Raw genomic sequence first — 60026 nt, 5'->3', positions numbered from 1 at the left:
ATTTTTTTAAGATGAAAGGTTGATGTCCTGTTTGTGTGTGTCCTTTGTCTTTTGAAAGTGATGCAAATGTTATGTTATTGGACAAATAAGCATATTATAAAAACTATTTAAACAAGAAGGAAACTTTGAGAAAAGCCCACACACATACACTGACCAGGAGAAGTCCTCTCGCTTTGTTCTGCTTTCTGCAAGTTACTAAGGCTTGTGTCTTCCTATGTGACCACAAAAAGAAAAGGAGTACTTGTGGCACCTTAGAGACTAACCAATGTATTTGAGCATAAGCTTTCGTGAGCTACAGCTCACTTCATCGGATGCATACTGTGGAAAGTGTAGAAGATCTTTTTATACACACAAAGCATGAAAAAATACCTCCCCCCACCCCACTCTCCTGCTGGTAATAGCTTATCTAAAGTGATCACTCTCCTTACAATGTGTATGATAATCAAGTTGGGCCATTTCCAGCACAAATCCAGGTTTATCATACACATTGTAAGGAGAGTGATCACTTTAGATAAGCTATTACCAGCAGGAGAGTGGGGTGGGGGGAGGTATTTTTTCATGCTTTGTGTGTATAAAAAGATCTTCTACACTTTCCACAGTATGCATCCGATGAAGTGAGCTGTAGCTCACGAAAGCTTATGCTCAAATACATTGGTTAGTCTCTAAGGTGCCACAAGTACTCCTTTTCTTTTTGTGAATACAGACTCACACGGCTGTTACTCTGAAACCTATGTGACCATACAGGACCTAGCAGAATGGAGACATAATCCTGACTTAATAACAACAATGGTATTACATTTCCTTTTCTTTTTCAAATGATACTTAATAGTTCATCTATTTTTATTAGTCCTTGTCTGGTGTGTATGAATTTTGAGATCACCTTGTATTTATACATTTAGCCAGCCCATGAAATAGGACTTTTTTCTGCAGAACCCTCTTTTAAATTTACTTTTCACTTAATTATTAAGAGAGGTGATGTGTCAGTTGTTTGGTTATATAGGTCCTTTCAGCTGCTAAAATTAACAACATGCTTATTGAAAGATTATTAGAATGAAATAGGCATCTAAAACTCGTATTTTCAGTAATATATTCTTATCTGAATACAACCAGTTGAAAATATACCACTAGATGAAAATGAAAAAACTTACATATAGTTTAGCATCATTTTCCAAAGTTCTTCCAAGAGATAAGGGAAACTGAGCCATTGTCACAAACATCAATTTGCACAGGCAGGTAGATTGAGAACACCCAGAAGATTGTTTGGGCCGCTTTCCCAAAACCAGGGCATTGTTTGGTTGACCACAAACCTGCTGGATATCCCAGAATCCACTGATGACCACTGACATCTAAGTGGAAGCCCCCTCCGTCTGCCCCCATCCTTACCCAATGGCTTCCTGGCAATGTGACTTAACTGGGGACTCACTAAGAGGGACTCCCCTCTGACCACAGCAATCTCTGAAGCCCTCTGGAGGGCTATGGCTTAAAAGTAGCACAGTCAGTGGCTATATTACCTTTTCCAGGTAAGGTGTGTGGGGATGAAGGGGAAGTGTGATGTGCATTCTTGCACTGGCACACCCAGTCTCCTCCACCTTCCCCAGTATGGATCTGAGACATGTAGAGAATGCTGCTCTCAGGTCTGAGGGGTAGCATGATATTACCAAAGTGTCTGAAACCCCCATTCTGTTGTATAATCTAACAACATACTAGCTGCAATCATGTGTGAAAAAGTTTAGTAAGCACTACTCTCCTTTGAGTGACACGGTAAAGGCGCTATATGTTATCCAGTCCATTTTCCTCCACTTTCCCAACCCACCCTCCCTGTCCATTTTCAGGGACCCCTCTCACAAGACCATGTCATTTCAGGAACTATGGTCTCTTCTGGAGTTGGGAGCAACAGAGGAAGTTCCTTACCAACACAAAGGGAAAAGGCTTTGTTCCTGGTACTTCCTGGTCCCAAAGAAATCTGGTGGCCTTCACTATGTTTTAGATCTAAGAAATCAAAAGAATTATGTTCAGCATAAGAACATAAGAATGGCCATACTGGGTCAGACCAAAGGTCCATCCAGCTCAGTGTCCTGTCTACCGACAGTGGCCAATGCCAGGTGCCCCAGAGGGGTGAACCTAACAGGTAATGATCAAGTGATCTCTCTCCTGACATCCATCTCCATCCTCTGACAAACAGAGGGTAGGGATACCTGGCTAATAGCCATTAATGGACTTAACCTCCATGAATTTATCCAGTTCTCTTTTAAACCCTGTTTTAGTCCTAGCCTTCACAACCTTCTCAGGCAAGGAGTTTCACAGGTTGACTATGAGCTGCGTGAAGAAAAACTTCCTTTTATTTGTTTTAAACCTGCTACCCATTAATTTCATTTGGTGGCCCCTAGTTCTAATATTATAGGATGGTCTATGATCCCTTCTTTGGAGACTAGAGATTGATATGGTGTCCCCAAGAACATGTACTTCCATGTGGCAATACATGCCTCCCACAGGAAGTACCTTTGATTTCTGGTGGGCATCAATCACTATCCATACACATTGCTCCCCTTCAGTCTATCTTCAGTCCTGAGGGTTTTCTCCAAGTGCACGACAATGGTGGCAGCCCACCTATGACATTTGGACATTCAAATTTTTCCCTACTTGTACAATTGGCTAGGCCAAGCAGCATCCAGATCCAGAACAGTGTCCTCGTCATCAGAAAGAAAAGGCGTACTTGTGGCACCTTAGAGACTAACAAATTTATTTGAGCATAAGACTAAGGTGCCACAAGTACTCCTTTTCTTTTTGCGGATACAGACTAACACGGCTGCTACTCTGAAACTAGTCATCAGGCAAGTCTTGTCCCGACTAGGCCTGCAGTTAAATTTGCAAAAGTCCCATTTACCCCCTTCTCAATGCATGATGTTTGTAGAGGGAGACCTTTGATGCAACAATAACCATATCTTACCTCCCAGCTGAAAAATTCCATTCTATATAGTTACCCTTTCCAACATCCTCAAATTCAGTCTTGTAACAACAGAGAGAGCCTTCAGCTCCTAGGCCTTATGTCATCATACATGTCTATAACCCCACATGGCAGATATCTGGTGGTTGCCGCTTCTATCGAAGACTGGGGGTCCCATCTCAGTCAACTTCAGACTGAAGCCCAGGACAAAGCATCCATGATCTTCATTGCTGCAGCTTGGCTATCAATGTTGGTTCACAGACCTTCGCCCTCTGTCTGTCCCTGCACCAATAACTCTTTCACTAGTTTCAGCTCATCTGTCCCAGAAGCAGGGTAAATCTCTGCATAAGAACCCAGAATCTGTCCACCTGACTGCTTGCATGATCACGGGCTGAACACTCATGAGAAATCATGCTCCCATAAGGTCCAGACCATTTTGGTGAGCCGCAGAAAATTCTCCCCCAGAACCATATATGCATTGAAGGGGAAGAGGTTTCTATGGGGAAAGAGACAAATTCACAAACATTAAGACATACAAAGCAGACACAAAATAGCAGAGAAAGTTTATACCCCCTTCATTCTAAATTGCTATCGGGCACACCACTATGCACGATGCCGCGTCAGGCATAAAACTGGCCCTCTTTCATTAGAAACAAATTAAAAATATTGCTAGGAAACTAAACTCGGCCAAACCTGCAAATAAAAACTTCCCTGGCAGCGGTGGGATTCGAACCCACGCCATCGAAATGACTGGAGCCTAAATCCAGCGCCTTAGACCACTCGGCCACGCTACCACCTGATTATTACAGTGACCTTGAGGGCTATATAGACAGGACAGGCACCGATTCGGTCTTTTCTCTAGTTCACCTCCTTTATTTTTGCCACTGAGGTTAAGCCGCCCGCTGCTTCGCCCGGCGGTGTTTGTCTGCTCCCGCGCAGAGGAGCCGCAGGGACCAAGTGCAGCCGGTATGCATTGCGAAGGGGAGCTCCCGGGGAGGAGGCCGGCCGGTTAGGAAGGCGTGGGGGGGGGCGGGGAGGAGCTCACACCCCGCGGGAGCGTGCACAGCACGGAATAGCCCCTGGGGCCCCTCTGGGGCACGCGGGCAGCGGAGCGGCTGCTGCAGCGGCTGGCCGAGCCCACGGCGCCTGCAGGCCGCCGAGTCCGGCGGCGCAGCATTAACCCGCAGGGGCAGCAGGTGGCGCTGCTGCTGCGGCGCCGCTCCCCTGCCTGCTGCAGCCGGGCGAAGCCGTCGTCAGCCCGCGGCGTGGCCCTTGGAGCGCGCGCGCGCGCGCCCGCCCCGGCAGGTGCGTTTCCCGGGCTTCGCTCTGCAACGGGTCCGCCTCAGTCTTACCTCGCGCCCCACCCCCGGGCCTCTCCCGTCCCTGCGGGACTCACGGCTCCTCCCCGTATCCCACAGGTGCGCTGGCGCCTTTACGCGCCCTGCCCTACTGCTGCGGGTTGAATTAAAGGGTCCAGCCTGGCTGGAGCCCCCGGGGGCCTTTTTCCAGATGTCAAAGCAAATTAGCAGCCAGTCCACGCCGCCCTGGGCAAAGGACGTTTAATTCGTTTTCGGTGCTATCCCCGAAATAAGGATGACGATGACTGCAGCCTACGACCCTTTTCTTCTTTACTGATCATTATGACGGCTGCAGCCACCCCCGAGCTAGCTTTCTGCTCCTTGTGTTTTGAGTTGCTTTTTCTATTTCTCTGTAGCCCACCTCGTGAGCTAAGCAGATGCTGCCTTTTGTTCCAAATTAACAAAAACTTCGCTTCTTTCCAGCACCAAGAAAGCATCTGACATGTTCTAACTTCTACCATTCGCCTTTTTTAATTCAAACATAATTGAAGGATTTGGTTTAATATCATACAGTAAAAAGGTGTTTCCCCTAGATAATTCGCAGCCAACAGTGATTAATCAGGCTATAAACCAACAAAAACTGTTTGTTTGTTTAGAAGGGAAATAATTGCTCATCCTTAAATATAGCCTTGTTAGTGGGTGCCCCAATACATGCTTGTTCCTCCTTTAGTGCTGCTTCAGGGAGGGCTTTCTCTCTCCCCCAACTTCTTTGCTGAACTGAATACTCCTGGGAGAATTCTGCGCAGCTGCACAATGCAGAATTTTGCATTATGGGGTTGGGGCGCTCACAGAATTTGCTTTCCCCCACAGAAATGGGCTGCAGTGCTGCTAGCCGCCACTGGACTCGATAGAGCCCAGTTTGCACATAGAAGACACTGCTGGGGAAGGGAGAGGGAGCAAGAGCAGTTTTTCAAACCATGGGTCGCGACCCAGTACTGGCATGTCAGGCACTGGGTCACCTTGCTCTGGTCAGCACTGCGGACCGGGACATTAAAAGTCCCAGAGGCGGTGCTGCCCAGCTAAGGAAGACTAGTGCCTGCCTGTTACGACACCGCGCTGCGCCCTGGAAGCAGCCAGCAGTGGGTCCGGCTTCTAGGCAGCGGGGTCATGGGGCTCTGCGCGCTGCCCCTGCCCCGAGACTGGCTCCACACTCCCATTGGCCGGGAAGCAGGCAGTGGGAATCGGGGGGCAGAGCATGTGGGCAAGAGTCGCGTGAAGCTCCTTGCGTGCCTCCGCCTAGGAGCCGGACCTGCTGCTGGCTCTTGACCCAACGGAGCTGGGTATGAGGGGTGTGGGAGGGGGCTGTGGGCTGGGGCAGGGAGTTGGAGTGTGGGAGAGGGTCAGGGCTCTGGGCTGGGGGTGCAGGTTCTGAGGTTTGGGGTGCAGGAAGGGGTTCCAGGTTTGGAGGGGCAGGGGACTGGGGCATGGGGTTGGGGTGCGAATTTACCTCCGGTGGCCCCGGTCAGTGGGGCAGCTGGGGTACAGAAGCAGGCTTCCTGCCTGTCCTGGCACTGCGAATCATAGAATATCAGGAATTGGAAGGGACCTCAGGAGGTCATCTAGTCCAACCCCCTGCTCAAAGCAGGACCAATCCCCAATCAAATCATCCCAGCCAGGGCTTTGTCAAGCCTGACCTTAAAAACTTCTAAGGAAGGAGATTCTACCACCTCCCTAGGTATCCAACCCTCATAGCTTTAAAATCCATCTCGGTCCCTCTCAACGAAACAGAAGCCTTTTAAAAATATGTCTGTATGTATTTAAAAACTTGTGTTTTCAGTCTCTCAGATGCATATTTTCATGACCACTCATTACTTTGAGCCACACTTTTTTTACACATGCTTTATATATGATGTGCAGTTACAATACTTGTTACCCTTTGCTCCTCCTCAGATGTAAATTTCTACCATTTTTTTCATTTCTGTGTAGTGTTTATCCTTTTGGCTTTTCTCTGGAGAATTATGCCACATCTGAAGTTTTATAAGATGCACTATAGAATACTATATATCCTGGCTACAGCTAGGCAAATTCACAACTGAACTCATAACCAGTTATTCATCAGCTTCCATACCTCTTTACACACTTGCAACTCATACCAGACTCATCAAAAGATTTGCTAAAGTTCACTATCTTTTGGTGGTCTAGAGCTGATGGTTTTGCATCAAAATCATGGCAAATTCACAGTTTCATAGGGTAACCCCTGAATCTGGGTGAAAACTGGTTTTGGCTGTGGTTTTGACTGGCTTTTTGTTTGTTTGTTAGATATGGAATCAAGAAGATCCAACTGAAGCCTTGGAGCAACCATGTAGATTGAAACCAATTAAAATGGTAGCATTAACTGCTGTGTTTTATACAGAACAAGATCTGACATTTTGTGGCACCTCACCAGTTATTGTCTTCACCTGGGGAGCCAATTTAGCCACTAGGTAAGCAGATACATCTTCCATTGACTTCAGTAAGAGTTTTGTCAAATATAACTAGAGCTGAATGTGGTTTGTAGGATGGAAGTTTCAGTTTCCTTATCATGGGACATAACATGGGTAGTTGTACCTTTGTGATTGCTGTGATACCAGTAGGAATTGATACAACTATTCTTTTGTGGTTAGGGGGGTAAACAATTAACTCTGTAACTAAATGCCATAGTTTTAGAACATTAAATGGATATAGATTATACCAGCTCTCTGTATCCCTATACCATCTGTCTGTATTCTCAGTGTCTGAATTCCACTACGTTAAATGCATAAATGCATGTGGTGTGAAAGAGAGCGAGAGAGAGAAAAATTAATACCAAGTGAAGTTATATGCTTTGCTTTTCCTATTAATCAAGTGAGATTTATGGACCAGCATGTTTCGCTTAGAAAAATTGATGGACACATCCTTAAGGACTAAAGCGTAGGGGACAATTTCCTGGTGCAAGTGCTAGAGGAGCCAACTAGGGGGGGAGCTTTTCTTGACCTGCTGCTCACAAACTGGGAAGAATTAGTGGGGGAAGCAAAAGTAGATGGGAATCTGGGGGGCAGTGACCATGAGTTGGTTGAGTTCAGGACCCTGACGCAGGGAAGAAAGGTAAGCAGCAGGATATGGACCCTGGACTTCAGGAAAGCAGACTTTGACTCCCTCAGGGAACGGATGGGTAGGATCCCCTGGGGGACTAACATGAAGGCTAAAGGAGTCCAGGAGAGCTGGCTGTATTTCAAGGAATCCCTGTTGAGGTTACAGGGACAAACCATCCCGATGAGTCGAAAGAATAGTAAATATGGCAGGCGACCAGCTTGGCTTAACGGTGAAATCCTAGCGGATCTTAAACATAAAAAAGAAGCTTACAAGAAGTGGAAGGTTGGACATATGAACAGGGATGAGTATAAAAATATTGCTCGGGCATGTAGGAATGAAATCAGGAGGGCCAAATCGCACCTGGAGCTGCAGCTAGCAAGAGATGTCAAGAGTAACAAGAAGGGTTTCTTCAGGTATGTTGGCAACAAGAAGAAAGCCAAGGAAAGTGTGGGCCCCTTACTGAATGAGGGAGGCAACCTAGTGACAGAGGATGTGGAAAAAGCTAATGTACTGAATGCTTTTTTTGCCTCTGTCTTCACGAACAAGGTCAGGTCCCAGACTGCTGCGCTGGGCATCACAGCATGGGGAGTAGATGGCCAGCCCTCAGTGGAGAAAGAGGTGGTTAGGGACTATTTAGAAAAGCTGGACGTGCACAAATCCATGGGGCCGGACGAGTTGCATCCGAGAGTGCTAAAGGAATTGGCGGCTGTGATTGCAGAGCCATTGGCCATTATCTTTGAAAACTCATGGCGAACGTGGGAAGTCCTGGATGACTGGAAAAAGGCTAATGTAGTGCCAATCTTTAAAAAAGGGAAGAAGGAGGATCCTGGGAACTACAGGCCAGTCAGCCTCACCTCAGTCCCCGGAAAAATCATGGAGCAGGTCCTCAAAGAATCAATCCTGAAGCACTTACATGAGAGGAAAGTGATCAGGAACAGTCAGCATGGATTCACCAAGGGAAGGTCATGCCTGACTAACCTAATCGCCTTCTATGATGAGATTACTGGTTCTGTGGATGAAGGGAAAGCAGTGGATGTATTGTTTCTTGACTTTAGCAAAGCTTTTGACACGGTCTCCCACAGTATTCTTGTCAGCAAGTTAAAGAAGTATGGGCTGGATGAATGCACTATAAGGTGGGTAGAAAGTTGGCTAGATTGTCGGGCTCAACGAGTAGTGATCAATGGCTCCATGTCTAGTTGGCAGCCGGTGTCAAGTGGAGTGCCCCAGGGGTCGGTCCTGGGGCCAGTTTTGTTCAATATCTTCATAAATGATCTGGAGGATGGTGTGGATTGCACCCTCAGCAAATTTGCAGATGATACTAAACTAGGAGGAGTGGTAGATACGCTGGAGGGCAGGGATAGGATACAGAGGGACCTAGACAAATTGGAGGATTGGGCCAAAAGAAATCTGATGAGGTTCAATAAGGATAAGTGCAGGGTCCTGCACTTAGGACGGAAGAACCCAATGCACCGCTACAGACTAGGGACCGAATGGCTAGGCAGCAGTTCTGCGGAAAAGGACCTAGGGGTGACAGTGGACGAGAAGCTGGATATGAGTCAGCAGTGTGCCCTTGTTGCCAAGAAGGCCAACGGCATTTTGGGATGTATAAGTAGGGGCATAGCGAGCAGATCGAGGGACGTGATCGTTCCCCTCTATTCGACATTGGTGAGGCCTCATCTGGAGTACTGTGTCCAGTTTTGGGCCCCACACTACAAGAAGGATGTGGATAAATTGGAGAGAGTCCAGCGAAGGGCAACAAAAATGATTAGGGGTCTGGAACACATGACTTATGAGGAGAGGCTGAGGGAACTGGGATTGTTTAGTCTGCAGAAGAGAAGAATGAGGGGGGATTTGATAGCTACTTTCAACTACCTGAGAGGTGGTTCCAGAGAGGATGGTTCTAGACTATTCTCAGTGGTAGAAGAGGACAGGACAAGGAGTAATGGTCTCAAGTTGCAGTGGGGGAGGTTTAGGTTGGATATTAGGAAAAACTTTTTCACCAAGAGGGTGGTGAAACACTGGAATGTGTTACCTAGGGAGGTGGTAGAATCTCCTTCCTTAGAAGTTTTTAAGGTCAGGCTTGACAAAGCCCTGGCTGGGATGATTTAATTGGGGATTGGTCCTGCTTTGAGCAGGGGGTTGGACTAGATGACCTCCTGAGGTCCCTTCCAACCCTGATATTCTATGATTCTATGAAGGACAGGATGTTTAGGAAACTAAAGAATTTGATGGTAATTTCGTGCCTGGAATTTTAAAAGAATGTAGTTTCAAATTGCTCTACAAGTTTGATACTGTCTGCAAGGTGTTTTCCTTTTTAATGAGTAAAAAATGCTGCCCTCTTAGAAACCAGTTTCTCAACAAAACCTAATTTCACTCTTAACACACTGGATTTCTACAGCTTTCACAGTCACTGGAAAATAGCAAGTTGTGCTTGCATTGCTAAACATATTAGATCAAGGAGTTAATATGTTAGACTTTCATGACATTAATTTGCTAGGCTGCCACTAGAAATTAATTTCAAATGTTCTCAAGAAAGAATCAAATAAATTAAAGGCAAAGCTCATATGTTGTAGTAGAAAAAATTGTTTTCTAATAACATATTAAGACATTGAAACTGAAAACCAAGAATAAAAAATACAGCATATGTGTGCAACATGGGTAAGTTAAAGCTACTTAATTTTTGCATTTTTGACTTTTGAGTATTTTAATTGTTCAGACTTTCATTAAACAAATTTAGTTTAGATAGTTAGTCTTTAAATTCTAATTTTACTAAGCATTGATATTTTATTTTTAAAGTGTCCTAATTAGTATTCAAAATTCACACCTCATTAAGGAGAATGGGGTGGGAGGAAGGGTGAATTTTGTATTTTGCTGCTACAGTTAGGTTGGATTGTCCCCCAAGATCCATGCATCCATCCATGAAGAGATGTTCTCCTCTTCATGCAGAAGGAAGGCTAAGCTGTTGCTCTATTCTGGAGAGCGTTGGAGAGAAATTGGTCATATCAGGACAGTTTTTATCAACTGAGAGTTGCAACTTCCCCACCCGTTCCAGGAGGCACGAAAGACTATAAAGGGGGTTGTGAGGCCCTGGCAATTTTATTACCATTCTAAAGCAAAAAATATAAAATGTCTGACGTTACTTTGGGGAGGCCAAAACATTCAATGTTTGTGAGGTTAAATATAGTAGTTGTAGCATACATTTTTACTATTACTTTTATAATAACTGTAAAGAGATCACAACAGTTTACTTTGAATAAGCAGTTACCAAGCTGAAAAGATTGAGGAAACGCTGGCCTAGTTCACTCTTCTCATGGAGCTATTATTTCAGATTTTCTGCAGTCTCAGGAATATATCCTGCATTGGGTCACATTCAAGCTATAGCCACACTATATATTTAAAGGAATTTGTAACCAGTTACTAGCATGGGTGTCTCTAAACATAGCTGTGTCCAACATTCAGTTATTGTTTCATCCTTGCCAATGGTCTAGGCTGGCATAATGTAACCATAGCACGTTATTTTTATTGCAATGAGGACAGGATATTTTTCCTACAACTGTGCCTCTATAATCAATTTGACAAATCCTCCTTCCTCTGAGCCCTCTACAGTAGAACATCCCAGAGTGCATTGCTCAACAAGCTGCTGGTGCTGTTCTCCGTATATGTCCTCTAGTCACTCATTCCCCAGCATTATGGGATTGTTCTTCAAGTTCTCCCAGAAGGCATATGTACAGCTATGCTTCTGTAGCAGAGTAGGAGCTGTGCTGTGGCTATGCAAACAATGGCTATAATGGCAGGAGGCCTAACTAGTAAGTGATTAAGGTGTCTGGGTCTCTACATTGTTACAAAATCACAGATGCAGCATAGTGTGAGGTGGGCTTCAGAAGATTTTCTTCACAAACAAGAAGTGGTGGAAATTTTTCTGCTTTAATGAAAGGTTATGCTCTGCATGAAATGAGATTGCCAGAGGCTGTAAGGGGGTTGCATCAATTAATGGCACAATCTAGCTGCTGCTGCTTCTTTTGGCTTTTTATATGAAAAGGCATACTCTGCAGCCAAAATTGCAGGGATCCTGAAATCAGAAAATCCATTTCCCCCAAGACATACACACACACATTCCGCCCCCGTCCCCCAGTTAAGGTAGGGGTTTTTTAATTTGTGTTTGAGGGGAGGATACTGCGCTGCATACTGCAATGAAATATTAGTCTCAGCAGTAGCATTAGAACAGCAAGTGCTGTCTCTGTCATCTCAACTGCTGGGACTGTCAGAGAAGAACAGATATTGTGCAGTTCTCCCCATCTGCACATGACATCACAAAAGGAAGTAAGAACTGGTTCTGTAACTTACTCAGGATATGTAACGCCTATTAAGATTACTCATATGAGTAAATGCTCAGCATGAGTAAGGGTTGCAGAATCTGACCTTTAGCAGATGCCAACTGAATATAATGAAGCCAGAAGTTGTTTACAGGGAGAAAATAGCATTTTTTTCATTGGCCCCAACTCATAAATGGGATTTTGCTCAAACATTCCACAAAATTCAGCTTTGGACAGTGACCAAACATGGAAAATTTCAGCCCAGCAAGCGAATGTTTTAGAAAGTTATGAGTGAGCATGTACTGGGTGTTATAATGGAGACTGTTTTGCAACTTTATTTAGAGTGCATAACCCTGTATCATTTCTCTTGGATGGATTAAATTAAAAAGCACACACACACATAACATTTTAGAAATTGAACTAAAGATAGGGAGAGCAAAGTCATTTTTACAGACAAAAAGTAGTGCAATTAGTAACTTTGTATTCTGGTGCTGAGAAACCGTGGTAAAGGGCATGTTAGAAATGGTTAGAAAAAAAGAGAGATTATGATGGTTGCTGCGTTCAGAAATCATGTTGATTACAGAGAAGGCACAGTAATTTTATTAACCACATAAGCATACAGTTGGGACTGGAATCATCTCAGGATTCTGGGAACACTGATTTTTCCCTGTAGGCACGTTCAGAGGCTTAACATAGGCACTGGCATAAATCATTCCCAGCTCTAGTCTTTGTGAAGGGGGATTAGAATTCCAGACACAGGCAGCAAAATGATAACTTTTTGTGAACAAATAATTAGTTATCAATCTGGTCCTTTTTCACACATCCTTTTCATACAAATGTGTGGAATGTACGTGGTTAAAGTAGCATATAATATTTTTAACTTCTGAAAAGAAGCAATAATATTTTGCCCTGTGTTTATAAGAATTTTTTTTTTAAGTTTGAAACTGTTTCATAGCATGTAAACTCTCTTAATTGACTAATATAGGTAACTAATGGACAGAAACAAGCACAACAGTGATAAAATCTTAATTGAATCAAGTGAAATTGGCTCACACAGAAATTCACATGCAAAAGATCAGGGCAGTAGATCTGCCATCTGCTGTAATTAATTAGTTATTTACTGCATTACAGGACTATACCTGCTGGATGCTATTTAGAATAGGAAGCTACAGGAACATTCCACTAGTGGAAATTATTTTCTGTGTCCAGCAAATTGGATTGCAATATTTTGAAGAGTGCTATGTTAAAATATACCAATATTATTATTCATGTCTGTCATTACTTACGACTTTCTTCCACAAAACCAATCTGTACAAGAATTGGCCACAGGGAATAAATCTGCCTACTTTGTTTAAAGAGCTGTTGAATCTGAGATATAAAGGAAAGTATTTTCTGGACACTGGTCTCTGTAGACTGTATTGCATTTCACTGACTTTTGTATCCATTTGTTTTTTCTCCGATATGTTCTTGCAAGTAAAGTGGGCAAAGAGAATTAATACATAATTTCACTGACTCCAATTCGGTAAGAATTCATCTGCAATATTCCAGGAATATAAATGTTTGTATATATCTATATATGAAATAATATTATTTTCATATTGCATACAAGGATTTACTTTGCGTCTCTCAGTTCATTGTCAAGAGTAACTTATACTTTTCTGTTGGGTTTAGTCAAAGCAAAAAGTGAAGCTTTTTGAAACTGCCACATTAGAAACATCCTTATGTAAGCACATGACCTTCCTTTTCATTACTGTTACAATTACAGTGTATTCCTACCTGATTTTTGAGTGGCTATTGTGACTGGTGACTAACATTAAATGTTTTGGATTTTTTTCCTTCCCCCCTTCTATACTGTTTACAATGCTCTTCAGGAACATTTATGGCAAAATGTTGCTTTTAAACAGCATGTACTGTTGTGCATTGTTTTTTGCATCTGGGCAGTAATATCTTGCAGACTCACCATGTGAACCATTATGCAAAGTCAAACTGCAGGCTAGAAAATATGTAACGTATATTACTTGTTTGTGAAAAGGCCGCCAGATCAAACAGAACTCTCATTTACCTCAGTGGCAGTAACATACACCTAAGGACATATGTGAATATTCTATAGTGTAAATATCTGTGTGTAGCTCCCATTATGGTTAATAATGTAAGGAGTGGTTTCAGAGTAGCAGCCATGTTAGTCTGTATTCACAAAAAGAACAGGAGGACTTGTGGCACCTTAGAGACTAACAAATTTATTTGAAAATAAGCTTTCGTGAGCTACAGCTGTAGCTCACGAAAGCTTATGCTCAAATAAATTTGTTAATGTAAAGAGTGTAAACCCTTGTGCAGCTAGATAAGATAAACAGTGGGCATGTAACTGATCATTCTAACCCATTTATCTTGGGTGTTCCCTTCAGAACAGGGGTGGGACACAATGTGTACTTTGAACTCTGGGCCTTGTGAGTAGGTCTCCAATAACTGTCTGGTACCTTTCAGTAGCATTATCGCCAGGAAAGAAAATTTAAAAATGAGAAGGAAAAGACTCTTGGGGGTCCTGCAGTCGCTTCAACGGCTGATGACCCGGCCCCCCCACTATTCTGCTGGCTGGAATGGAGGAGGTGATGCTGTGAGTTTGGCGGTCCCAAAGCCATGTCTGTCCTGTGTCCCCAATTAGTCCCTCCAAACACGAGACCAGGTGGGAGGGACCATGTTTCCTGGGTGCCACACTCTAGTTTCAACACTCAGGAAACCCCCCAAATCGTAAGCAGTATGTGCTGAGGCTGGGCCGATGCCAGCGGCAACAAGCGGAGGGCATTAGGTGGGGGGGGGGGGGAGGGTTGTTGCAAGGCTCTGGGGAGCTCACACTCCGTGCAAGCTGTAGCTTTTCTCCGCCGTGCAGAGAGCCGCTGTGCGTGAGGCAGACACGCACCATGCCTGCCTGCTGCAGTACCGCCCTCCGCCAGCTCGCGGAGGGAGGGTTCAGCCAGCCAGCCTCCGCGGGGACTGGAGAGGGAGAGGGAGAGGGGGCTGATTCCGAGGCGAGACGCGAGCTGTCCGCGTGCGCTCCCCCGGGGAAGCAGCTGGCGCGCGACCCTTGGAGGGAAGCGCTCGTCGGGGTTTGTGTGCAGCTGCAGCGAGGAGAGCCCTGCTTCCTGGCCTGCTGCTCCGGGAGCCGTGCGTGTCTGCACAAGGTAGGCCAGGCATTGCACCGTGTGTCCGTCTGCACAAGGTAGGCCAGGATCTGCAGTGGAGCCCGCTTCCCCACCTTGGTTTTGCCGGGCTCCCTGGTTAGCGGCATATCTTCTCCGTGCACGGTGGGAAGGGGTCAGGAGGCTGCTTCGCTGGGCAGGGCTGGCAAACGGCTCGGCCTGAAATCCTGCTCAGTCTGTGTGCCCGCTCTAGCGCTCAGTGTGGCACGTTACACATGGACACATTTGTATTTTCAACACCCATTTTTAGTAGTAATTGATTGCCCTTATTCAGCATACTAGAGTATTTTTTTTTCCCCACTCGATCCTTGCAAAAATTTCCCATTATGGCACTAAAAGGTTTTTCTCTGTAAATGCCCCCAGTTTACAGCTTTTGAATGGTGGCAGATATGTTGTAGTATTTAGACCAGGACCATTACTGTAGAATACTATATCTTTCCTTTTTACAGAGGCCAATACTATACTGTTTTTTACAAGGGCTGCCTGTTACTGTAGAAGGCGGGGGTGGGGAGGTTATAGACGGATGTAAAGTTCATAAACGTCTGATGGCTAATGAAATTAAAGGCCTGTTGTGGGTTGGGGTGGGGTTAAATTTGTCAGTGATCAGGGAGTGGTAATTTGCTCTTTGTAAAACTGTATTTCCGATGACAGTTTTTTCACAAGGAGCTTTTTGCCTGTTTCAGAGTGGAGGATGAGATGTTACCAGACTGTTTTGGCTGTAGATTGTTGATGTAATGACCCTAAAATGTACTAATCAGCAGATTTCCTTCTCAACAGCGTGCATGCTGCTTTATTCAAATAGCTAAAGGAATACAGTATGGAGGGGGGGAAATCAAACAGATGGAGGGGAAAAAATTCCCATTGACACATCGATTTATTGCCAACGTAGAGATGTGACACATTGCCTTGCACAAGGGGGAAGAGTGCTGTATGCACAGTGAAATTATTAAACTCTTGCTGTATTAATGTACCAAAATGTCACAAAAAGAAAATGCCACTAAACAGTTCAGATTTTGATGTACACAGAATAATAAGATTTTTTTTTAAATGAAAAAGGATGGGTAGAATTACAGACAATAATGAACAGATATAATTCAGTTTAAACCTAATAATACAATATCTGGAATCTAATTGAAAAGCACACTTAAAAGTTGTGATCTACTTTTTAGAAGGAAACCTAACAATGCAGGGAGGGGGTAGTTCAGGGTGCAGGGAGAGAAGTAGCTAGGCGCTGTGTGTGGGCAGGGCGGTAGCTCAGGGGGCAGGGAGAGGGCTAGCTAGGGGCTGTGTGCAGGCAGGGGGATAGCTCAGGGAGAGGGGTAGCTAGGGGCTGTGTGCAGGCAGTGGGGTATCTCGGGGTGAAGGGAGAGGGGTGGCTAGGGGCTGTGTGTGGGCAGTGGGGTAGCTCGGGGGGGCAGGGAGAGGGTAGCTAGGGGCTGTGTGCGGGCAGTGGGGTAGCTCAGAAGCAGAGAGGGGATAGTTAGGGGCCGTGTGTGGGCAGGGGGGTAGCTCAGGGAGAGGGGTAGCTAGGGGCTGTGTGTGGGCCAGGGGGTAGCTCACGGTGAAGGAAGAGGGGTAGCTAGGGGCTGTGTGTGGGCAGGGGGGTAGCTCACGGTGAAGGAAGAGGGGTAGCTAGGGGCTGTGTGCGGGCAGGGGGGTAGCTCAGGGAGAGGGGTAGCTAGGGGCTGTGTGCGGGCAGGGGGGTAGCTCAGGGAGAGGGGTAGCTAGGGGCTGTGTGCGGGCAGGGGGGCAGCTCAGGGAGAGGGGTAGCTAGGGGCTGTGTGCGGGCAGGGGGGCAGCTCAGAGTGAAGGGAGGGGGTAGCTAGGGGCTGTGTGCGGGCAGGGGGGTAGCTCAGGGGAAAGGGAGGGGGTAGCTAGGGGCTGTGTGCGGGCAGTGGGATAGCTCAGAGGGCAGGGACGGGGTAGTTAGGGGCCGTGTGTGGGCGGGGGGTAGCTCAGGGAGAGGGGTGGCTAGGGGCCGTGTGCGGGCAGGGGGGTAGCTCACAGTGCAGGGAGAGGGGTAGTTAGGGGCTGTGTGTGGGCAGGGGGATAGCTCAGGGAGAGGGGTAGCTAGGGGCTGTGTGTGGGCAGTGGGGTAGCTCAGCAGGCAGGGAGAGGGGTAAGTCAAGGCTGTGTGCAGGGAGAGAGCTAGCTTGGGGCTGTGTGCCAGGAGGGCTCCCCTGAGGGCTCTGCCAGCCATGGAGCCTTGTGGCTCTTACTGGCTGTGTGAGGAAAGGGGACTTGGAGCTGAGGAGCAGCTTCAACCCAAAATCAGTATCAGGTTTTGAAAAAGTTGGCTGTAACTCTCCTAGGAGAGTTTTCAAAACTGCCTAAAGGATTTGGACTTGCAGTTCCCATGAAAATAAATGGGAAATTTGGCATCTAAATCCCTCAGGTGTGTGATAATCTCTGTTCCCTGTGTCTTGCTTTCCAGGTCTGTAAAATGGAATACGTAACTCAGGTGTGTTTTAAGGATTTTTTACCTAATGTTTATGAAGCATTTTGAATGAATAAAGCACCACATGGTGTAAGTGCAAACCACTGTCACTTTCATTACTCTAGTACCCAAGGGGCTTCCAGCTATGGAAGAAGATGAGGGAAGTTGCTTTGTGTATTTCACCTCTGCCTTCTAAATGTGCACAGAACAAGCTGCTCATCTGCCTGCCCAGTGTCCTTTCAGCCTATGCTGGAAGAGCCTGCCAAAATTCACACTGACAAATTTACCAACAAATATTTGTTTAAACTCAGCTAATCCCCTTGTGAACATTTGGAAGCTTGTTTTGCACTGTTCCAGATCTTTGCATCTTGGGCATCAACTTTGTCAGTTTCGCTTGGGAGGACAGTTTGAGACAGGATGAGAGCTAGGGTAGAGCAGGAACTAGGGGTGAAATCCTGGCCCCATTAAAGTCAGTGGAAAAAACTCCTGTTAATTTCAGGAAGTCTCTTAGCTCATGGGAAGGGGGAATCTGTTTTAAGTTTAGAAGCAGTATGAAAAAAAAGGCAGGAAGTTGAGAGGGGGAGACAAACTGGCATATCAGGAGGAAATCTGATCGTGTATAATGAGGGGCATGTTCCTAATCTGGGGTTGCTGGGCAACAAATATATCTGATGGGCCAAATTCAGCCTTAGCAGAAACAGGTGCAATGGAGCTGCCCCTGTGACACCAGGCCTGAAATGTCACTTTCTCTGTTTTAGAAGCTATATTTGGTTGGCCCTTATAGACTCTTGGAACTGGCACGCTACTGCAGCTAGTGAGTAGACACAATATCACCCCGAGAGGTGTCCCTGCGCTCCCATGAGGGATCCCAGGACTCACTCTGTCATTCTAGAGACACAAGCAGCCTGGGCTGAGTACCTCACATTGCTCAGAAGCGTGACTGACCCTTTCAGGCTTATTGAGGACTCGAGTCAGTGGGCTTTGAAAAGAGTCTTCTAATATGGGACTTCAAGAGTGTGTATGTGGAGGGTGAGGGGGGCGTAGAGCCAGGAAAACATGGAAAATCATCAGGGTATTATCAAGGGCGGTAAAACCTGCCTGGTGCATTGCTTCTACACGTAAGAGTGTGAAATCCACAGCTATCCCAACATGGAGCTGAATTAATAACAATGTATCTGTTTGAGTTCTGCTGAATCATCATTAATAGTCTCTCAAGGAAGATAAGCATGAAAATCTTCACCCCTTGCTGTGGGTGGAACCTGAGCCTCAGGAAACATGGTTCCCATTGTTCCACTATTGCTCTAGTGAGTAACGCAGCTCTGAGGGCTTCAGTGTTCAGCCGTCCACATACAGTTTCTCTAGAATTGATGTAATTGGATATGTGAAGTTACAGTAATAGAAGAGTCCACACATAGCTTCTCTTTTTGATGTGCACATGATGTCCATTATTATTTGCTCTGGTAGCAGTTATATGTATTGAAAGCCTCTGAGAGACACTTGCTCTGACTCGTTCTGGAATTATAGGAAAAGGATTAACTAGTTTTAATATAAACATGTGATGTTATTGCATCGTGTTGCTGAATTTTTGCTTTCTGCACTGTTCTGTTAGTAGTGAGTACAGTAAGATCCAGCTCCTACTTGTTCTGTCCCTTTTAAAATGTTAACAGTCACTTACCAAAGTTTTAAAAACTGATGAAGTGTCATATTTTTATTTCATTTTACTCGTCCCATTAAATGAGCTGTAATAAACTAGTTGTGGCATATTTTTAACTGAGATACATACAGTATAGCTTGCAATAGAAGTAGACCAATTGTAATTTCAGTCAGTGACTGACCTATGTGAAATCAGATGGTGAAGTGCTTTAGTGTGTCAGAACAGGAAGATTTGTAACAGGTTGATTCCTAGTCCCAAGAGTGATGGATCAGATTGTACCTGCTTTTTTATAACTTTGGAACTCAGTGCCACCTTGTGTCATCCTCTATCCCCACTGTTTGCAAGGGCCTGGATTGCTGAATTAATGCAGTTAATAACGGAGAGAATGATTCAGTGCTGACTGTGGCCAATTTTTCAGGAAACGTCTCCACGTTATAGCAGGGAATTGTAAGGAAGTCGAGAACATAGGAGTTAAATGGGGAGAGTGACCACATCATAGTGATGAATTAAATTAACAAAGGATACTTTGTTGAAGAGTGCTCTGATTTTTGACCTATTCCAATTGCTGTTGACTAAATTATTGTCTACATTTGTCTGCACTTTTAAAACGAATGAAAATATGGCAGGATTCTCTGTACTTTCCAAAAATCAGTCTCTCTCTCTTATTTTCATTTGGAAAGACACTTCATTTCAGGCTGGATTGTGACATGCCTTATACATTCTAGATTAAATGTTGTCTATTCAGGAAAGTTATATCAGTGTAAGCTAAGGTGTGAATTTAAACCACTATAGTTATTGGTATCACTCCTTGTTTGGACACTCTTATTGCAGTAGGAGATGGTCTTTTTTTGGTTTAGCATATGTCACTTTGGAAGGGGTCTGCGCTAACTGAAAAATGCCATCAGAGTATCCATCCAGGGAATAATACTAAGTTAAAATGATATACCAGTATAACTATATCAGTGTAATTATTCTGGTATAACTAGTAAAACTTTCCCATGTAGACAAGCCCCAAAGGATGGTGCATCAGGAGCAATTGTGCCTGGCTGAGCTCCCCAAGGGTAGTGTGGCTTCACACTGCTCCTTACACAGGCCAACTGCTATGTGCCACACTTTGGACCTTTTATATTAATTTTAAGGGCATTTTAAATCTTTCCTCCTGAAGGTTATGCTGTGCGTATCAGTGAGAGAGTTACAAGTTCAATCTTTTGCAGCCTGAGAGCTCATGTGGAAAGTATTATGGGACGGACAGTTATTTTCCTCTAGAATAATTACCGTCTGTGAAATTTCTGATGGACATAATTAAAGAGCCCTACTATTGTTTCAGAATATCAACAATTTGTGTAAGCTTATTAGGAAGAGGAGCAGGCGCTGCGATGGGTAGTGTTCTTAAAAAATGCAGCAAAGTTTTAAAAAGGGGGAGGTAGGCTTGAAATAAGTTTGTTCTTCATGCAAAACACCCCTGGTTTTGCAGAAAGCAGGCTAAATTAAGAGCAAAGATGGGAGATGATCTGCCCTTACCCCAAATCCATAATCAGACTGTGGGCAGAAGTAGATCACTGTGCATTCCAACTCTGCATGTGCTGTTGTGATGTCAGTTCCTGTATTACACAGTTCTGCAGAAGTAACTGAAACTTTGAAACCAGAGTTTTCCTACTTAGAAGGTAATAAAAATTAACAGTAGATTAGATTCATGTTGTATTCTTCACCTTAGAAAAGACAGAGTTCCTGTTGTGGAGACAATGCAGAGGAAATTAAATAACTGGAATATTAAAAAAATTAAGTCAGGTGTGGCCAAAATGCATCTCCCAGGCTCAGTGTGACAGACAGAGTTCTATGATCTATCCTGCCATCACTCCATCTTTCACATGGGAGTGGAGTCTAAGCCAGTGTGTGATGCTCCATCTTAATCTGAGTGGAGGCTGTTCAGATAAAGATGGCCTATTACATGCTGATACCTGTAGTGGGGTTACATCTGTGCCCAGGAGACTAAGGGTGGTCTGCAGACTATGCCATTTTATGTAAGCTAGCTTTACCCCTTGGGATCCTGATAAGTATTCGGGAAGGTTCCTTGGTTTTGCAAAGTTTTTGGACCATCGAGTTTAGTTATGAAGAAAGATCATGGAACCAGGGAGAAAAGAAAAATGACTTCATAGTGATCTTCCAGCAGGGTGTCATTTTGTTTCGTTTTCTCTTTAGCTATGAAAGGGCTTGATAATTGTCTCCCAGGCCTGTTTATTACAAAAGAATACAAAACCAGGGGCAGGAATTAGAGAATATGAGCTAGATGCTAATGGTTTCGTCACATAATGAACAAATGGAGTAGGCTGCTGAAGCAGGGAGCACCAGGGAGTTGATAGAACTAGCTCAATTTATTATTTATGGTTGAAGTGCCTATTGATGCATTGTGTCTAAACACTATGATAGATAGGTCTGGAGGCTCTGGAACAGCCGTCCAATAGGAGTGGGGTGGGGGAAAGAGACTTACTTAAATTTATCAAGCTCCAGGTTAAAATTATGAAGGTGATTATATGACAGGGTTGCCTGCAATAGCAAGGGCCTGGACTCAGTGAGGCAGGAAGTCTCTTCCCATCCTATGTCTCTATGATAAAATGCACAAACTACCTACAGTGGCTAACAAAGGGAGATTGCTAAAATATACCATTTTGTCTACCAACCTCTGAGCTCTGGGGAGAAAACAGAAATTGGCCTTTAAAAGTCATTGGATTAGGACAGCTTTTTGGGTGGATAGAGTGGAAAAAGTTTGACAGTTTTGCTTCAACACAGGGCCTGTCTTTGCCAGATAGAGACATTTGGTATGTGTGAACTAGTGTCATCCCAGACTCTGAGCCTGTTCCGTAGACCACTGAAATCTGCAAGAACCTTTCTGTTGCCTTCAGTAAGTTTTGGTTAAGGCTCTTATCACCAGCTAGGAATGAACAAAATCAAGAGAGGAAAGAAAAAATAATGTAAATAAATATTCTTACTTGAAGGCTGCCAATTCCAGGCTCCTGTGGATCATCCAAAGGGAAGGGCCTAGCACTGAGCAAGCCAGCCAGTTCTCTGGAGAGTTTCAGTTACAGGAACTGACAGCAAGAGCATCCCTATTGGGAAGGGAATCAGAATGAGATTTGAAGCCAGAGAAGAGCACTGAAGTGTGACTCTCCTGTGCATTCCCTCCCCACTTAGACTCCTTTAATTCACTTTAATGGCTAGAGCAGCAGCAACTGTCTGACAGCCTCATTTGTCCTCACTTCAGAGGACACCTGTGGCATCCTGGCTGCACACACACAGTGATTTACTTTGGACTGACTAGCCCATGTGAGCTGGGGGCCGAGTAATACAAAACCTTCCTGGCACAGAAAGTGTTTTCTGGTTTCACCTTCCCCATCCACTCCCAGTAATATTCTGTAGCCCCTTTCCCTGGAGTCTGTTAATCCTATTCTGTGCTAATCCTATTCTGTGCTTTCCATTTGTACGCAATCCCCTGATGGAAAAGCTGCCTTTGGAAAACAGAGGGCCTGATCCTGAAGTCCTTGGATTGGGCAAAATACAGAGAGTTATGGGGAAGTCAGTGTGAGTTTTGCCTGAGTAAAAACTGTAGTATCAGGCCCAAAGTTTTTAAACAAGTAAGAGTAGATATGTTCAAAGAAGGAAGTTGATAAATGGAGCCTGGAATGCTACTAAAGATAAACTAGAGTAATCAGATTTTATTTGCAGTCCCTAAGATTTTATATTAAATTTCTGTTCTTATTCTGAGCCAATTTTTCTATATCCTATGACAATTTTAAACTTGGGTAGCTAAATTGGGAGCTCAGATCCTGCATTTGGTGTTGAGAGGCATATTTAGGTGTCCAGATACCCATTTTACACACCCATGTACAGATTATTGACTAATTTTTGCTAATACTGGCCAGCATAAATTTTGGCTTCATGCTTTTTTTTTTTTTTTTTTTTAAAGAACAGGACCTTTGATTTTCTTTAATTTCATTCTTTTTCTCTCCCAGGTTCTTCCCTCATTTCAAATGTGTATTGTAATACTGGCTACTTTAATCATTGCACGAATTAAACCAACCTCCCACAAACATGGCGGACGAGGACCTTATCTTTCGTATGGAAGGTATTGATGATGCCAGGTCAACTAAAGCGGTCTCTGGAAATTATCCTGATGCTGATAGTGAGGATGAGGATAGTTATTACATCTGCCCGATAACGGATGATCCAGTATCTAACAAGGCTGCAAACAACAAAGTCGCCAATTATTACAGCAACTTAGCAAAAGATGAACATTACAGTTCTACCTCTTCTCCTAGAAACTCATTCAATTTTAAGGTAAGCATTAGACTCAAGCCTAAATAGGCTTCTGATCTCATTTCTCTCTCTAGCTGCTTCATTTCTTATAACTAACAGTTTTCCATGAAAATTACAGCTTTTATTTTTCCAGACTTGTAGTTAAGTCAATTAAGCCAGTACCTTGATCCTGTCATTGATTCACTTACAAAACTCCACTTGAATTCAGTGGGAACTCCATACCTGGAACACGAGCAGGTTTGAGTCTAAGACTGCACAGCTGATGTAGTTCACCTGCTTTAAAAAACCCAAACAGATGGATTTGCTGTTTTCAAAGATGCTGTTTGTTGTAACTCTAATGCAATATTATTAATGTAAAAACTTGGGCTGTAAGACTAGATGTTCTGTCATGAATGATATCAAGCAAAGCAATGTGCCTGAGTTGAGTATCTTTATTTGAACAAAACCAATCATAATTTTTGAGACAACATAAATGAACATCATTTAGACAGTTGGGTTTAGATGTGTTTCTTGTGGTGGGCGCTCTACATTTTGATAATAGAGCTCTGATGTTAAATTTCACGATAAATTCCACCACCAGCCCCAGACAGTGTGCTCCAATGGTATCCAACCATTTCCGCCTGAGGGCCAAACATATTACATTGCCCCCAACCTCAAAGTCAGTGCATATTGTGGGGCAGATCCTCTGCCCCATTCTGCTCCCTTTGCACCAGTCAGACAATGCAAAGGGAACAGAATCCACCTGTAAGTCTCCTACTGGAGACCCCTCTAATCTGGAGGCTCCCTAGCAGGTGTAGAGTCTCCATAGCTGCCCTCCTGATTGCCCTTGGGATGGGGCGGGGAGGGTAGTGTCACAGTTCAGAGCCTCGAGAACCACAACTGTCGTCTGTCCTCAAGTTATAGACCCTCCTAATGTACTCCATTTAACTGAGGACTCTGCTAAATTGGGACACTTCTTAAACTTTGTCTAGACCAGCATTTAAATGTGTATTGTTCACAAGTGTTAGCGAACACCTTCTAAGACCTCGTGTTCGCTAGGAAAAAGGGTGTATTTTTAACACACATTAGCTAACAGATGTGTAACAGGGTGGCTTACCCCTAAGCGGTAGAGGCCTGGAGCCAGTCTACCCTAATTACCAAGGAGGCAATTGGTAATTGCCTGAGCTGGGATTAGTTGATTTCCCTATAAAGAGCAGCAGGAATCTGGGAGGAGGGGAAAATGTTCAGGGAGACCACACTGGAATACAGAGGCTACTGGGAGCAAGTATGCTACAAGAGCGGAGCCTGGGACTGGAGAATGAGACTACAGACAAGTGAGATTACAGGCAGGAAAGGCCTGAGAGTGACCAGTAAGAGGGTAGACAAATGGACTTGAGGAGACTTCTTATTTCAAACTGTTTTGTTAATAATACCAGACCCCAAGGAGGGGTGGTACTGGACAGAAAGCCTGCATGTGGAGTCTATTCGAGAAGCCCCTTGAAAGGGGAACAGAAGCAAGCTGCCTACAAATTGACCTTGGGCTATGAAGGCACGCTTGAGAGGTGGGCACCCAATGACAACATGTTAAAATCCTAGTGTCGATGTTTTTAACGTTTGCTATTTGACGTAATCCCTCGGCTCACAAACACGGTTAACCTCAACCAGCTACAACTGCCTTGTCTATACTAGTATTTTAACATGTGTTAATGTTAAAAATTTACTTTTTTTTTTCTAGTGAGGGCAAGACCTAAAATTCTAGTGTGGACAATGCAGCTTAGAATTTAATGTGTGTTTAAACTGGTGGAGTTGAAGCCTAGGAGGGAGCACAGGTTAAACACTGCCTTATCTACAGTAGACTTTCAGAACATACAATCATAGAAATCAAGGGCTGAAAAGGACCTCGAGAGTCCATTACATCCACCTCCCTGTGCTAAGACAGGAGTCAGGACCAACTAAACCTAGACCATCCCTGACAGGTATTTGTCCAGCCTGTTATTAAAAACTTCCAGTGTTGGGGATTCCCACAACCTCCTTTGGAAGCCTATTCCAGAGCTTAATTACACTTATAGTTAGAAAATTTTTCCTATATCTAACCTAAATTTCCCTTGTGGCAGGTTAAGCCCATTACTTCTTTTCCTTCCTTCAGTGGACGTGGAGTACAATTGAGAACTGTCCTGTGTATAACAGCCCTTAACATATTTAAAGATTTATCAGATATCCCCCTCAGTTTTCTTTTCTCAAGACTGAACTTGCCTGTTTTTTTTTTTAAATTTCCTCCTAGGTCAGGTTTTCTAAACATTTTATCATTTTTGTTGTTTTTCTTTGGATTATCTCTAGTTTATCCACAACTTTCCTAAAGTGGGGTGCCTGGAATAGGAGAGAGTACTCCAGCTGAGGCCTCACCAGTGCCAAATATAGAGAGACAGTTACCTTCTGTCATACATACAGAATGTTGTTAGCCTTTTTTGCAACTGCATCACATTGTTAATTCCTGTAGAAATCTGTGATCCACCATGACCCCCCAGATCCTTTTCAGCCATACAACCACCTAGCCACTTATCCCAACCATTTCATTTTTCTTTCCATGGGGTGGTACTTTGCACTTGTCTTTAATGATTTTCATCTTATCTTGTTTTCAGACCAATTTTCCAATTTGTCAAGATCATTTTGAATTCTGATTCTGTCCTCCAAAGTGCTTGCAACCCCTCCCATCTTGGTGTCATTCAGAAATTTTAGAAGCGTATTATCCAAATTGTTAATGAAAATATTGAAAAGCACCTGACCCAAGACCTTATTAGACATGCCCTTCCAGTTTGACTGCAAACCATTGATAACTGCTCTTTGAATATGGTCTTTCAACCACTTGTGCGCTCACCTTATAGTAATTTAATAAAGACCACATTTCCCTCATTTTCTCGTAAATGTCACGTGTAACTGTGTCAAACACCTTAATAAAATCAAGATAGATCACGTCTGCTGCTTCACCCCTTCCACATTTTAGTTAACGCATGTCAGCTAACGTATCCTAACCCCACACCTTTAAATCCTAGTTTAGACAAAGCCTTCGGTACCCAGTGGTAGCAAATTTCAATGACTGGTGCTTCAATGAGACAGAATTAGCATAAAATCCATGTAGTGGGGGACCCATTTGTTCAGTGCCAAGTGGTTAAGTCAGAGGTGGGCAAACTACGGCCTACGGGCCACATCCAGCCTGCGGTACTGTCCTGCCCGGCCCTTGAGCTCCCGGCTGGGGAGGCTAGTCCCCGGCTGCAAGCTCCTGCCGGGCATCACGGCTGCGAGAGCTGCCAGTGTAGTGTATTAAATTGCTCTCCGTATAAATGTGCTACTTACGGTATAGTACTTACGGCTGCCAGTCCTGGTTCTCAGTCCTGGTAAGGGGGCCAAGAGTGTGGGGGTTGGATAAGAGGCAGGAGGTCCCGGGGTGGGGGTGGGGGTGGGCGGGCGGTTGGATAGGCATGGAAGTTGGGGGGCCTGTCAGAGGCGTGGGTGTGGATAGGGGTTGGGGCAGTCAGGGGACAGAGAGCAGGGGGGGTTGGATAGGGGGTGGAGTCCCAGGGGGGCAGTTAGGCGCTGGGGGAGCTTGGGAGGGGGCAGTCAGGGGACAAGGAGCAGCAGGGGTTCTGAGGGGGGCAGTCAGGGGGCGGGAAGTGGGAGGGGACAATTAGGGGGCAGGGGCTAGGCTGTTTGGGGAGCCACAGCCTTCCCTACCTGGCCCTCCATACAGTTTCAGAACCGCGATGTGGCGCTCAGGCCAAAAAGTTTGCCCACCCCTGGGTTAAGTGGTGTTTAACCAGAAATTTAGTAGATGAAAGACTTTTAGTTCATGTCTGTCAATGAAGAAGTTGCCAAGTGAAGATGAAATGAAATGTGTATAAACTTTATTCAGCACATTTTGTAAGTCTCTTCACGCTATTTTTAATGGCCTCTTCATCCGGACATTAGGCTGGTGTCAGTTTAAAAGATTCTACTTATATTACAGATGGGGTCAGGAATCAGTGTTCAGGTCCACATCCAGAGTAAAATTTGTATGGGATTAGGGCTTGGGTTTTGGGTTTGACATTGCTGAAGTCTCGCAGGCTTCTTATGAACGGTTTCAATCCAAAATGGCAGAAATAGTGCCAGATCAGCTGTTATTTTATGCTTCTCACCCCCTGCTGCTGAAATCTTATAGAAGGGCAATTCTTGGAAGAGTTTGGCCTCACCTGAAAAAGAAACTGGATCTGACCTGAAACTAAAACCAGAAGAACAGGTTCAGATTCGGGGATTCAGATTGAATGCCCTGATCTCCAAAAACTGAAGGTTTGAATTTGAGTTTCTACTTTTACCCATCTTCACTGTATGCATTAAGCATTAAACACTGTATGCAGTAACACAAAAAGGAAGTCAGCTGAAGTTGCTGTAGGAACCATAACTTTGAATTTTCTGATTCTTATGCATTTAAAATGCTAGCTGTAATTTTGCATTAATATAATTTTATATGTGATAAATTACTGGGTGGTGAAAACAGGATGGTTCAACAAAGCATGTTTGTTTTTTTTTGGCAATAATACTGTCCTTGGGATTTGAAGATAGTTTAATAGGTTAATAGATAGTTGATAGGCTAGCTAGGTATGAAGAGTTGTCCTTCCCAACCTGCTCTAAAACAAAGTCCACACGCCTTCTGGGTGCTTAGCTTTATTAGCAAAGTAATTAACACTAACAATGATAATATCAAATTCAGCTCCCCAGGCTTGGTTGCCACTAGATTCCTACCCCAAAACTGCTCGCCCTACACCCTCATGCTCTTTCAGTTGAGCCACATCCTGTATAGTTACATGGGCTAACAAATCATCTGTCTCCGTGAATAAGCAGAAACCACTAGCAGATTCAACATCCCAGAAGATGCAACATTTGCTAATAGTGCAAGGTGTTTCAGGCAAAAGATTATATGTAAAATTCCATTCTGAGGATTTAATCTTGCAAGGAGCTGAATGCCTCCATTGAAGTTCTTACAAGGTGAGGTCACTTGGCAGCTCACAAGAGGTACCTGTCATCTTCCAGGATCTTTAAATCTAGCCTATAATACAATTGGTTTAGTAACAGAAAATAGTAATATTAGTGGGCTACATGGTTCAAGTATTGAAGGTCAAACTGAGTAGGCATTGTAGAATGCTTGGTGCAAATTGTTCTTCAATAGACATTGTTTTGTGACTTTTTAAATTTGCAGTCAGCAACGTACAAAAAAAGTATGCTCTGACCGTGTGTAACTAGTAGAGCCTTGCAAATCAGTGGATATCCACAGATATCTGCAGACCATGTTTGCGGATCACGGATCCGATCCGGATACAAGTTTTGTATCTGTGCAGGGCTCTAATAATTAGCTAACAGGGTCTGTATGTACAAATATGCTATGGCTCTGAACATGGTAGACATGTTGACTTACCCACCACAGCTGATTAAGTGTAATGTATTTGACGTTCTAATGCTGTGGAAATTTTTGCAAGCTAGATAGATATCAGTTATTACAAAAATGGTAATAGAATCATGTGCCATTTGGTGATTGCAGAGGGTGAGGGAATTTTAACGCTGCTGTTGTTTCCATGTATATACAATATATTGAGCCCAAATCTGTTATGGTTTTGAGTTTGATCCTGCAAAGTAACATCAACTCCCATTGAGCCTGATTCTGTTCCCACCAACTGAATGGCAGATTCTCATTGACTTCAAATTAATGCAATTCTTCTCAGGATCAGACCCCTCAATCTTTCTACCAAATAATGTCTCCAGTGCTTTAGCCTGTACTTACATATGCTGTTCCATTGACTTGAACAGATTTGTGCACAGGTACTCTAAGTTGTATTTTACTCCGGAATGCACATTTTGAAAAACAGCTTCTTCTAGGTATGTCTGTATTGCAGTTAAAACCCTGTGACTGGCTCATGCCAGCTGACTCGGACTCTGGAGCTTGGGCGAAGGAGCTGTTTAATTGTGGTGTAGACTTTTGGGCTCAGGCTGGAGCCTGGGCTCTAGGACCCTGCAAGGTGGGAGGGTCACGGAGATCAGGCTCCAGCCTGATGTCCACATCGCAATTAAACAGCTTGGCAGCCTAAGCCCCACATCGGCTGGCACAAGCCAGCTGCATGTCTAATTGCACTGTAGATATATCCTAAGTGGGAAAGGCATATTTTTCATTTATCAAAAAAGGAAGCGCTTAACTGATCGTTTTTCTTAGGTACATTTTCCTATTTTAATGTTTCTCATGTACTCTTTAGACTAACACACAGCAACAATCTAAGCATGGCTCTGTGGTTGACTGTAGTCGAGTAGGTTAAAATGGAACCTTTCATAGTAGATGCTGTAAGACTTTTTTTAAAACATGGTATTTTGATTCATTCTTTTATACTTTAGAAGAACTGATGCATCTCCACCCATAGAAATCACTGAAGCAGAACATCACCTTTAAGAATTTTTTGTTCTTTGTAATTTATCTTTTGTTCACCATCATAAATAGTCATTTACTTTTAAAAGTGTGTACGTCGTTGTTTTTTCACATTATTTCCTATTGTTAACAAGAACAAAGAGGATGTTAGAGTATTTTTATTTCATTTATATTTTCTAACTTGTCATCCTTGTGTAATCTAAAACCCAAGAAATGTCATGCTTGCATAATTGGTGTTCTTAATGCTGATTCTCTGTTTGAAAACCAGAATACAAGGGTAGGACTCAAACCTACGAGGTGCTGAGCACCTTCAGCTCCCACTAATTTCATTCAGTACCTCTCAGGGGCTCTCAGCACCTTCCAGGGTGAAGTCCATAGGCAAGGGGATAAAGCCACTCTCCAAACAGCACAAAAAGGCCAGTTTTCTACATACACCCCATGACCACATGATTCCTTGGAAATTATCAGGTATATTTCAGTGAAGCATAAGGGTGTGTCCCTGTTTTTATTCAACTTGTTCCTGTACATAGCTTACAAATGGAAACTCCCATGTAGCTCGTCAGATCTTGTGACATCAAGCAGCCCCACGTTGTCATGTGTCTGATTTCATTTAATGTGTTTTGTGTATGACTGGGTTTTATGGGTGGAGAAGGTGGGGCTTTTTATTTGCTTTTAGAATATGCTGCTTTGTAATAGAATGGACCTGCCTGTTGAAAATGTAAATTATTTTATAAAGGTCCCTGCTATTATACAATATAAAGCATTTGTAAAGGAATTTCAGTGTTGATAGATATTTGTATTGTAATTGTTTAGCTTTTACTGATACTTAGTTTTAATTTTTTTTAGAAATTATTTTTAAATATTGCAAATTCAGTCGCAGAAATGATAAACCGTGCTCCAGAAATCAGTATTCCCTACCACAAATTCAGATAGGAGCTGGCACAAAGGACCCCGGCTGTCAAGGTGCTGAGTGACTCTGGCAAGGTGCTGAGCACCCTTTACTCATTCACATAAGTAGTGATTGAAGGTACTTGGCATCTTGCAGAATGCATTCAGCACTTTGGAGGATTGGACCTCAGGGGCTCTGGGCATAGTGTAATGTGAAAATGGGGGACAGGATAAGTGTTAAGAGAAAAGCATTTAGAGTGGCTTGTGGAAACAACTATCGAATTTTCAACATATGCATTTTCAGAGTTACTGTGACTTGACAGAGACTGAAATAGCTACTTATCTGGAACTATAATAATCATCCATTTTCCTTACATAACTACTTTCTTCTGCTTTTGCATTTTGTGGTGAGCTCAGTTTTGAGGCCTTGGTTTTTGCAAAGCTTTTTTTTCCTTGATATTACTGTGCAAAGCAGGCTTGTTCTTTACTTGCACTGATAGGACATGTTAGTTCCAATTAAAATATAATTCTCTTTATATAAATTTCTCTAACATTAACATTGGCTACTAAATGTGATTGCAGATAGCTGCTATAAACACTGAAAATTATAAAATTACTGCATTTTGTGCAAGCTATGCTCAGTTCATATCTGTGTGTATTAGACCAAATTCTCACTTGGATTTACAGTGGTGTAAATCAAATCAGAGTCTGGTGCTTTACATTTCTGTGCTTTTTATCATTGCACTTGAAACTGTAAAATGTCGAATGGTGTTTTGCACCCAACCAATACCAATTTGAGCAGTGGTCTCCAAGCAGTGGGGAGCGCCCTCCTAGAGGAACATTCGGGGGGCGGGGCCTAGGCCAGCCCCCATGGCAGGTGGGGAGGGGGCATCACCCAGCCCCACTCCTGGCCCCCACTGTGGCCCCAACTCCAGCCTTGGCTCCCAGCCACAGTTCCCAAGGGGAGGGCATGTACAGGATCCGTTATGGGTAAGGGGGAACATGGCGGAAAAAGTTTGGGGACCACTGAATTAGAGAAAGGGAAGGGGAATGAAGCTAGAAAATATGGCTCTCATCCTTTAAAGAGAGAGATGCAGGCTGGTTCGTGCACCCCCACCCCAGCTCATTGATTCAACGAGAGCACAGGGGTCTGCCTGTATCTTTTCCTTTAGAACACTGAGGTCCAAAGGTACAGTAGATAATGTGATTATAAAGTTTGTAATCATTGGGTGGTTGTTCAATACAAATAACCTGCTAGTTTTTAACTTCTCTAGGAAGCCTGGAAACATGCCATTCAGAAAGCTAAACACATGCCTGATCCCTGGGCAGAATTTCATCTTGAGGACATTGAAACAGAATATGCCACACGTTATAGGTCTGTAGATGTTTCTACTTCTAATAGTGATGTTAAGCAGATTCCATTGGGTTACATGTGTATATTTCAAAGGATTATGTTCATTTTTTCATACAGTCTGCATAATTATCTAGGTAAATAAGTGCAATCAATATCCATGGCAAGAAAATTTCATTTTAGACACAAACTAGCATTTATAAAGACTATACTCGCTCAAGAAATAGTGTAAAATTTTAGAATCTCTCCCACTTCAGCCATGTCTAAAAGTTCCAGCATTGCAAGAAACAGACAGGAAGTAAATGAGAAGGCTGTTGCTGATTGATTTATAAATATTCCGTATATTCAATCCAATAGGGAAAGAAACAAAATCATTATGGCATTTGAAGCTATAAACAGTTCTGCCTGTTTGTAACACTTTGTGCCTTTCCTGAAATAGCAGTTTCTTTATGTGGACGTGCAGCAGTGCTCCATGAGGCTGGAATGTAAACCCTTAAAAGGAACAGAATAGCACAGCACAGTATATCTGCTGAAACCAGTCCTGGCCCCTGACCTGCATTCGGTGCTTTGGGCACATGCTTTCCTAAAGCATTTACACTGCACAGCCATGAAGTGTTTTGTGTGTTTTGAAATTTGAGGAACTGACATTTATTTACTACTCGTGCATTTTTAATAATGAAAGTGCTGCTTTAGGGTTACTGAAATAGCCCAATAAAAAGAGCAGGGTCTGGTTTTGCTTCCCCTAAAAGCTGTGCTGTACAGGCTATCGAGGGAAGTAATTTGTAGATAGAATGGCTGGGCTGGCATGGTTTTTGAGGGTGGAGGAGGGAATCTATCCATGCTGGTCAGGAAAGGCAAGCTAGAAACAATCGTGTGTTATGGATACAACAGTTTTGATTCTTAGTTAGTCCATTCCTGTGCTTGGGAAAGGGATGAGGACAGGAGGTGCAAAACCACCTTTGTTCTCCCTATATTTTAGGGTTGTGCAGAGGCATGCCCAGCTCCTGGTGTAAGATTTAGTAGCCTCAGGGCTACTCTAATTTATGCTTTGCTTCTTAAGGCCCCCTATGGACCTTGGGAGGCAGCGAATATCCATAATGTAGTGCACTCAGGTCGTGCCACCATCATGCCTCCAATCCACCCCTATGCCAAGACCTGGGAGCAGGCTTGTGTAGAGATCTTATGCCAGCTCTGCACCAGCCAGGGAGGCCCCCTGTGCAGCAGATATTCTCGGAGGACCATTTCCACCCTCTTTACACAGCAAGAGCAGCCTGGAGGAGCTTTGGCATAACAGCAAATCAGGCACATTTTGTAGTGTGGACAGGGTCTTAGTTTCTGCTGCAGAGTTGACATGGGCTCTGGAGTAGAGGGCTTTTTGCTGGCCAAGCCACAGGGTGGCCTCAGGGTGGCCCTCTGAGGAGGCCATTTGCTAGTGTTCTTTCCTAAGTCATATGTTGGCAGCCATGTAGATTTGGAGAGTGGAGAGGCTCAGAGTTCTGTAGGATAGAGCAGAGAGAAGAACCTTACATCAACTCCCCAGTCAGCTAGGATCAGGTGTGACACAGGGGAAAGTCTTTGGTTCCTTGTGCATTTTACTAAGAGGTGTGAATTCTAATTTTGCAGGTACAATGCAGTTACTGGGGAGTGGGTCGAAGATGAAGTTCTCATCAAAATGGCTTCACAAGTAAGAGCACATTTATCTCTGTTTTTTCTGTTAATATTATTAGTAGTGGGGGTATTTATTAGTTCCTTCTTAATATAGACTAAGCTAGGGGAAGGTGCCTAACAGAGGTTTTTTAACAGAGGCTTCCAAGCCTCAGGATCTTTCTCTTTTTTCATTTTATTCCTCTGCTTTTCCGTTAAGGGTCTGTGCACAGTACCCTTCCCTTCACTGGAGTAGAGCAGCATGTAGGGGTAGCTCTTCCCCAGACCAGCAGCAGCCATGCAAATGCCAACTGTAGACAAGTGACGTGAGGCATACACTCCCCTCCCTGAGTTCAGCATGCTGCCTCCTCAGCACTCCCCGCTCCTGCTGGCATGGGTGCTTAGGACTTTAACCCACAGCCTGCTGCCTGGCAGTCTGGCCAGCCTTGTTTTTTTGAGGCTTCCAGATAATTCCTGCTCTTAGGGAAAAAACTACCTGAGTTTTCTGCTGATGAGGGCAGGACCACCATCACCTGCAGCTTAAAACACGGAGTCACTTGAGAAATTTTAGGAGCTGCTTGGTACGTGTTACTGCAGAAGTTCACGTATTTAGAGTGGTGTCAGTCTGCAGGTCACATTGGACACTCAGAGCTAAATTTGGGCTTGAGAATTTTGAAGTCAGAAGTTTTGGGCAATCACAAAAAAGTGAACTCAAGCCTGGACAGATATTTTGAATCAGACCTTAAAGTGCAAAAACCTATATGCCCCAGGTGCCTTTCCCCAAATTCCCCTTGCCCTCTACTTTGAGCCAGTTGGTTACCACCTTCCATTTCAGAGAAGGATGCATTTCAAGCTGTATTGTATGTGGGTAATTTGTGAGGTGCTTGGGCATCTTGCAGGAGGAAAGGGGCTGTGGAAATATCAAATACTGTTAAAGATTAACTTTATGGCAGTGACTGTCTTTGGATTTTTTTCAGCCCTTTGGCCGTGGAGCAATGCGGGAGTGCTTCAGAACGTAAGCGTCCACTGGCTTTTTCTTTTTGGCCTTCTTGTAGTATTTCCTGTCGTTGTGAGTGCAGCAGTTTGAATGTAATTGTTCTCTGTGACATGGGGGAAGGTATGCAGGGAAAGAGTAAAATTCCCTGCTGGGTGAGAGCATGGCTGGGTGGAGAACCACATTACAGTCCCAGTGTGTGGGCCAAATTGTGCCTGGCCTTTGCATGGATGTGCAAGGAAAGGAGGATGCAAGGAAACTACTAGCTATGCTCTTTCACAGAGGCCAGGCACAACTGCAGTTGTTTCTTTCTCCCTGTATCCCGCCGGGGTACTAGCCACAGCATAGGGAACTCCACAGAAGGGACAGCATGCTGCATTCTCCTAAGGAATAGTAGTGTGAGCGTGCTTGGGGAATGCTGGGAGATGAGGCATGATCTCTCCTGGAGCACTCTTGGAACAGTAGCTGTGAATAGTCCCAAACAGACATAATCAGTTGCTTGATACTTAGATCCATAAAAGTTAGGGTTGGAACTTGCCGCTTCCACCATCTGCTGTAGCTCAGCTGCTCACACAAATGTTCCTAGAACAGTGGGTTACCAGTTTGCTGGAACAGTCCTGAATGTGATGGGACTACAGTGGTCTGCAACTCTTGGAGGGCCAAATGCAGGCCCAGGGGTATGCAGATATAAGGGGGAGGAATAGCTGGAATCAGGTGAAAGAGATACCAGAAATGTCCAGTTCTACCAGAAGCCTATGCTGCTGAGAGTTAAACATGAATCAGACGCTAGAGAATAATCACCGTGACTGTGTTGTAAGCAAGGTGGAACTGGAAGAGGAAGAATCATTCTTCCCAGTAAGTGAAATTGCTGGATGGGGAGGGTTTCTCTTTGCTCAGCGAATGTTTGAGGATACAGCTGTATGTACCAGCACCTTGCAGTAGATCAGTTTGCACTAGAAAAGAATCTCCTCCCTTTCCAGTCTCCCGATGCCAAAGTCTCCTAGAAAGTACACATGTGCATGCTTCAAGCAGCTCCCCCTTCTCTCTGACTCCTGGACCCAGATGAGTGGGATTTAATATCTGGTTTCACTTATGGGGAGAGAGAGAAGCTTCTGAATGGTAGCAGCCCAATGTACTGAATATCCCGGTAAATAGGACAAAGCAACCATTAAGCCCACTACTTGGGCCTGAGTGGATTTAGAAGCAATGAAAACAGTTTCTGTTCATGCAAAACCAGATGCAGTGTTAAAGCAACAACCATTAGTTTGTCCCGTTTGCTTTCAGCTCTTGTTTGTAAATGACCAAATTCCTCTTTGTGTCCCTGGCCCAAGATACTGTAATGATACCATTATGTCATTACCTCAAACTTTTGTACTTAAACCAGTTTCACGTGTGTTTCTTTAGCTTTCTTTCTCCTGGATTGTACAGAGTTCATTTACAGTGGTTCGTTGATATTTCTCATCCATGAGCCTCCTCCTCTTTTATGTCCTTGTGACTCGGGGGGCTCTCTTCTGATTGCTGTGCAGTTGCATGGAGATCTCTTCTCTTTCCCCCCCACAAATTTTCACTCAGCAGAATGGCTGCAAGGTGCTTAGCAAACAGTGGAGAGCGCTGGCTGCAGGAGAGCACGGGAGCTGGCTTCTCTTTGGAGGAAGAGATTGATTCCCTGGAGAGCCAAGCTGCTCTGAAATCCTTGTTGGAACTCTTAGAATCTTTCATTTTTGCCTGTTTACCCCTTCCTTTGAGGGCCTGTGTCACAGCCACTGTCTGTTTGCCCCAGCAGGGGTGTGCTGGGCTCCCTTCCTGGGCAGCAGTCGCTCTCCAATATTTTCGCTCTGGACTACTTGGCAAGTAGGCGATCTTCTCATGGGCTCCCCTCCACTCCCAATGTCTTGGGAAGGAGAGGAGTTTAACTGGCACTGCTTGGTTCCCAAAAGTGTCATTCTGCAGGTCACCAAAAAAGGTTCTTTGTACCATTGCTGACCACTGGTCATAGTTTGAGAACCACCGGGAGCTAGATGGACACGACTTCAGACACTGCTTTACCCTTCCCACCTCCTCCTCCAGACTGCTGCTGCTCAGCCCCAATTTTGCCAGGGGCTTCTGCTTCTGGTCTGTCTTCAGAGCTTTTGTCATCATCTCTGCTAAATTAAATCACCCAACAGAAAGACCATGTGCACCTTCTTTCTCCCTAAGCCCCATATGAATAGGCAGAGCACGCCCTATTGTTGGCCTGCTGGCAGAGGTGAAAGGAAGCCGGTACGGCGTACCGGCAAGAGCCTGTGCGTTGTACCGGGGCGGTTCGGCTTCCCCAGGTGGCAGTTTAAAGGGCCTGGGGCTCCCAGCAGTGCTGGAGCCTCGGGCCCTTTAAGTTGCCGCCAGAGCCCTGCTGCCAGAGCCCTGGGGAAGCAGCGGCGGGGCTCGGGTGGCGATTTAAAGGGCCCGGGGCTCCTGTCGCAGCTACTGACCCAGGCCCTTTAAATAGTCGCTGGAGCCCCATTGCCGCCTCCCCAGGGCTCCCGCAGCTGGGTTCCGGGGATGATTTAGAGGGCCAGGGGCTCTGGCCACTGTTACCGCCCCGGGCCCTTTCAATAGCCACCAGAGCCCCGCCGCCGCTACCCCATGGCTCCAGCAGGCTCCAGGGACGGTTTAAAGGACCTGGGGCGGTAGCGGCTACCAGAGCGCTGGACTCTTTAAGTCGTCCCCGGGGCCCTGCTGCTGGAGCACCAGGGGTCGCGGCAGCTATTTAAAGGGCCCGGGGCTCCCACTGCCGCTACCCTCCGGATCCCTTTAAATCGCCACCTGAGCCCCGCTGCTGGAGCCCTGGTGATTTAAAGGGCCGGGGGCTCCTGGCTGCTGCTACTGCAGCAGCGCCCTGGGCCCTTTAAAGCTCCGCCAGAGCCCGGGGTAGCAGTGGCAGCCAGGAGCCCCCGGGGCTCCGATGGTTACTTAAAGGGTCTGGGGCTCCTCTGTGGTAGCGGCAGCTGGAGCCTCAGGCCCTTTAAATCACCCCTGAGCCCTGGGGCTCCCAGCCGCCTCTGGAGCTGGTAGCTCTGGGGTGATTTAAAGGGCCCGGGAATGTAAAGGTCCTGCCTCTTTTGGTTGAGGCCCCGCCCCCTCCTAAGGACTCCAGAGTACCGGTAAGTCCTTTAAGGTACTTTCACCCCTGCCTGCTGGGAAAGGTGAAAGGAGAGAGTGAGCGGAATAGAGGTCCCCAAACTCAAAAGTATTGCCTTTGAGGTCTAGAAACCTATTGTTTTCTAGTTGACCTGTATTTTGGCATCCCTGCAGCCTCCCAACTTGCATTAGTTGGCATCCAGCAGTCCCTCTGCAGTCGAAGTCTTTCTTTCTTCACTCTTAAGTGTTTATGTCTTAAGGACTTCTTATATATTGACAGAGCTTCAGAGGTGAAGCAAAAGGACTCTGATCTGCAACACCTGTTCCTTGCCATAGGGTGATTGAGTAGCTACTCTTGTGTTATATAAGTAGCAGTCTACCCTTATCAGAGGAGAAAAGGGCTGTTAAAGTTTTTAAATCACCTTTAATTTTCTGCAAGCCAAAGCGATTGGCTTAGAACAAGTGCTTGAGACAAACACCACTGACTCATGCATTGGTGTGAGATCAGAAGGGAAGTGAGAGGGTAGGGACAAGTACTACATTACAGCAGCCGAGCTGTGTTTGTTCTGCTGTGTCACAGGCTGTCTTTTAGCAAGTTGCAAAGCATTCATGCAAGATGCTTCTTTCTCCCTCCTCCCAGATATGTGCTCAGACGTCTTTTTCAGCTCGAATATCTGTTCAGTCTCATCAGTCAGATCCCGTTGTAGGTTGCTGTTGAGGGAAGAATTTGACACATTGAATTTTGGTGTTTTGGGAGGCGAGGGAATGGGGAATATTGAATCAAAGTTCTAGTTTCCCTTTTATCTGCAATTGGTTTGCCTTGCAGGAAAAAGCTGTCCAATTTTTTACACACTCAAAACTGGAGAGGTGCATTTAACTATGTTGCCAAGCAATACATCGAGACTGTAGACAGGGATGTATATTTTGAGGATGTCCGACTTCAAATGGAAGCAAAACTTTGGGGAGAGGAGTATAACCGGCACAAGCCACCAAAACAGGTACCACAAAGCACCAAGTGAACCAATGAGCAAGAAATTCAGTTTTTCTGTTTTAAGGGGTGAGTTTTCAAATCCAGTTCACAGGGATTGATCTGTGCAAATCCCATTAAGGTCAATGCCAATTAATTGCTCAGATGAAGCCATGTGGCCCACGCTGAGCATTTTTCATTAATTGTTTTATGGTAGTTGAATTTTAACAAAAAGTGCTATGTGTGTGCAATATCGTTGGTTGCATTCATGCTTTCTAAGGGCATTGTATGCAAATACCTAACCTACCAACAGAGAACAGCTGAAAGCAAAGTTAAGACATTTTAGTCAAGATTTCTAGACACGTATTCCAGGGATATCCCTGCTTTAGCGAGAACCAGGAATGCTACAAAATGTACTGCCAGCTGCAATACATTTGTGTTTGCCTAGCAAATACTTAATAGATGGTATTTCAGAGGAGGCAAGAACTTCCCAAACATAGATGTCTGAGGAATGGAAAAAGGATCTACCAGCAATGAAAATTAAGAGTCATATTCTGGCTTTGGAATCACGTGTATGGCTCTGAATTTACTTTTTGAGGAGTAGATCATGCATATCTGAGGGTGCAATAGCCCTTTATTGCTAAAGAGATCTTTCCCCCATACTTCCAAGTGATCTTCATTTTGAGCTGCAAATACACTGGCCATCAGGAGGTTCTTCAGCCTCTGCAAATGAATCAGCTAGATCCAGTCACTTAAAGAGACCTGTAATGGTTTCTCTGTTGGAGGTAGGGATTTTTAAAATCACCCTGAATTTGTGAATGCTAAAAGACAAAGGGCAGGACGTCACTCCATTGCTGTAGTGCATGCAGTAGTTACTGCAAATTGTATGCCACGTCCATATGTGTGAGATTGCGGGTATACAGATTGTTCATACTGCACTTCAGAAGTCCCCAGTAAAAATCAAAAATCAATGTCTGCTAAAAGCTTTTTCGAAGGATTTGTCTTTTGTTCTTTCAAGCAAAAATAGAAGTGAGTTGTTTTTCAGGGACTGGTGCTGCTTTTTGTAATTCTGCCAGCAACCCCGAAAGCACGTGACTCTCCACTCTCATTGTTAAATAAACAAGTCTTTGCAACTGTTCATTGCCAAAGTTTGCTTAGCTGCAGAATTCCCATGCTTTCTTCTTGATTTGAACAGAGGGCTCCTTTTTCAAAGTTTCTTGCTTCCTTTCCCAGGTTGACATAGTGCAGACCAGCATTATCGAAATGAAAAACAGACCTGGAAAGCCCCTCTTCCATTTGGAACATTACATAGAGGGCAAATACATCAAATACAACTCAAACTCTGGATTCGTACGAGATGACAACATTCGCCTTACCCCACAAGTGAGACTTTAGCGCTGCTCGGAGTGCTCCCTGCTTGCTGCAGGGATTTGCTTGGCTTTACTGAGCGATCCACTTGTTTTTGCCAAGAAAAGACATTGCAGATTTTCAAGGATGGTGCAGAATTAATGTATCCAGTTACAGCACAGGCTTTGTCATTTAGGGACTGATCCTGCAAGATTCTGAGTGCTTCTTGAGGATTGCCTAGAATACTCATCTTACCCAGGCTTCAGTGGGAGTTGAGGGTGCTCAGCACCTTGGTGAAAGCATTCAGCACCTTGTAATATTGAACCTTATTTTAGTTAGTATCCAACCTTAGCAGGGGCAGATTTTGCAAACTCAGATTTTTAAAGAAATAAAGGGATCAAGCTGTAGATTCTGAATGGTATTCTACTAAATCAGTACAATAGATAAGAACAAGGAGCCAGATACTTGGCTGGTGTAAATCAGCTTAGCTCTATTGTCTTTATCCAGTTTACACCTGCTGAGGATCTGGTCCATTAATTCCAGCCTCTGAATAAGTGAACCAGGAGTTGTGTTTCTGTAGCAATAAAGCAGCTTACTCAAATAGACAAACAATCCACGTGATCCATGTAAATCTCATGGTTCTAATAAAAGGATTAAAACAAATGGTAGAAAGCACCACACAAGCAGCATTTTAAATCTTTCTCATATTCACCTCCTTGCTTGAATGTGGATGGAGGGTTTTATGTCCTCATTGGCTTTTTGCACGTTGTGGAATCAGCACTATCCTTTCAGAGGTTGGGAACAAAATGTTTCATAAGATTTGCTGCACAAAAATGTTTATCTAAAACAAACTGCATTATCCTCAGTGAAAAATATTAACTAAAAACAATGGTGTAAGCCTAAAATTAAATACAGAGCCCTTCTGGAGGCCTTCCCAGGAGGTGCCAAATGTCCCAGCTGTATGCAAAAGAGCAGGATTATTTTTGTGCTTGGCACACTTTAAATGCAGTATTTAAAGAGCCCAGCCATACGTTTTGCAGTCTTAATTATGTTCCTAGAGCCAGATCACTGCACCTTATAGGACAGCTCACACAAGGAGGCCCTAGAGAAAGGAAAGCTATGTGAACATGCTTACATTTCCCTTTGGCAGTTGAGGACTGGGGTCTGCCTACCCACAGAAGACACAGGGGTCTGGCCCCCAAACTCCATAGTCCTGAGATCCGGAGGTGGAGGGCTGTTTGTGTTGAGCCTCTGTGACTCCACATCCTGCTGCTGCTCTCCTTAGTTCTGTCCTTCATAATAGCGGTCTCTTAATTCCACTTTTAAAGAAGTGGGGCTCCATTGGAAAATGATGCATATCCCCTTCAGCTCACCCACTTGGCCTTCCTATTCTCGCCCCACAGCCCATCCACTCCCTACTGTGTGGGGTCCAGGCTGAAGACACCCCCTCCTCCCCTTTTCCATGTTAGAGATCTGCTTACAAAGGGTCCCCTCCCCATGTGGCTCCTGGGGAACAACACCCCCCCCCCCGTATTTAATTTGAGGCTTACACCATTGTTTTTAGTTAATATTTTTCATTGAGGGTAATGCAGCTTCACATACAATCTGCAGAGTAATGTTCAGCCAGATAGTTTGCCAACAATAGACTGTGCTTCTTTCTGGCCTTTGAGTTAAAATTAAATGCCACATGCCAAATCCTTCTGGCTTTTCTACACAAGCTGTCCTGTTGACTTCCCATGAGTAAGGCAACGAGGATTTGCCACCAAGTGTGGTCTTGGATTGATTCCCTCTCGGAGGGCTGTACCCTGCACTTGCAAGGGATGGACTCCGATGTAATAGGACTTTTCCATCTCTAGCTGTTATTATCCTTCTATTTACACTGGGCCTAATTCAACAGTGGCTTACTCCAACTTTACACTGGTTTATCAGGTTTATCAGCGGTGCATCAGGCCCAGGATATCCTAATGAATTGCCCTTAAAGTCTCAATGAAAAAAATTAAAATAGAAAAATAAAGTCAGGTATCTTGTTGTTCTCAATAAAATGAGGATTAAGTTTCCTCCTTCACCTCCTGTTCGCCCATTTATATTGTCTTGATTTCCTTCTCCATCGCTTAATTATTTTACAATTTCCCTACAGGCCTTTAGCCACTTCACATTTGAGCGTTCAGGACACCAGCTCATTATTGTTGATATCCAGGGAGTTGGCGATCTTTATACAGACCCTCAGATCCACACAGAAAGTGGCACAGACTTTGGAGACGGCAACCTAGGTGAAATCAATAATGCTAGTTAATATTTTTATGAACGCTTTTTCTCCTTCTGAGCAGTCTGCTGAGCAGCACGAACCTGGGTATGAGGAGAGCAGGCAAACTCCTGATGATCAGAATGTGAACAACTGAGAAATTTCCACCTCCAGTGCCTGCTAATTTGTGTCATTGTGTATCGGAAGGTACCCCAACCGTATGTGAAGCTCTGCAAAATGGTGGATTTAAAATAGAAAAGTTGGTCTTGACTCAGGATGCCTATTTTAAAAAGAAAAACATTTTCCACATCCTGCCAGCTCCAGTCTTATAGATTCATGTTGTGTAAAAGCTTCCTGCAGTTTGAGAGCAGTAAATTCCCCGCCAAATCACTAGAATGCATCCAGCAGAGTGGATGGAGGAATAACCTTGTTTACAATTTAAGCTCTCTCATTCAGATCTGCCTAGACTTTGTGTGAGTCTTTTGTATGGGACTGAATTTTGCTCTGGTTTTTTAATTGTTTATTGCAATATATCTTACATGCATTACAGCCAGAGCTTCTAAGATTTTAACATTTTTGAAGACATTGATTTAAAGGGATGATAGAGAAAAGCTAGCAGAGATTTTAAAATAGAAAGTAAGTGCGCGCGCGTGTGTGTGTGTGTGTTTGTTTTGGGGTAGTTCCATTTTAGACCTGTAGTATTTTAAAATTGAAAGGTGATCCAGAATATTGTGGCATAGCTGAATGAATAATTTGAAGGAAGGCGTTTAGGGCTTCTAAAATCTAAATTCTTGTTGATAAAATCTTTCTTCACTAAATTCTTTTATTATCCCCAGGTGTACGGGGTATGGCTTTGTTCTTTCATTCTCATGCCTGTAACAAGATTTGCAGAAGTATGGGACTTACACCTTTTGATCTTTCACCTAAAGAGAAGCATGTCTTGGATCAGAGTAACAAACTGCTTGTAAGTTTCTTTGTGCTAAGTTTAAAATATAGTAGTCTGAAGCTGAGTTATCCACTACTGGTTCCTAAATTGATGCTGTAGATATGAGCATGAAACCCTATAGCATGTTCATAAAATAGATTTTAAAGCACCCAAACCATTAATAGTTTCAGAAGATCATGGTGACAACAGATAATTATGGGAACAAAGATTCAAATTGCTCATTCTTTAATTGAACAAAACTCCAATTGTTTTCTACAGGGGTTTTATTTGGTTAAGGACTGCAGAATATGGACTGTAGTTTTGGGGTGAAATTCTGGCCCCACTGAAATCAATAGCAGAACTCCCATTGACTTCAGTGGGGCTAGGATTTCATCCGTTGTGTGTTTTTCATTTGTACATACATATATGCATGCACATATATACATATATTTATATGTATAAGCCCATTACTAAATAGTTGTGTGTGTTCTTATACACACCATACTCAGAATATAGTGAAGGAAGGCGTGAGTGATAGGATTTTCATGTTCCTTTACCAAGGAATCTGCTCAGACAATTGTACGTGGCACAGAGGAAAAATGTGGCAGTAGCCGGGTGAGAACAATCTCTGGTAGTCGGCCTCCTCTGCTTTTCCGCCTGTCTGAAAATTCTGGAGATGAGAGCATGAGTGATGTGGCATTTGACTCCTTACCCTCTTCTCCCTCCTCAGCAACACCACATAAGATGGACATGCTTCGTGAGTGAGCCATCTGCCTTCTCTGTGTACAACTTTATGAAAGTTAGTCTGGGGCTCCTGGGCGTTTTAACAAAAACTGATTTTAATTTTATTGAGTGTCAAGTTTTATTTATGCTAAAAGCTCCTCTTCCACCATTGCCATGTCTAAACATATTTCTGCTCAGTAATAATAGACCCAAAAATATGTCTGTATTTCATCTTAATGAGGAGTTTTTGTGAAAACCCTGTAATAGAAGTAAGATTACATTACCCAGAGCTCCTTCCTGCCACATCATCATCTGTTTCCAGAATAACAAACAAAAATTTATTCTTCTTAGACTGGCCTGTGTTCAATGAAGTGGATAACTTGGTTCACAAAGACCATGACCGTCTTGATAACCAAAGGGTAAGTGGTTTTCTGAAAAAGGATAAGTTTGCATTTGCTTCAGTAAATGACTCTTTAAAGGACTGCCTGTGGGCATCATTCAGTAAAAACAATAAAAGCTATGTGCCTGTCCTCAGTGCTGTAGAAAGCCACATAAGCTGTATGCACCAGCTGTCCATAATCAAGGGAGAACATTTCATATTTTAATCAAAAATATGACCATTTATTCTCTCTGTTCCTCTAGAAGTTCATTTATGTCCAACACATTTTAATGCAAAGTAAAGGTGTCTGTCCATTTCCTTGCACCAATGTCATCTTTCAGGGGCTTGTGCAGGCTTCTGTGGTGTGAAAGGCAGATAAAATCCTCATGGATTTTGTCTCTGTGAATGCCAGTTAGAAAAACTCACTTGAAGGAACAACTATAGGCTTTTTAGGATATTTCCGTAATCTAGGCAGGGCCTTCACAACTGAGACTGCTGTTCCTCCTTAACTGGACACAAAGTATCCAAGAGAGGACACACAAAAACAAAACAAAACACACACACACACACACACACACACACACACAAAAACAAAGTCAACCTCCCTCTTGGCCTTCATTGAAGTTAGTGGAAGTTTTGCTTGAGTGAGGGTCTGCAGAATGAGACCCTTACAAGAGAATGTACTGATACTCTGATGCTGTGCCTTTATTATGGTGGTCTGTAGGACTCTGAAAATGGTGGAGACAGTGGGTGCCCCAGTGAAAAGAGAAGTGACCTGGAAGATATGGATCATCGAGAAAGGGTAAGGATCTTTATTTTGGATTTAACAAGGCCCCATGGGGTCCCCACCCCAATTGAAGGCAGTTTAGTAAAAGAGTTTGCATTTCCTTTTCATCCTGTTGATCTGACCTGTGCAGTGAGTGAATGGACAACAATTGGACAGACGTTCCCATATGTTTTAAAATAGATTGTTCAACTCGAATGTGTTATTGCAGTTGCTTGCAGGGAAAGAGTATTTCCAGTATCGCCTTAAAAATACTCCGTGTGATTGCATGTTGTTTCTTGAGGTGCTCTGTATTGTGCTTTACAATCATGCACTGGGACAGGTTACCTGTTAGAATGAAGATCTATGAGTATGGCTCACTTTCAAAGACTACCTGCTTTCCAGGTCTGCTGCATGTTATATAACCTGAGGCATTACACAGGTTAATGTTGCAGTCAACTGTTAACATACTTGTACAGAATTTCTGTGGGGCTGTTGGTTACTCTGATAAATCATAAACTTTTAAAGAAATGTTTCCTGTCTTTAATTTTTTAAATACCTTTTTGATTGGTGCAGAGCAAATATGACTGTGCTTAAAATGTTGTCAGATCTTTTGCAACAAAAATGTCATCTTTGAGGAGACAAAGATAACATTTTTGTCTGTCTAATGGAATAATTCAGTTTATAGGATTAAAGTTTTGGAACTGTAAGTTTTATCAATTCAACAGGTTTCTTTCGTAGATTGCAACATAATTGGGGGGAAAACAAAATAAGTTCTTTTCATCATAGTCACTGTTGATTTTGCTGGTAAAAAAAAATTGTTCCTTAGCAGTGGACGGAACACACCAGACATAAATTAAATGATACAAATCTTTACATTAACATAGGGCCCTTCAAACTGCAACCGAAGACGTGAATCTGATGAAGACAGTTTGGGAAGTTCTGCAAGGGTAAATAGAGCAGAAATCTCTGTAGACAATAGTTTACCATTCTGGCCTAATTTTTATCTGTCACCAAACTTCACATGACTACATCAAAAGTTAATTTTCTTTCCTTTCAATTGATTAATAAAATTTTATATTAATAATTTTCACCTATGTTGTTTCCCTTTTCTAAATTTTTCAATGAGAGAAAAACATGGTTGTAAATAAACCCTCTGTGACCACTAAAAACAGTCCCTTGAGTAAACTAATGATTCTGCTTCAATTTCTCACACAATTATTATGTTTTTGTTTCCTTTACATAACAAGATTTGATTTCCTTTTTGTGCTATATTTGTTGCAATGTGCCCTAAACATGGTTGGATGATCTTTTTTGTAAAGCCTACAATTCCTGAAGAATGTTGAAATAGCTGTTGGTGCTATGCATTTTCTTTGAGATTAAAAAAACGTATCTGTTTTCACACTTTCTAAAAATGTAACTTTTAGAATAATCGTTTATTAAAGGTATTCTGTGGTTATGGAAATAAAACCAAGGTCCTATACCGAGCAGAAAAAGGAAAAGAGATTTTTGACAGCAATCAAAAATTACTTGAAAGGTTCTAATTAGAATTTCAGAGTTTTTGCAGTGTGTTTAGTTGGAGGAAATTAAAACAACTTTAGTGGACTGAAATTCTACATAAATCTCATAATACATGTTTTTCTTTAATAGGGATAATTTTGCATGGTGTTGTATTGTGCTAGTGATTCCCATCCACCCATGGTCGTGAAAAATGCAGTTTATTAAGAAGCATTACAGCTATTGAGTTACAGTTTGAATTGGACCAGTCCAGCAAACACCAACACACGTTTGTTTGCCCAGGCTCCATAGCATTTTGATTGAGATGTTTTCAATTTTCCCCAATACTGCTGAGCATGAGCCATATCTAAAATGCTATTATTTAAGTCCCCAGTCCAGCAAAGCACTTAAGCACATGCTTACCTTTAAGCATGAGTAGCCCCATTGACTGCAACAGGACTATTCACATGCTTGAAATTAAGCATAGGCTTTGCTGGATTGGGCCTAGCTGTGGTGCCTTGTTTTAGCAGCTGTGATTTTAAGGCTGCAAAATGTGAAGGTAATTTTGTTTACTGCCTTAGTGTGCTTAGAAAGAGAGAGCTGCTTTGAGATTTTTGTGAGAGAAGTGATTATATTTTTGGGTAACTATTAACATGCCTTTTTAAATCAGTACCCTAAATTAAAAGATTTGCTAGCAAAACAATAGCTTTAACAGACACTTCAGTTTCTGAGGGGTAACATGGTTAAATGACTTGACACCACTTTATTTAAAATACAAGTTATAATACAAGTTTGTGGGTTTTATTAGGTCAGTGTGGAGAAGTGGAATCTCTACAATTCTTCCAGAGTCCACGTCCATAGACCATCCTGTGTTGCAGTGGAAGTTCAGAGACTCAATGCACTGGAACTTGAAAAGAAAATTGGGAAATCCATCCTTGGGAAGGTGTTAATGGTTCTTTTAATTCTGTTCTTTTCAACTTGAGAAGTATATTTTATTATTGTTTATATAGTAACAAACGCCCCCTCAATGAGCTGGCAACTGTGCAGACAGGCAAAGAGCAATGTTGATATATTCAGGAGAGTCAGTCCATAAGCCATTGGGCAGATGGGGTGGGGGCAGTCTACAAAAATCCCCAATGCTTGAGATCAGTTCCATGTCCCTTTCCTCAAGTGGAGTTTATTACTGAAGAGAAGATTTTAAACAGCTCAAAATAATAGAAAATACTTGGAGTGGAATCCTTTCCCCATATAAGTCAATGGGAGTTTTGCCCTTGATTTTGGTGGAGCCAGGGTTTCAACCTTGGTAAGAGACCTTTCCCACTTTCTGCAGATGGGGAGGGGGATGACACATCTCCCTCTCCTCTGCACTCCCCTCCCCAGACAGACCTTTGTTAGCTACTATAGTGTTCCAAACTAGAGATTCTGTGTGCTAGGGCCTCTCCTGTTTGCTGCCCTTACATACAAGGCAAAAAGCCCTATATTTGATTTCCTGTAGGACAGTGCTTTCTCCTAGTCATGTGCCCTGCAAGCAAAGCTCCCTGTTTTAAAGGGCCCAAGGGCCGTAATAAGTGCACTGGGACATGCACATGCACCCCAAGGCCCAGTGCTCTGTTATAGTCCCACCAGGTCACAGTTAAAGGCACATTGGTGAGGCAAAGTGGTGGAAGCTTCTGTGACAACTGCTGCCTTGCAGACCTGGATCTTTTAGCTCAGGCAGTAGAGACTCATAAACTACTATGTGGTCTAGCCACTAGAGGAAGACACTGTGTAAGTGGGCTTTACAGTTGCTGCTGGCCAGCCTATGTCTGTTTTATAGACAAAACAGAGCTATTTGTCCTTGGGATTATCGAACTGGCTCCCTTCACAAGCACTAAATTCACTCTCGTGTACAATCACTTGCTTTCTTCACCTCCTTCCCCCTCCTCCCCCAGATACTTGTCTGCAAAGCAGTTAAGCACATGGTTAATTTTAAGCCCCAGCCCTGAGCCCCCCCCAGACCCAGAGCCCCTTCCTGCACCCCAAACACCTCATCCCCAGCTGAGAGACTGCACCCCCAGCCCAGAGCCATGACCCACTCTTGCATCCCAGCCCTGAGCCTCCCCCCAAACCTGGAACCCCCACCTGCACCCCAAACCCCTCATATCTGGCCCCAGCCCAGAGTCCTGACCCCCTCCTGCACCCCAACCCCTGCCCCAGGCCAGATCCTCCTCCCACAGCCTGAACCCCTCGTTCCTGTCTCAGCCCTCACCCCTGCACCCCACCCCTCTGTCCCAGCTCTGAGCGCCTCCCAAACTCCTCATCCCTAGCTCCATTGCATCGAGACATCAACAATTTTCTTCAACTGTGTCACCAGAAAAAAAAGTTTGAAAACCACTGCATTAGAGCCACAGTTGGTATGACTGTTTAAATTTTCTAAATAAAATGTCACTCATGCTATGTTGTAGGTCCATCTGGCCATGGTTCGCTATCACGAAGCTGGACGTTTCTGTGCGAAGGATCAGGATTGGGATCAGGAATCCGCTCTTTTTCACCTGGTGCATGCTGCTGATTGTGGAGAACTGGAAGCCATCGTTGGGTTAGGACTCATATATTCCCAGCTGCCACATCACATTCTTTCAGAGGTCACTTCAGAGGTATAGAAATACTGAAAGTACCAAAATACAAAGTAAAGCATCCTAGGATTGTTTGTGTCCTGTCTAGAATAGGAGCAGCAAATCATCCTGCCCAGTGATAATACTAATAGTATAGTCACTGAGATATCCAACGATGCCAGGCATGCATTTGGAGGGAAGAAGGGTGGTCTTGTGATTCAGATCTAGAACTAGGAACAATATAACCAGCTTCTATTCTTGTCTTTGCCACAGATTAATTTCATGGCTCTAGATAAGTTACTGAGGCCTGTGTTTTCAAAACTGGCCTCTGATTTTGGGTCCTTCACTTTTTGGTGCCCAACTTGGAGGCCTTGGACCTGATTTTTCAAAAAGTGCTGAAGACCTTCAACTCCTGTTGACTTCATTTGGGGTTGTGGGGGTTGTACATACAACTAAGGGAAGGAATGATGGAATTTTAGATGTATCCATTTTAGTATTTGTTTCTGCTTTTGCTTTCAAAGGACACAGAGGAAAGCCGAGTAAAAGGATTTGATTATTTACTGAGAGCAGCAGAAGCTGGAGACCGGCCTTCCATGATTCTGGTAGCAAGAGCATATGACACAGGTGTAAATCTTGGTTCAAACAGGTACTCTGTGTGTGTGTGTGTGTGTGTTTGAATGAATAACTTATAGGTTAGAATGTTTGATTGCCCATGCAAAAGATTTTTTTTAATTGCAGGGCTCTCACTTACTTGAGTGCTTTTTATTATTTATTATTATTTACTGAATTTTATGGAGATACTTCAAATTTACACTGGTGTACGTGAGAGCAGAATTTGGACTATAATATTATATCACCACAGAAGGGAAGAGTTACACAGATTGAGAGACAGATCCTGCTCTTGGATACTTGGGTTGCATGTCTCATTGATGTGAATGGGAGCTGTGTGCGCATATTTGAATTTGGCCCTGATATTCAAGTCACACTGGTGTATATGTGAATAAGGCTAAGAGATTGCTGCCCCCAGACCTCAGTGTAGCTGCAGTAACCCTGGGATGCATACCCTCACTCTCCAGGGGCAATGGCTCATGAATCTACATAGCAGTCTAATTGTCACTGCGCATTGGAACCACACCACTTCTGCTGCTTTATGGGGCACTCCTCGCCACAAAGGAGCAGGCAGGATTTTCCACTAAGGCTTATGTGGGGCTTGCACAAGCTCGCTGCACTATAGCGACTTTCCGCCTTACTTATGGTAAGGTCTGAGGCTTTCCTCTCTGAGGTCAATGGTAAAATTGCCGTTGGTTTTAATGGGAGTAGGGCCAGGTCCTCAAAAAGTAAGGGTCAGTGAAAAAATGAGTATAAGAAACTGTCAGTGTGAAATGTAGTCACTTAAAAATTGAGTTAAAAGTCACTTCAGGTGGGGTTTTACCATTACATTTTCCTATTTTAAAAAACATTATTGTTCTTTCCCTGTTGCATTGTGAAAGACCCAAACAACAGGGGAAACAGACAGATTGACACAGGGGAAGTATTGAAACTTCCTGTAGACAATGTGCTCTAAAATGTACAAAGTAAATACATTGAAAAAGATAGAAGAATAATCATTTTTCTAATCACTTTCAGTCAATCATTCTAGTTACTTTTAATAATGATAGCAAAAAATGTCAGAGAAGAGTGTGATTTTTAAGTTGATGGTGTTATTTTAAATCAAGGATGATTTGAAGTTTTAAGATGTATGAAAAATGTCTTAAACTGGCAAATCTCTTTTCATGTGGCAAGCACTCTAATTCAGTGGTTCTCAATCTTTCCAGATTACTGTACCCCTTTCAGGAGTCTGATTTGTTTTGAGTACCACAGATTTCACCTCACTTAAAACTGCTTCTTTACAAAATCAGACATAAAAATACAAAAGTGTCACAGCACGCTGTTACTGAAAAATTGCTTACTTTCTCTTTTTTACCATATAATTATAAAATAAATCAATTGGAATATAAATATTGTACTTACATTTCAGTGAGCTGTATAGAGCAGTATAAATTAGTCATTATCTGTATGAAATTTTAGTTTGTACTGACTTCGCTAGTGCTTTTTACGTAGCCTGTTGTAAAACTAGGAAATTGTCTAGATGAGTTGATGTACCCCCGGAAGACCTCTGCATACCCCAAGCAGTACACGTACCCCTGGTTGAGAACCACTGCTCTAATTATAACTTTAAAATGGCTGGTCTCATTTTGGAGCAGTTTAATTACAACTTTTATAGCTAAGCTATTAAGCAAGCCTCTGAAATTCAGAGTTTATAATGGAAAAGGCTGATACAGCCAAAATTACAACAGGATGGCTGTGACTCAAAAATACAAGGTGTGGTTTGCCAAGAACTACATAACATCTTGTTCACTAATTTTGTATATTTTAAAATGACATAATTTTAAAAAAATTACAACATTAGATTAATTTTCCTAAGTACCAAACACACCAGGTGATGGATAAAGGATTACACCCTTCTTCCTTTTGTCTTATTAGTAATGCCAGCCTTGAATGGGACATATTAATATAGCCATTCAGCTCAGAATCCAGGGAGATCGTGTGTGTGTGTTTGTGATACTCTCCCAAGATCCAACCTCAAACCAAACTATGCCCACTTGAGATGCCAAAACAAGATGCCACTCAGTCGATTGCACAGATCTTCATAATACGACCATCCCTTTTAATAATAATAATCATTCCTTTTATTTCTTATATGTTTTGATCAGCAATGAAACACTTAACAAAACTGATATTAAATTATCATTAGGCTTAAGAATTAACATCATATTGAAATGAATGGGGCAATTCACACCACAGCTATTTCTTAAGGCTCAGACAGACATCAGTTTTTACTTGATTTGCAGTTTTAATGTTATCTTTCTAGCCTGTATGCTTGTAGACTTGCTTATTTTTTTAAAAGAAAACTGAGATTCTAGAGTACAAGAATGCAGCCTCCAAAAACAATATGAACTTGTCGAGCCATTGCAATCCATCATTTCATCCCTGTGAATCCCAAATGGATGTAAAGTGAATTTAGCCCTATTCATCATTAGGGGGCTGGATCCTGTAATGCATATTCAGTGGGACTAATCACCTGCTTAAATGTAAGCACATGGTTAAGTGCTTTGCTGGATTGGGTCAGTGTGCTCTGCACTTTGCAGGATTGAGCTCTATAGCTCCAAAGTAAAACTTCTTCATTTCTCAGGGTAACCTGTTTTAAAAATTATTTTAAAAATCAGAATCCAAGACTGGAAGGAAGCCCTGCACTGGTACAATGCTGCACTGAACATGACCGATTATGACGAAGGGGGTGAATACGATGGAACTCAGGATGAGCCTCGGTATCTGCTCCTGGCAAGGGAAGCTGAGATGCTAATGACAGGAGGGTTCCACCTGGCCAAGGATCCACAAAGATCAGGTAGGATGTTGACTTGGTCAATTCCTGTTGGTGTGCTGTGGCAGTGCCGTGTATGTCCGTTTTCCTTAATATTTGAATGAGTCTAGATACACGTCGGGTGATGTTTAACATGCCATTGCAAAGGTCTTTGAAGGGTGGGTTTAGGGGACATGGATTTGCTGTGCTAGGCCTTAGAATGCAATACTCATCCTGAGGGCTCTAAGCTCTTTATCCATCTTAGGTTTTTATGTGCCCCCTCCCCACCTACAAAAGTATCTGAGGCACTCACTGTATTGAATGTATTTATCCTCCCCAGACCGCTGTGAGGTAGGGCAATGCTATTATCCCCATTTTATAGATGGGGAGCTGAGGCACACACAGGAAGTCTGTGGTGGAGCAGGAATTGAACCCTGCTCTCTCAAGTTCCAGGGTCTTCTGAGTCCTGAGTTGGGCATCAAGTCCCTCTCCTCATCTGCATCCTCACCCAGAAGGAATCCCACCTCCCCCTCTCACCTGAATGATCCCTAACCTTGCCCTGTTGAACACTGGTGGATCCCTGTGGAGTGGGCCAACTGTCCGCTCCAGGCCTCACCCAAGCAGGCCAGCAGCTTCACACCGCCAGCCCCCCAGCAGCCTTTCTCCCTGCATGTAGTTATTCTGTGCTCTAAACTGGTCCCTCTCTATCTCATTTGTGTCCCCTTCTCTGTAGTAGTGGGAGATTGGGCACAGAAGAAGTGGAAGCCATTGGCAGAGAGAGTGTGCCAGGAACGGGTAGGCAGATTCAGTCAGGACTCACTGCTGGCAAGAATCCTGATTTGGTTTCTGGAGCCAGCAACTTTCTTTCCTCCTACCAGCTCCCCAAAACCACTTAGGAGCTGGCTTACTTTCAACTTATAAAACAGCTGTGTGTTAGCCAATGCTGTAGGACAGTGCTCTTTGCAGTCTTTGAAGTGGGGGCCACTTTGGCAAAAAAACCTTCAGTGTGAGAGCCAACCCAACCCAACACAGGTGGTTGAACACTCCGAGTTCTTTGTTGGTTGATATGGTAATATTACCATTATTGGTAATATTGCTTGGGGTCCAGGAGGAGGTATGGGGGGTGGCTCTGGGAGGGGGCTCAGGGCTGGGGCAGGGACTTGGGGTGCTGGAGGGGGTATGGCGTGCGGGCTCCAGGAGGGGGTATGGCATGTGGGCTCTGGGAAGGGGCTCGGCTGTGGCAGGGGCTTGGGATGCAGGAAGGGGTATGCTCCCTGCCTGCCCTGGCCCCACGCCACTCCCGGAAGCGGCCAGCACGCCCCAGGAGGATACGGGGCGGGGAGCAGAGGTCTCCACACGCTGCTCCTGCCTGCAAGCACTGCCCCTGCAGCTCCCATTGGCTGGGAACTGTGGCCAATGGGAGTTGCATGGGCGGTGCCTGCAGAGAGGGGCAGTGCGCAGAGCCACATGCCCCCCCCAGGGGCTGCAGGGGCGCGTTGGTCCCTTCCAGAAGCAGCGTGAGGCTGGGGCCGCCTGAAGTAAGTGCCGTCCCTTCAATGGGCAGGTTCTGAATAGCTCTTTCACCACCCAACCTGGAGCCAGCCCCCCACACCCTCTCCTGCACCCCAAGCCCCTACCCTAGCCCTGAGCCCCCTCCCAGAGCCAGCCCCCAATACCCCCTCATGCACATTAAGCCCCTGCCCCAGCCCTGAGCCCCCTCCCAGAGCCCACACCCCCTGCCTTAGCTGCAGGCCCTCTGCCACCGTAAAGCGCGATCGACAGGGAGCCGGATTTAGGGTCCATGGGAGTCGCCACTGGCTCGTGGGTCTTGCAGTGAAGAACACTGCTGTAGGATTATAGGTTAAACTGTAATGGCTCCAGCTAATGTGAGGCAAAACTGTCAAGTGATATTTTGCTGATACCTTAGACAGTGGAACATCAGAGCTGGTTCGGTCCAGTGTGGCAAATCCCTTTTGGCATTACTGAGCACCCTCCGCTTCCTTGAAGATCATTGACTTCAGTGGGAGTTTAGGGTGCTCAGCACCTCGCAGGAGCAGACATTTGACTCTCAGTGCATGACATGCTAATTGGTTCTGTGTAATCTTGATGTTTGCAAATAAAATTCATAAGACTTTTTTTAGCTGGTTACTGGCCTGTTGCATTTATGATCCTTGTAAGGACATCAGAAAATGTCACTCTGTTGCCATATCAGTAGTTAGCCCTGTCTCTGAATTTTAACATTGTGTGCCAGATTCTTAACTGGTGTAAATCAGTATAACTCTGTTGATGTCAATGAAGCTACCTGGATTTATACCAGCTGAGGTCTGGCCCTGTAACTTGACCTCCATTTCTTTTCTTTTTTTCCTTCTTTAACTTCCGGCACCTGTACTGATTGTAGAGAGGAAGAAACTTTTTTTCTTTGGCCTACTGACATGACTCTCAAACTGCTTTTCCTAGGAGAATTGTATACAGAAGCAGCAGAAGCGGCAATACAAGCCATGAAGGGCAGATTGGCAAATCAGTACTACCAGAAAGCTGAAGAAGCTTGGGCAATGATGGAGGAATGAAACTTCAAATGAGGCAGCTCTTGTATATAAAAATAATTTTTATAGACTGTTACTTTGCCAAAAAAAAAAAAAGTATTTTTATGTGTTGCTACTGATTTATGTTTTTCATATTTTAATTTTCTAACTTTATTCTGAGGGGAAAAGTATACAAATGTAGGTTATATTTTGGGGGTGCTATAATGTACTTTTACCTATACATCAAAGCTGCAGTATCTACGAACTTGATCTTTTATAACTTTTAACTGTTAGATGTGAGGACCCTGATTAATTTCAGAAAAATGAAGCTGATGTCAGCTTGCATTGCACACTTTTTTGTTTTACGTAGCAGAGTATCAGTGTGTTTACTTCTTTCTACTACTACTACTCCTCTTCCACTCCCCACAAAAAACACACATTTCTAAGTTCAAAGCACTTTTACATCAGTATTTGGTTTATTTCAGGCACTTCTTCATTTTCCATGTAAACATACATGCAGAAATTCCCTTTTTTAATTCCCCTTGTGAAATAAACCCAAGAACCGGCGCAATCAGGAATGGAATTATGCTAATAATACTCTTTCCAATGCAGTTCTCTGTAAAAATGGTATCATTGGGGGCACCATGTTTATTTTCTTCCTTTACTGATTCCAGATGCCGTCTTCTCAGTTTGCAAATGAAAAAATGCTTTTTCTAAGTACTCACCCTGAAAATCAAGCTGGGTCTTGAAAGTCAAAATGGTTTCTCTTTAGGTCGCTCATCACCAACAATGCAAATTCTGCAATCAGAACTTAGCTAACAATTCTCCTGATGAGGCATTCCAGCTCCCTCTCCCATATCTGTGTGGCCTCTGAAAAGAGGTAAAAACTTATTTCAGTCATAACTCTGAATACACACAGGGAGAGCAGGTCCATTGAATATAGGAGTGCCATTTTTATGTAGTAGACCTGTACTTTAAAAGTGTTAGGGTAAAATTCTGGGTCTGTTGAAATCTGTGGCAAAATGCCATTGACTTTTATGGGGCCAAGATTTCACCGAGGGCTAGTCTACACTTGAAATGCTACCTTGGCACAGCTGCTGCTGTAATGCTTCATTGTAGACACTACCTATGCCGATGGGTTAGGTCATAACTACATCAGTCAGGGGTGTGGATTTTTCACACTCCTGACTGATGTAGCTGGGTCAAGCTGATTTCGTTGTGTAGACCAGGCACAATAGTAAATGGAGATTTTTTTTTGCAACATTTTGTATTGTATCTTATTGTCCTAATACAATAGTCTAAGTTGCATATCACCCTACTGGACCTATGATGTGCTTCCCATAAGGTACCATAAAAAAGTCTGTAGTCTACTGATTTCTTGGTATCATTTAGTTCTTACAGTGAAATCTCCATTCGCAGTGCACTGAACATTAAGAAACACCCTTCCCAACCATTTCTAAATAGGGACATTTAAAGAGGTTAGAGAAACTGACAAAAAATGCATGTACATTTACTACCCCTCTATTCTAAATAATTTTGTGCGTAAGTTATGTAAAAAGCACTCAGACTATAATTACTGTACAAAAGATTTAAGCTGTTTGCTTAATAATCTATTCAGCAGCTCAATAAAATTTGAGTGTACTGATTCTCTAAATAATAGCCATAAAGGTACAAAGTTCATCTTCTGTTGTACTAGTGATTCACAGTCTGTAGTTGCACACCTGAGTTTTGGCCCCCTCTGATGTTCACGCTAAGATATCCTAAAGGATCTCTGTTTTTTACGAGTCAATGAGAACATATTAAAAAGGCCTTATATACCTATTTGTTAAAAATGTATTTGTGCTGGTTGCAAAAAAAAACACAAAACCCACCCCCACCTCATTAGATACCATTTAAGAGAGAATCTTAGTCTAAGCTCATAGTTTTATGTCAAGAGTCCGGTGCCATCTGTACAGCAACTGGATCTATTTATTGGTCTTATTTATTTAGTTCTGATTTTGAGGTGATTGACTGATTACTGTCATCATGGGACATGCAGCTGTAAGGTGGGTCTTTTTACCGTCTTCTGAGAGTGCATATTGACGCACAGAAGGGTTAGGATGACAGTGTCATTATTAAAGGAAGAGAGTGTTGAAAATTTACTATTGCTCCAGCAAAGCATTTTAAGCACATGTTTAACTTTAAGCACATGATTCATTGAAGCCCATTGATTTCAATGGGACTTCTGTCATGCTTACAGTAAAGCACATGGTTACATGATTTGATGGATTGGGTCAGTAAAGTGTTGCACCTTTCTCTTCTGTGTGTAGAGTGGGTCTTCCCTGGGGCCATCTTGGAAGTATACACTCAGAATTACCAATTGTTACTTAAAGTCAGATAGTTGGGATGTTCATAATGGGAAACTGCAGTTTAGGTATAAGATTTTGGCATCTTTTCATCATCTAATTGCAGAGATTGTTAAGGGGCAAATCCTACCTCTTCCTCTGTAGCATGCACAGAGCTCCATTTGAAATGGAACAGGTGCAGTTCTGTGCGAGTGCACAGAATGGGTAATACCCATAGATAGGGGTGAGCATGCTCACGAGCAACGCTTCCTTAGTGACTTCATTCCCTCCCGTTGGGAAGCACAGTTGCAAGAAAATGTGAGTTCTGAGAGACAACTGCATCATTCGATCTTGCAAACAGTGGAATAGTGACAGGCATTTACGTATATCTACGGGAAAAAATTGGAAAAAATGTGCATACAGTCTACAAGTGGCTCGCCCACTGTAGGCACTATATAAATAAATAATACAGATAGATAAATAATATATGTTTTTATTGTAAAGATATAAAAGCTAATCATTGTGGTTTTCCTTTGCAAAGAAGAGTTGATGTAGCTTACAAACACTTGCCCTCTATAGAAAGAGGAGGAGATTTGAGTGTTAAAATTCAAAATATAAACACAGGGCTCAAAGAGGGTAATTATTAACACCTTTTGGCATGCAGATTAATTCACTGAATTGTGTTATTGGTATAATTACAGAAACTTCTTCATAGATTTGAGGCATATCAAGTTATACAACTCAACAGGCAAAATATTGTCATTGTTAATACTTTGTCTTCAAAATCTTACATTTTGTTAGTGATTTAGTTTACTTCTTGGCACAAACATGGTATCTTACAGTTATTTCGGTGTACAACAGACATGACAGTCAATTTTTTTAGTTAAACTTATGTTTACAGAAATATGCACAACTTATTTTATGCAATTCCTTTAAAGAGAAAAGTATGTTTTTTGACAAACTTTCTGGAATGATCTTGCTGCATACTTTATTTTTAATCTATTCACAATGAACAAATAAAATATATTTTTTAAAAATGTGAAAAAAAATAAATATGGGGCCAAGACCTGCAGAACTGAATTAGGCAATAAATTCCATTGACTTCAGTGGGAATTTTGCCTGAGCCAGGACAGCAGAATTGCCCCCCCCCCTTTTTTTTTTTGCATGTAGGAAATGCAGAAATTGCTTGTTTGCATCACTTATTCATGTCATTCAGTTTTATTGGTTTTGCTTTGCTTTACCAAATAAAGTTTTCTTTTTGTCACATTCTGTGTCACATCATTGCATTTTTTTTGTTTTTGGTTTGCCTCAATTATGATTTACTATTGCAAGCTCTGAAATATTCTCTACATTATTTTTATCTATCCCTGATCCCAACTACTTTTGACAGTCAGTAATAAATGAGTAGGGAAAAAACCACACTCTGTATATCAAGAAAATGAATGTTTTCGCAAAAGGGATAAATGTATCATGTGCAGTCACATTTACATGCAATTATATCTGCATGTGATGTAGAAAAAAATAAGAGACTTAAGACCCAATGCTGAAGGCCCAACTTGGGCAAAATGCCCACTAAGGTATCCTTATGCAGTAATCCAACCTTTGTGCAGTTCTGAAGGCAATGGGGGTTTTGTCTGAAAGAAGAATGGAGGATCTTAGGCCTGGTCTACACACACATTTTGTACCAGTATAACTATTTTGGAGAGGGAAGTAATTTTTTTACTGATATAGTTACACTGATACAACCCCTAGTGTGGATGCAGTTATCCAGGTATAAAGGTGCCTTCTACCAATATAACTTATCCCCCTTCTCCTTCAGTAATAAGCTATACCTATATAAGCACTTTTATACCATTATAACTGCATCCACGCTAGGGGAACAATATCAGTAGAAAAAGGAGTACTTGTGGCACCTTAGAGACTAACAAATTTATTTGAGCATAAGCTTTCGTGGGCTAAAACCTACTTCATCGGATGCATGCAGTGGAAAATACAGTAGGAAGATAAATATACACACTGCTGATAGCAGCTCACCTTAACTGATCACTCTCGTTATAGTGGGTATGGCAACACCCATTTTTTCATGTTCTGTGTGTGTATGTGTATATATATATATATATATACATCTCTCTCTCTTCCTACTGTATTCTCCACTGCATGCAGCCGATGAAGTGGGTTTTATCCCACGAAAGCTTATGTTCAAATAAATTTGTTAGTCTCTAAGGTGCCACAAGTACTCCTCGTTCTTTTTGCTGATACAGACTAACATGGCTACCACTCTAAAATATATCAGTAGAGTTAAAGCAGTACAACTCTGTCCCATGGTGGAAGTAGTTAAAATAATGGGACTTTGTAGCATAGGAGCCTATATCTGTGTTTTTTAATCAAGCAAATTCACTGTCAGCAGGACTTTTGCTGGATTAAGAATGGTAGAATTCAGCATTAGATATCTATTCTTTAGTTGAAGCTGGTATCAGGTCTTTTTAATGAGCAGTAGGCAAGTGCAACAAGAGAAATATAGATGTTTTCATTCAGAAACGTTTATTCATATCACAGTGATGGCACACAAAAGTCCAGTTAAGCAATATAAATGGAAATACTGCCAATCTCTTAATTACATGGACTGAACAACTCCCTTGGGTCTGATTCGGATGTGTTTACTCTGGTGTAAC

The 60026-nt window shown here is 43.3% G+C and overlaps 1 protein-coding gene and 1 non-coding gene across 5 annotated transcripts; one reads left to right on the top strand and one right to left on the bottom strand.

Moving 5' to 3' along the window:
• Nucleotides 1–3656: 3656 nt before the first annotated feature.
• Nucleotides 3657–3738, bottom strand: TRNAL-UAG (transfer RNA leucine (anticodon UAG)). Its single transcript has one exon. It is a non-coding gene; the product is annotated as a tRNA-Leu (tRNA).
• A 2966-nt stretch (nucleotides 3739–6704) lies between these two features.
• On the top strand, nucleotides 6705–58515 carry EEF2K (eukaryotic elongation factor 2 kinase). Of its 4 annotated transcripts, none has more exons than XM_074965312.1 (18): nucleotides 6705–6725; nucleotides 22959–23283; nucleotides 31843–31943; nucleotides 33543–33603; nucleotides 34541–34578; nucleotides 38501–38672; nucleotides 39875–40024; nucleotides 42126–42258; nucleotides 43067–43194; nucleotides 43717–43912; nucleotides 44230–44297; nucleotides 44982–45059; nucleotides 45908–45970; nucleotides 47326–47460; nucleotides 48962–49150; nucleotides 49630–49754; nucleotides 52375–52553; nucleotides 54966–58514. In XM_074965312.1, the coding sequence occupies exons 2-18, from the start codon at nucleotides 23038–23040 to the stop codon at nucleotides 55073–55075; spliced, it is 2172 nt and encodes a 723-aa protein (XP_074821413.1). In that variant the 5' UTR covers nucleotides 6705–6725; nucleotides 22959–23037; the 3' UTR covers nucleotides 55076–58514. The 4 variants fall into 4 exon arrangements, with proteins under 4 accessions (XP_074821413.1, XP_074821410.1, XP_074821411.1 ...); XM_074965309.1 differs by lacking the exon at nucleotides 6705–6725 and adding an exon at nucleotides 14663–14842; XM_074965310.1 differs by lacking the exon at nucleotides 6705–6725 and adding an exon at nucleotides 14663–14880.
• The last annotated feature ends 1511 nt before the right edge of the window (nucleotides 58516–60026 follow it).

This window comes from Natator depressus, chromosome 10, assembly GCF_965152275.1.
Source record: "Natator depressus isolate rNatDep1 chromosome 10, rNatDep2.hap1, whole genome shotgun sequence".
NCBI classification, from domain to species: domain Eukaryota; kingdom Metazoa; phylum Chordata; order Testudines; family Cheloniidae; genus Natator; species Natator depressus.
This window is presented reverse-complemented; position numbering and strand designations above follow the sequence as displayed.

Excerpts from the sequence above, each read along its gene's own strand:
- EEF2K (XM_074965312.1), top strand. The coding sequence starts at position 23,038 with ATGGCGGACGAGGACCTTATCTTTCGTATGGAAGGTATTGATGATGCC. Across the intron at positions 42,259-43,066 it reads CTTTGGAGACGGCAACCTAG|GTGTACGGGGTATGGCTTTG; the intron begins GTGAAATCAATA and ends TATTATCCCCAG. Across the intron at positions 49,151-49,629 it reads TTTCAGAGGTCACTTCAGAG|GACACAGAGGAAAGCCGAGT; the intron begins GTATAGAAATAC and ends TTGCTTTCAAAG.